General features: G+C 46.8%; 2 protein-coding genes across 5 annotated transcripts; both read left to right on the forward strand.

Annotated features, from left to right (window-relative positions):
* The first annotated feature begins 1,519 nt into the window (after positions 1–1,519).
* Positions 1,520–33,421, forward strand: Kpnb1 (karyopherin subunit beta 1). Of its 2 annotated transcripts, XR_005726345.2 has the most exons (23): positions 1,520–1,945; positions 2,046–2,104; positions 4,283–4,465; positions 8,567–8,767; positions 10,226–10,378; positions 11,834–11,893; positions 12,656–12,745; positions 13,314–13,424; positions 14,210–14,311; positions 16,396–16,620; positions 18,213–18,404; positions 19,638–19,768; positions 21,047–21,194; positions 21,623–21,694; positions 24,032–24,176; positions 25,464–25,546; positions 26,749–26,856; positions 27,332–27,475; positions 27,788–27,893; positions 28,289–28,403; positions 28,903–29,064; positions 29,945–30,040; positions 30,315–33,421. XR_005726345.2 is itself a non-coding variant. In XM_005321746.4 (22 exons), coding segments are annotated over exons 1-22 (2,631 nt in total). In that variant the 5' UTR covers positions 1,522–1,905; the 3' UTR covers positions 30,316–33,421. The 2 variants fall into 2 exon arrangements, 1 of the variants encoding a protein (XP_005321803.1); XM_005321746.4 differs by lacking the exon at positions 29,945–30,040 and having other exon boundaries at positions 1,522–1,945.
* A 6,878-nt stretch (positions 33,422–40,299) lies between these two features.
* Positions 40,300–57,329, forward strand: Tbkbp1 (TBK1 binding protein 1). Of its 3 annotated transcripts, none has more exons than XM_078042141.1 (10): positions 40,300–40,430; positions 42,282–42,535; positions 42,829–42,951; positions 43,210–43,314; positions 44,655–44,835; positions 45,402–45,577; positions 45,693–45,754; positions 53,757–53,875; positions 54,082–54,797; positions 55,810–57,329. In XM_078042141.1, the coding sequence occupies exons 2-10, from the start codon at positions 42,311–42,313 to the stop codon at positions 55,936–55,938; spliced, it is 1,836 nt and encodes a 611-aa protein (XP_077898267.1). In that variant the 5' UTR covers positions 40,300–40,430; positions 42,282–42,310; the 3' UTR covers positions 55,939–57,329. The 3 variants fall into 3 exon arrangements, with proteins under 3 accessions (XP_077898267.1, XP_077898268.1, XP_077898269.1); XM_078042142.1 differs by lacking the exon at positions 40,300–40,430 and adding an exon at positions 40,553–40,929; XM_078042143.1 differs by lacking the exon at positions 40,300–40,430 and adding an exon at positions 40,976–41,890.
* The last annotated feature ends 12,766 nt before the right edge of the window (positions 57,330–70,095 follow it).

Genomic DNA, 70,095 nt, shown 5'->3' on the forward strand with positions numbered 1-70,095 from the left:
AAGATCACTTCTTCTTTCAAAAATCAAAGATAAATGGCCAAGCTTTCCTAATTTTTTTTAAGTCAGCAAAGACTGACTTGAAAGTTTTCCCAGTGTGGCAATGTAGAGCAATAATTTCAAAGCTCAAGCTATATAGTGAAGAGCTCTATAAATCAGCTACATCCAATTCACCTTGAATCAACAAAGTGAAATGTAACTTTTCTTCTTTTTTGCTGTGCTGGGGATGGAATCCAGCGCCTTGTGCATGTTAGGCAGGTCCTCTACCACTAAGCTACATCCCCAGCCTTTTTTGAGACAAAGTCTACATTTCCAGGTTGGCCTAAAACTTGTAATCTTTCTGCCTCTGCCCCAGTCGCTGGTATTAAATGCAAACTCCCGATCAATTCAGGAAATGCTTAACCTGGAGCCCACCTACCAATGTCAGGGGAAGTCAAGAAACCGCACTTTTTTTTTTTTAAACAGGAATTTTGCTAAGAAAAGATCTTCATGAGTTCCTAAGATTAAAAAAGACCAAAAACCACGATCCTTTATGACTGTAAACACATTCATTCTGGATCAAGGTTATGCCTTCGTAGGGGCACCTCTGAAGGGCAGAAACATTTCTATTCTGTCAAGTACTGCTAACTACGGACGGAAATCTAAGCCCATCGCTAAGTGAGATTATAAAAGCATAGGTCTCAAAACCTACAAATAGGTCTAAGGGGCCTCCTTGGAGGGAAAGCGTCGTGAAAGGCCAAGGAGTAGTTAGGGACGATGGAGTCCAGTCCAGACCAAGTTACTATTACTAACCCACGGTGCGACCTTATACAAGTTCCATACCCTCTCTGGACTTCAATTTCCACGTCCGCGCTTTGGAAGTTGAACCACATGGTCTTCAAAATCCTTTCCAGCCAAGAGTTTAATAACAAGTAGATCTAGCTTTTTAAAGCAGCTTCATGTGGACGCAGTACGGAACTTTAACGGTCCCCCCCTCCCCTGCTCAGGCCCGCGAAACCCTTGCTCATCACGCCCCTCGGAGTGACTGCACTTTCCGGACCGCAGTCCGAGCGGTCCGCGGTCAGCTCCACCCCTTCCTGGAGGCGTCCCATCGTGCTCCGCGCTCCTAAAACGGCGGGGCGCCTCCCGCCTTTCCGCGCCCGGACCCCAAACTCCTCTCCCCAGTTCTCCCGGGCACCCCGTCCTATCAACGTCTGGTATCCCAGCCAATCACAAGAACCCCGAGACTCGCCTTCAGCCCACCCTTCTGCCCGCGCTCAGCCTGTCTGAGCTTAAGGCCTTGACCAAGTCAATCCAATCAGTAGCAGGTTCTCAGCTGCCCCACCCCGACTTCCCTCCCCTCGGCCAATCCGCGTGCCCCATCCCGCTGCCCGCCCAGCCAACCCGGACCCTAAAACCTGCTGACGAATGGGCGCAGGGCGGCCCTTCAACGAAGAACGCCTGGCCAATTGGGGATTCCGCGTGGCCACAGTGGCAGCCAATCGACGTGGAGCGCGGTGCCGCCGCGGAGAGGTTCAGCCCAATATCCCTCCGCCTTCCTCCCTCCCTCCCTCTCTCTCTCCCTCCCCGAGAGCCGCCGCTCACTTACTGCCTCCCTTCCTTCTTTCTCCCTCCGCCACCCGAGCACCAGCCGCGCTCTGAGCTGCCCCCGGGGTCCCTCCCCCGCCGCCAGAGGAGCAGCTGCCGCCGCCGCCAGCAGCACATTAGGAGGGCGGAAGGAAGAAAAGAGGGGAGGAAGGAGAGCTAGAGCGCCTGCCCAGAGGGAGCCGGTGAATGGGCTTGTGGTGACCCCCACCCCCCACCCCACCCTCCCTTCCCACCCGACCCCCAACCCCCATCCCCAGTTGGAGCCGCCGCCCGAGAGCCCGGACCGTCGTCTTAGGAGGAGTCGCCGCCGCCACCACCGCTATGGAGCTGATCACCATCCTCGAGAAGACCGTATCTCCGGGTAGGACGCGGGGACTGGGGGTCGGGCTGAGGTGATTGGGGTGGGGGAGGGGAGCACGGCCCCTCTGACCCTGCTCCGGTTCCCACTTTCCTCCCACCAGATCGGCTGGAGCTGGAAGCGGCGCAGAAGTTCCTGGAGCGTGCGGCTGTAGAAAACCTGGTGCGTCCCGTCCCGCCGCGCCCCATCCCGCCGCGTCTCCATCCCTGAGAGCGGGCCTTCCCGCCCTCCCGGAGGCCCAGGCCTCGGGAACCCACCCCGCCCCATCCCGTCCCCCTCCCCCCCCCCGCGCCCGGTCCAACCTAACCCCGCCATCGGGAAGCCGGTGGGTGTGTCCCGCCCCGGGCCCCGGGGCTGGCCAATGGCGTACCGCGCCGGGGTGACTGCTGCCCAATCGCCTTGCGGACTGAGGGCGGCGGTGCAGCGGGAGAGGAAAGAGGGAGGGAAGGGAAGTTAGGTTGCACGGCGCTGCGTGTTCAGCAAGGGTGGGGGTGGGGGAGCCGGGCCTAGGGGCCATGTGGAAGCTCCGGGCCCGCCTGCTTGCCGGGTGCTGGCCGAGGCCGGCTTCTCCTTCCTGTCCCTTGGCCCCTGTGGCTCTCTCCACCTACTTCCCAGAGTTCTACCCTTTCCTATCTCTCTTGGTCTGTGCTTATGGCCAGGCCTGGCACCCGACTGCCTCTCAACCAATTCTCAGTAAAATTTTCCCCTTTGCTGCCTGGTTATTACTCTTCTGAGATATACATACACATACATAGATAAATATATATTTGAAGTTAGGTGGGTAGAGGTTTGATCACTAGGGATCTGCATCCAGACAACGGACAGGCTCATCCTTGAGATCAGGCCTATTTCCTGATGAAATCCCAGAGGAAAGTTCCTGCCTCTCATGTTTTCAAATTTAAGGGGCACCAAGAAAAAAGGAAATAATTTCGCTAAGTCCTGGACCTTTGTTTAAAAAAGTAGGGTGGATTGGTTAAAATAGCCTGCTGCCAGAAATGTTTCTCTTTGGTGTCCCTCCCTTGTTGGGGGGGATGGGGAGCACAGGGAAGGGTGGATGATACTTCAAGTCTTTTTAATAGGTAATAAGTCTGAAGAACACAGTAACCAAATGTGTTCTTTTGCAATATCCTGGTACAATAATGTCAACGACAACAAGGTGACAGGCAGAGCTTATTTCATACAAACTGCCTTTGAATGATTATTTTCCATACTTAATGTGTGCTAGCTTTTACTAACCTTTTTATCCTTTGTCTAGAATAAATTTTCCTGCTCCTATAGGCTGATAAACTCCATTAAGAGTATATTCCTGTTTCTGCTTTTACTAATTTGCAAAAAGCCTTTTATTCTTTAAATTCTTTAATGGTACATAGTTAATAAACTTGGGAGGAATTGCTTTCTCTCCTGTGCTTTTAGAATTTGTTAGCAGTAGGAAATTGTATCTGCTTTTGGCTTCTATTGACTTTCCTCTTTGGATAGGGCTTTTTTGGTGTGAAAATTTTTAAACAAGGGATGGCTTTGGGGACCTGTGTGTTACAAAAGATTGAGTATGCTTTTCAGGGATCTATTATATTTAGTAGACAAGTCTAAAGTGTGTAGGAGCCTTAGTACATTAACTGTTGCCTATCTCATATATAAGATCATCTTTGTTGCAACAACTTGCCTTGCCATTTCTATCTTTTCAGTTATTCCCTAATTATAAATATTCATTAGCATTTTGCCTTATAACTCGGCTTTTTTCATTGTTCCTCAGAGCTAGGCTCCTAAGTCTTGTGTTGGAGACTAGAAATTCTTATCTACAAGAATTTCCCTCTTATCAAAGATTACTTGCTCCCATGAGATCAAAAGCTGCCCTCAGTATCATTTTTGGGGGGCTAAGGTCTTTTAAATTTAGAAAAAGAATTTTACTTTTGTAACCTGTCATAGTCCTTCAACAAATATTTATTGAGTATTGAGTACTAATGTGAAAATTTGGAAAGATGATCTTAATGGGGAATCTTAATAAGTGTGAGGCTGCAGAAGATGGGAACTTCATCACATACTCAGTGACATTTATAGTTAGTTTTTGATACGTGGTCTTGCAGTGTTACCCATGTTGGTTTTAAAATTCTGGACTCAAAGGGGAGCCTGCCTCTGAGTGCTAGAACTATAGGAATATGCTACCATGCCCAGCTTTGGATTACAAATTTGGCATTTTCTAAGATAATTGAACATGATGTCCTGGAAAATTGACTGGTCTTATCCCCATTCCTGGTCCCCCATGGTTTGGTGCTCTATAAACTATCCAGAGTTGTTTGAAATTTCTAAGAAATTTTCATTTACAAATACGTTTTTTCTTAACAGCCCACTTTTCTTGTGGAACTGTCCAGAGTGCTGGCAAATCCAGGAAACAGTCAGGTTGCCAGAGTTGCAGCTGGTCTACAAATCAAGAACTCTTTGACATCAAAAGATCCAGATATCAAGGCACAGTATCAGCAGAGGTGGCTTGCTATTGATGCTAATGCACGACGGGAAGTCAAGAACTATGTAAGTAAATTGCACCTCATTTTGGTCATACTGTCTAGGGAATAAGAAACATCTTTGTTCTTTTGTCATTTGCTTGGGACGGAGCTTGACAGTGTGACATTTGTGGGTTCTAAACTCTACCTGAAGGTGAAAGTTGTATTTGGTTTTAATGTCTTTCAATTCAGTTTGTCTGATGGATTGGGATTCAGTATCAAATGATTGAGGTAGCCTGCAATAGTTTGGAGAGTTTTAATTGGATCTCTTTGAATTGGAGTAGTATATGAATAGATGCTGTATCAGAATCACTTACATAATTTGCATGTATATCTCCATCTCTGGGGATGTAGCTCAATGGTAGAGCACAGACCACATGGCTATCGTGGCATTGGGTTTGATCCTCAACAGCACACCCCAAAAAGGGGTGTGGGTGTGTGAATTTCTAAGCTCTTCAGATATTTTGGTTTGTAGGGCCTAGAATAAAAATTTATTTATTTTTTTAACTGTCATCCTATGTGATTCTTTCATAGTCAACCAGCATCTAGCTCTTGTTGAACTTCTGCTGTAGATAGTTCTCATTATTTGCTGGTTTAAGCTTGGCATTGTGTGGAATCAGAAGAATTAAATGATTTCTTGGGCCTTTCAAGCCCAAAGAGTTTGCAGAATGAGTATGACATTAACGATGGATGCTTTTATCTACTTAGCAAATTGTGAAAAACTTAAATACTTGACTTTTTTCAAGAGTGAGATGAAGAATTTTGAGGAAAATGGAGTATCCTTTGTTGCTTTGCATCATAACGTTCTTTTGACTTTCTTGTTGAATTAGAAATTCATAATTCTATCTAAAGTATGGGATGTAGAATATAAAGATAGGTTTGGGGTAGGTTGGTTGGTTTGTCTTAATGAAGTTCTTTAGTGGCCTGTGTTATGTGGATAAGGCCCAAAGGAGATTAAGTTAAACATTTGAGGAGAAACCAGTGGGCAGGTCATGGTTATACACCATATTACTATATCTTAGTTCTACATGATAAGTAGCTTTAGGCAAATTAGTGTCCCTTAAGGCAACTACTTCTCTTTGTAATATGCTTCTTTTTGCAGTCTTGCAGTTAGGAAAGCTGTCTTTTAATCTTTTTTTGGAATATGTAAAGCTGTTTCAATTCACACTGGGTCTGCTTGTGTAACAACACTCCCTTCAGCCAATTGACATAAGGGAAGCATACTCCATCAAAAAAAATTTTTTTCCTCTTTGTGATGGTGTTTCCCTATATTGCCCAGGCTGCCCTGAAACTCCTACCTCAGCCTCCTGAGTAGCTGGGACTACAGGCTTGTGCCACCACGCATGGCTCGTCACTGAAAACTTTGATGCTCATTGTGCCCATTGGATTTCTCATTTCTTCAAAGTGTGTGTGTACACACACAAACATATTGGAACTGAAATTGAATTTATTGGCACATTGCTCGTGACACTTCTTTTTTGGTACTAGGGATTGAACCTAGGGGCTCAACCATTGAGCAACATTTCTGGTTCTTTATTTTCTTTACTTTTTTATTGAATAATAATTGTTGTTGTTGTTGTTGTTGAATTTATTGCTCAGTAAATTGCAGAGGTTGTCCTTGAGCTTGGGATCCTCCTGCTTCAGCCTCCTGAGTCATTGGAATTGTAGCCACTGGATCCAGCAATGCTAAAATTTTTTTAAAAATTGGGTAATAATCAATATTGGCATGGTTGAACTCTGATGCCTGAGAAGAAATTAGCATGAGCTGGGTGTGGTGGTGTACACCTATAATTCCAGCTACTTGAAAGACTGAGACCCAGCTGGATTGCTTGAGTTCACAAGTTCAAGGCCAACCTGGGCAACATAGTGAGATTCTATGTGTCTGTGCCCCCCCCCCCACCACCAAAAAAAAAAAGTAGCCATTAACTTGGCCTTTTTCATAGTATATCTAATGATTACTCCTAGTGTTGGTGGACTTTTTAAAGTGGGGAGAGATGGGGTTTCTGTGCTGGTCTCATTTGCTATAGCATCACTCCTAGTTTAAAGGGGAAAAAAAGGTTTTTGTACTCAGAAATTGGACATCTCTAGCCTCTAAGTTACTTCAAGTAGTATTAACTAAGGGTCTTCTAAAAGCAATTTTAAAGAAGAGATAAAAGGGTCTGGGATTATGGCTTAGTGGTAGAATGCTTGCCTTGCACACGTGAGGCACTGGGTTCAATCTTTAGCACCACATAAAAATAAAGATATCATGTTCATCTACAACTAAAAAATATTTTTAAAAAAAGAAGAGATAAGGTGAATGGGATTCAGTGTGCTCCATATATGTACAGAGGTGTGAATGGGATTCAGCATAGTATAAAGATACCCTGGCATGGGGAGGCAAGGAGAGAGAAAGATTGCTTAAGTGAGTACGAAATTATTGCTAGATCAGAGAAATAGTTCTGGGGTGCTATTACACAGTAAATTTTCTATAGATAATGATATATTTTTAAAAAGTTACAAGAAAGGATTTTGAATGTTTTTTTACCACAAATGATGAAGGTTTAAGGAATGTTATGTTTACCCTGATTGGAACTTTCTATAGTATATCTGTACATTGAAGCTTCAGGTGGTATTGCATTAATATATACAATTTTTGTCAGTCAATCTACTCCAGCAAAAATAAATAAATAAATAAATTACTATGGACTTTAGTCCTTTAAAAATACCCATTTAGCAATTCAGTTCATTTTTTTCCCCTCACTACATTGTGTTTTTAACATAGTTTTTGTCCATTCTGCTGTGCCTAGAGAACAAAATTTTGTTAAAATTAGTTATTACTGGGTAAAACTATTGGGGGTGAGGGCAGTCAGGGATGGTGATATACTGTGTAAAAGTGAAAGGTGGGGAGTTCATTATTAGCTGATAATTACAAAGCAGGGTACTAAGTGACCTGACCCAGTCAGCAGAGCTGGCCTGAATATCTGGTAGCTATTCTTTGTCCTGTGTTCATGCCAGGAACAGTTAACTGTTTGACTTTGAGTGGACTGGGGATTCTTAGTGCCTTCATTGACTGAATTTAGCTGATCATGGTAATGATTAACACTGGGTCAATTGTGGCTTCATCCTTTAGCCTAACCTGTGACTTCACCCATTACATAAATGCTTGAGTGATTAACACTTCCAATGAGAAATATTTAATGACAAGTGAATCTTGTTTTAATTGGCATATCTGGCTAGTTCTTGGTATCTGTTGGTAGTAGAGAGAACCATTCTTGGGCAAACAGAATGAATCCTTTTAAAAATAAGAATTCATTTTTAGGTTTTGTAGCATCAGGAACTTTTGTTTCCATATTCAATGATATTGCTTAACCAAGGCCTTTCTCTTTAAATCACTCAGTGCTGGGCTGTTAGAAGGAAGGAGGTCTATTTCACATGTCACCTATAAGTAGGATCTTTTTCTTGAGGCAGGTTTTAGACAGTGTCCTACTGTGAATCAGACCCACCTGGATGCCCCATAGGTAGTCATTCTAAAGCCTCACATTTCTTTCCACAACAAGGCTGTGAGCATTCTTCCCTTATATCACCATCAAGGAGCATGGAAGATTTGTGTCATTTCTGTCTTGAGGATCAAACCCAGGGCCTTGCATGTGTTAGGTAATCATTCTGCTACCAAGATATATCCTCATCCCCAGGAAAATGAATTTTATCCCTTGCTCTTCCCCCCCTCCCTTTCATTTCCTTGACAAGGTTTCATTAAGTTGCCCAGGCTGCTCTCAAACTTGCCATCCTCCTGCCTCAGCCTCCATGTACTAGCTGAAGTTACAGGCATAGGTCACCATACCTGGTTCCCACTTAACTAGTGGTTAGGAGAGATAGTGTTAAAAGTTTTCTGCTGTGTTGATTGTTTTCTGCTGTGTTGATTGAGGTGTGTGGTTTTGGAGAAGTCTAATTCACAGCAGGGGATGGTTGGTTTTTGCTTTTAGGCTCTGGGGAATGTTGATTTTTAAAGGTGTTGGTATTGAGGCTTGCATGGTTTGGGCTTTGTTTTGTTGGCAGAACTTAAAGAGACAATGATATAAGGGGTGTGGTGGTAGGCAAATATGCTGAAGTTATTACAAATTGACAAATTTTGTCCCCTGTTTTCCAGGTTTTGCAGACTTTGGGCACGGAAACATACCGGCCTAGCTCTGCCTCACAGTGTGTAGCTGGTATTGCTTGTGCAGAGATCCCAGTAAACCAATGGCCAGAACTCATTCCTCAGCTGGTGGCCAATGTCACAAACCCCAACAGCACAGAGCACATGAAAGAGTCAACATTGGAAGCTATTGGGTACATTTGCCAAGATATAGTAAGTGCTTGCCTGGTGTATTTAATATTTGTATCTTTGATTCTCTCTTGCTATGACTTGCATGATGTTAGGATTAGCTTATTAAATCATAAAGAAAACCATGCTGCTGCAATGTTTTGAAGTAGAACTGTTTGCTAATTTAGATCTATCCTCATAGTTCTAATCATGCACTGAGTAAAGAAACTTGAGATTCACAAATTCAAAACATGACCAGGGATGTAACTCCATGGTGGCACATTTGCCTAGCATGAGCAATGCTCTGGATTCTATTTCTAGCATTGTGAAACAGTAATAATAAAATAATAATAAACTTAAAATTGAAATCCATATGTTTGGAGAAACTGGGTTTTTTTCCTTTTTTTTTTCTTTTTGCAGAGCTGGGGATTAAATCTAAACACTTGAGCATGCTGGGCAAGTACTGTACCACTGACCTACACCCTGAGGTTATTCTTATCTGGAGCATCCCTGAATTGAGATCCTCAGTGTCCCATGAATTCCTGAGTGCTTTTCCATTTACTAAATTGCAGAAAGATTTGTCAGTTCTTCATACAGTTGGGGTCGCAGCACAGTACTTCAGTTGCAGCCGCAGCCCTCCTACGATTATTATTGCCCCTGGAGGTTACCACTCTTTTTTATTTTGTACCAGGGATTGAGTCCAAGGGTCCTTAACTACTGAATCACATCCCTAGCCCTTTAAATTGGTACCAGGGATTGAACTCAGGGGCAGTCAGCCACTGAGCCACATCCCCAGTCCTGTTTTGTATTTTATTTAGAGACAGAGTCTCACTGAATTGCTTGGTGCCTGGATGATGCTGAGGCTGGCTTTGAATTCACAGTTCTCCTGCCTCAGCCTCCTGAGCTGCTGGGGTCACAGGCATGTGCCATCACCCCCAGCCAGGTTTTTTTTTATTTTTGAGACAGGGTCTTACTAAGTTGCTCAGGGCCTAGCCAAGTTGCTGAGGCTGGTTTTGAGCTTTTTATTTTCTTGCCTCAGCTTCCCAAGCTATTGGGATTACAGCATGTGCTAATGTGCTTAACATGAGGTTACAACTCTTGGTAACTGTTTTATGTAGGCTTCATGTAGCAAACTCACAGCACTTGACTTGGAGTTAGATATACCTAGTTGTATTACACTAAGGTATGATCTTTGGTCCTCAGCTATTCTGAAACTATTTGGAACAGGTGAAATACATTATACAAAAGGAGAAAAAGCTAATGTTAACTTATGCCCATAGGCATTATGCTAAGAAATCAGAGACAAAATTGATGAGATTAATTTGTTTCTGTTCAAATTTTGGACTACTAGTTCTCTTGGATGTTTTATGGTTACTTTGCAATAGTATGCTTGGAAAATATCACAAAGTAATGATAATTAACTCTGAATTTTACAGTTAAAAGGACTGCTGATTAGTCATGAGTTTATTATTATGTTCATTGCATTTCTTTGCTTTTTTTCAGGACCCAGAGCAGCTACAGGATAAATCCAATGAGATTCTGACTGCCATAATCCAGGGGATGAGGAAAGAAGAGCCTAGTAATAATGTGAAGCTAGCTGCTACTAATGCACTCCTGAACTCATTGGAGTTCACCAAAGCAAACTTTGACAAAGAGGTAAGTTTTCTTTTTCTTTCCCTGGGGTGGAACCCAGGATCTTAAGCAGCTGGGCAAGTGCTCTACTTGTGAACTACACACCTAGCTGAAGTAGGTTTTCTTTTTAAAACTTTGGTATAGGTTCAGAGGTTACTTGTAAAAGAAAACAGCATTACTTAGTGGGAACATTTTGGAATTTTAAAAAATTATAGCAATGGGGCTCTTCACTTTAGGAAGGTGCTCTTGAAGAACGATATAAATGTTTTGCCTGAAAATCTTCCTGTCATTTACTTGTTTATATATAATGTAAAATATGCATACAACAAAATTTGCCATGTTTTATTGGTGCATTATAATTACACATAGTAGTGAGATTCATTATGTTGTATTTATACATACACATAATTTGATCAATCTCTTTCCCTAGTACTTTCCTTTTCCCATAAAATTTACCGTTTTAATAGTATATTCATGTGGAAATGGAACCAATCTTCAGAGCTTTTGCATCTTGAAAAAATGTCAGACTGAATATTGGGCTGGGGTTGTAGCTCAGTGGTAGAACACTTGTCTCACGTGTGAGACACTGGGTTTGAGCCTCAACACCACTTAAAACACAAAAATAAAAGATATTGTGTCCATCTACAACTAAATGTGTGAGTGTGTGTACATTGAAAAAAGATTCAATGTTATTTATTTATGTACATATACTATGTTTATTGAATTATCCATTTGGATTGCTTCCATCTTTTTGTCTGTTGTGAATGATGCAGTTGTAAATATGGGTGTATACTTTTCTCTTTGAGATCTGATTCTAATTCTTTTGAACGTATATCCAAAAGTGCAATTACTGGGTAATCTAGTCTGAAGACTTTTGTATTTGTTGACAATTTAGCTGGGCGTTTGCCTTTATTGGAGAGGTCTGAGAAGCCAGGGCAAACTGCAGTTCTAATTGATTAGAAAGCATGTTTTTTTCCTTATAGACTTCAGAAGAGTTGGGAGAGTAGCAAATGAAGTTCATATTTTGTTCTCCCTTTACTCCTCAAATTTGATGAGGATTTGCTACCCTCCAGAAAACAAATTTGGCTCCTGAAATAGTACAGATGTTTTGAATTCTCTTAAATTTTAAATAAAAGGACATTAATTTTTCTACATGTAGATTTTTGTTTTTTCTTGAAATGATCAACTTTATTTAAACCACGTGACTTTATTTGCTGCCTAAATTCTTAATAGTGAAGGTCATCTTGGAGATTAAAAAGGATTAAAACCTTCTTATAAGGTAGGTCGTATACCAGACACTAGAGGCAAACTGTGTAGCCTCCATAGTGCCATTGTTGCCTCAAAGAATAGTTGCTGGATTATACCAGGGTTGTATGGGGCCCTCAAAGAGCAGCAGGTTTTTCCTTATATTGAGAATTCAAGAATCAATAAGTATGGTTCATATTTTCGTAATTTTCTTTTTCTTTGTTCTTTCTGCAGTCCGAAAGGCACTTTATTATGCAGGTGGTCTGTGAAGCCACACAGTGTCCAGATACAAGGGTAAGTGTATGGTCATACGAAAAAATAGGGCTTTCTTATGTACTTCCTTGGAAATGTCAACTCTAACTTAGTTTGAAATGCAGGGAGTCAATGGACTAAAACAAGGTTTGAGTAATATTATAAAGAATTTTTTCCAACGTATTGGAGAAGAGGAGAGAATAATACTACTTGGAAAGTGCATAATGGAAGTTGTAAGGGAGAGAGAAATGGTGGGTCCTTTTTTCCCCCCCCCTCCTCTCTGTACTAGGATTGAACCCAGGGACACTACCATTGAGTTATAGCTCCACCTCTTTTTATTTTTTCCATTTTAAACAGGCTCTCAACAAGTATCTGAGGCTAGCCTCAAACTTATGATCTTCTGCCTCAGTCTCCCAGGTTGTTGGGATTATAGGCATTTGCCCAGCTTTAAGAGAAGAATGGGTTTTGATCAGCTTTGCTATTTTATTGCCATGTTATTCAAGTAATTGTTTCAACTGTAGCCATTGGAATAGTTTTGCTATTGGTGTAACCTAAACTTTCCCTATTTTTGAAAGTAGCATTTTCATTCTGAATAGAATTAGTGATTTTAGGGCTGTCATATGTCCCTTGGGCACCTTTGAAGAAAAAAAAAAAGGAAATGGGAAGGGATAATGAGAACTGAGGGTAGAGATTGATTTAGGGGGAGATTTTTGACATTATCCAAACACAACCTTGACCCATTAGAGTCTACCATTGCAGATTGTGTTATTTTTAGTAAATTATTTAATTTACTCTTCTTAAAAGGTACGAGTGGCTGCTTTGCAGAATCTGGTGAAGATAATGTCCTTGTATTATCAGTACATGGAGACATATATGGGCCCTGCTCTTTTTGCAGTAAGTATTTCATTTTTCTTTGTGTGTATGTGTATGTATATGTACTGGAAATTGAACACAAGGATGCTTAACCACTGAGTCACATCCATCCCCAGCCCTTTTTAATTTTGAGACAGGGTGTCACTAAGTTGCTGAGGCTGCCCTTGAACTTGTGATCCTTCTTCCTCAGATCCCAAGTTGCTGGGATTGCAGGGGTGTACCACCATGCCCAGTCTCAAGTATTTCAATTTTTAGGTGATATGAGCTTCTAGCTGATTGCAAGGAGTCATTATTCTTAGTTGCTGTTTTGTAATTTTGTAGTTTTTTTACTTAATATTGTGAAATCAAGAAAATTCCTTGAATGTGTGAGTAAATATAAGCAGCTCAGTGGTGTGCCAAAAAAACTTTACTATTATTGTGTTGGTAAAAGGAGTATATTTTGATAATCTATTTCTTGTTTCTTTATTTCAGACCTAGCTTTCATAAATTATGTTTTTGAAACTTGAATGGAATATCTGGTTAAAGAGAAGGGTCTAACTTTAGTCAATACTTACTTGAGGTCTGCGGTGTCATGTTTTTTTCTCTTAAGATCACAATTGAAGCAATGAAAAGTGACATTGATGAGGTGGCCCTACAAGGAATAGAATTCTGGTCCAATGTCTGTGATGAGGAAATGGATTTGGCCATTGAAGCTTCAGAGGTGAGCCTGGGAGAACATCACCATAGGGGAAGTGCTATTCTGACTGGGCTTGAAAGGTATTTCCATTTGTAGATGTTCTGGATGTCCTCCCGCCCCCCCCCAGCCAAACCTCCTCACAAAGGAAACAGATCTATAATGAGGCAGCTTATGTTTTTGTAGATATCTGACATGATTTGTTCTACATAATGGTATTAGTACTATGAACACAAGGGGGCAGTAGTAAGTCAGTTTTACCCATGCACAACCTTGACCTTTTAGAGTCTACCTTTAGTGACACCTGATGCTAAATTATTTCCTTTTTGGAAGTCCTAATGCATGCACAGGATGTGTATTTGATAGTTTAGTAACTGGTTAAGGAATCAGATAGAGGTACAAGGAAAAGAGTAGTTGTGCCCTTAGAATCTTCAAATTTAAGCTTTATTTCCAACCTTGTTTGTCATCTTGTTCTTCTAAAACAACAGCCTTATTTTTGTCATCCTATGTAAACTTCATGTATCTCTTAATCCAAAGAACACTAGATGTAAGGTTATTAATATGAGTTGAGTTTGTGAAAAAGAATGTAATTTTTAAAGTTGCCTTGGTCCTTTAAGATAGATTTTATGTTTAATCAAAAGAATATCATTACAAGTAGATGAAAAAATGAGCACTTCCAAAGATCACAGAAAATATTACTGTTGGCCCCATACATATATTTGTCACTGATCTTGGGACGGCTCTCATTGTATCCCTTTAGTATTGCGGTTTGTTCGCTTTTGTCTTAGAATCTGCTATGCATTTCTCCTCAGGCAGCAGAACAAGGACGGCCTCCTGAGCACACCAGCAAGTTTTATGCCAAGGGAGCACTACAATACCTGGTTCCCATCCTCACACAGACGCTAACTAAACAGGTGAGCCTCCTTCCAAATCTAACAAGGTAAATTGTGAAACCTTATTTAAGGTGGGTTGGTTTGCTGTGGAACAGTTTCCATGGAGCAGCTTGGCAGCCTATCAACTATTTGATATTCTGTTATAGATGACTCAGGAATAACTGAGCTAGATCTGTAAGATCTCCTAGGCTTTGAGCTGTTTATAAAAAACCAGGTCTGAATATCTCAGGTGTCTTAATTGGGAAGAGAGCACACACTGTTTTGATATTACTGAGTACAGCATTATCCACAGTAATAGAAGAGGTGTGTTCTGTAAAATTTGCAGTAAAGGTTGGGGGCTGGGAGTGTTACTCTGGTAGAACACTTGCCTAGTGGGTGCATGGCACAGGCTCAATGGTTGGCATCAAAAACAAAAGTTGGGAGGAGAGATGAACTAGGTTTAAGCCATTCTAATACCTAGGGTATCTTCATAAATCCGTGCTATATATATTATTTTTTTTAAATGCTGATTAGGTTGTATTCTGACCCATAAAAAGAAACTAATACAAGTTTTTTGCAAAAAGTGTGTCTTCCTTGCCATTCTGCTTTTTGTTTTGGGTATCAGGGATTGAACTCAGGGGCACTCAGCCCTTGAGCCACATCCCTAGTCCTATTTTGTATTTTATTTAGAGACAGGGTCTCACTGAGTTGCTTAGCGCCTGGACGATGCTGAGGCTGGCTTTGAACTCGCCATCCTCCTATCTCAGCCTCCCGAGCTGCTGGGATTACATGCATGCGCCACTGCACCCAGCTGCCATTCTGTTTTGACTTTATGCATCAGTTTTTCTTGGTATGATGTTTGGGGCAGGTGCTTTTTTGTTTTTGTTTTTTTTTTCCTGCCACTTTAGTTCTTACAGTGCATGTGAAATATTACCAAAGAATTGGCAGTGCTCTGAGGAAATAGTTAATTTGAAGCCTAGAAATCTCTTTGTACATGGTAATATAATTTGTTTTTAGGAATATACACATTTTAACTTTGTCTTCAAAGGATAAGTAGAGATAGTTTGGTTTGAAATGAACTGTTTCCTTTTCATCTCGTCTTTCAGTTTTACCTTGATTTTTTTGATCTTTTAGCATCTTTGCTTTTGTGTATTTTTGTTAGTTTTCTGGCTTGCATACAAATCTTTTTTTTTTTTTTTTTTTTTAAGTTGTAGATGGGCACAATATATTTATTCAATTTTACATGGTGCTGAGGATTGGACCCAGTGCCTCACAGGTACGAGGCAAGTGCTCTACCACTAAGCTACAGCCCCAGCCCAACAAATCATTCTTTATGTGTATAATTTTCTGACACTCCATAGGCAACATGCGTTAAGTTACTGTGTGGTGATTTGCCATAATAGATATACCTAGTCTACTTTTTAAAAATTTTTATTCATTTATTTGTCCTAATTTGTTATACATGACAACACTTCAATTTCAATTCATAGTACAAAAATGGAGCACGATTTTTCATTTCTCTGGTTGTACACAAAGTAGAGTCACACCATTCGTGTCTTCATACATGTACCTAGGGTAATGATGTCTATTTCGTTCCACGATTTTTACTATCCCATGGTTCCTTCCTTCCCCTCCCTCCCCTTTGCCCTCCATTTTTCCCACATTCCCTCCCCACCCCCATTATGGATCAGCATTCACTTATCAGAGAAAACATTTGGCCTTTGGTTTTTGTATTGAAACAAACGATAACTAGTATTCTAGAATTCTGTCTTTTTTCTTAGTCATTAACTCTCTTTCCTGACCTTTAACCCCATAGGTAGGTTTTTGTTGCTTTTTAAATTTATATAACTAAAGTCATTCTATATATTCTCTACATGTTTGTGACTTAACCTGTTGTTAAAACTTGGTCATTCTCAATTGTTATAAAGGTTATGCTGTGGTGAGTATTTCTGGAAGAGACTTAAAAATCAGGGCTTAATATTTTATTTCAAGAAGCTTAAGTTCTAAAAGAAAGCAAAGAAAAAAAAAAGCTTAAGTTCTAAAGGTATTTGGGAGTCATCAGAAAACCTTTTGAATAAAAGTAATTCTTTGAACACAAACTCACCTAGTGCCACATCTTTCACCAGGATGAAAATGATGACGATGATGACTGGAACCCCTGCAAAGCAGCAGGGGTGTGTCTCATGCTTCTTTCCACCTGCTGTGAAGATGACATTGTGCCGCATGTCCTCCCCTTCATCAAAGAACACATTAAGAACCCAGATTGGCGATACCGGGATGCAGCAGTGATGGCTTTTGGGTGTATCTTGGAAGGACCAGAGCCCAATCAGCTCAAACCACTGGTTATACAGGTAAAGCTGAGGGAGTTTTGTAAATATTAGTGGAATATTTATTGTTTGTTTCACCTTTTTGTTTTGAGTGTGCTTTTGTTTTTAGTTATTTGCTGTCATTAAGAATATAAAGTATTGGGGGCTGGGGTTGTGTTTCAGCAGTAGATTGCTCACCCAGCACATGTGGGGCCCTGGATTCGACCCTCGGCACCACATAAGAAGTAAGTGAATAAAATAAAGGTATTGTGTCCAACTACAACTAAAAAATATTTTTAAAAAAGGTAAAGTATTGGGATGGGGCTGGGACTCAGTGGTAGCGCACTTGCCTGGGGTGTGTGAGGCACTGGGTTTGATTCTCAGCACCACATATAAATAAATAAAGGTCTACCAACAACTAAAGTAAAGTATTTGTTTTTAACTTTTCAGAATTATGTATATTGAGCTAGGAATGTGGCTCAGTGGTAGAATGCTTTGCCTGGCATATGTGATACCTTGGGTTTAGTCCCCAGCATTGCCAGAAAAAAATAAAAATTAAGTTAAATTAAATGTCATAAATCCAGAAACTTTTGAATGCAGAGAAAACCAAAAAGAAAGTCCCATTTTCTAGGGATTACTCTTAACTAAATATTGATCTGTGCAGCTTTTTTCATTGTACCTTGTGTATAATAAGAAAGGGCTCTTACAGTCTTATAACTATGTTTAGGGTATGATTTTTCAACATCATAGCATAAACATTTCCCATTTATTTACTTTTGGATCAGGTTGTCACTAAGTTGCTGAGGCTGGCTTTGAATTTGTGATCTTCCTATCTCAGCCTCCCAAGACACTGGCATTATAGGCATGTGCCACCACACCTGTTTTTGTTTGTTTGTTTGGTTGGTTGGTTGTTTTTTGGGTTTTTTTGTTTGTTTGTTTTTTGGGGGCTTTTTTGTTTTTGTTATTGTTTTTTTAAGGTAGTGACTCACTATGTTGCCCAAGCTATCCCCAAATTGCTGGACTAAAGCAATCTTTCTGCCACTGCTCCCAACTGCCATACATATATATGTGTATATAAAGATGTTTTTAGTTGTAGATGGACATGACTATTTATTTACTTATTTATTTACTTTATATTTATGTGGTGCTGATGATCAAGCCTAGTGCCTCACACATGCTAGGCAAGCACTCTACCACTGAGCCACAACACAACCCCAGCCTTGCCCTATAATTTTTAATGACTGATTATTCCCTCTTTTAGACAAAATTGACACTTTTGTAATAATAATCTATGGAAATGTGTTCGTTTTGCTAATATAAATCATCAGTTCATATAATTGACCTTAGAGCTTACAAAACTCAGAGTCTTTTGAGATATACTAGTTGCCATCATACCTGTATCCTAAATTAGTCACCATAAAGTGCTTAGAAACATGCATACCAAACTCTTATTAGAACTCCACATTGGAATTTGGTAGAGAAAGAATTTTGTCACATTTCACTCTACTGTTTTTATTTGATAAATGTTTCAGGAGCACAAAAGCATCTTGATGATATTTTGAGTTTAAATCCACCCATCAGTATTTCTTTTTGAGTAGTTGTCCATGTGAATTTATTTTGTTTTACTGTATTTTCAGGCTATGCCCACCCTAATAGAATTAATGAAAGACCCCAGTGTAGTTGTTCGAGACACAACTGCATGGACTGTGGGCAGAATTTGTGAATTGCTTCCTGAAGCTGCCATCAATGATGTCTACTTGGCTCCCTTGCTGCAGTGTCTGATTGAGGGCCTCAGTGCTGAACCCAGAGTGGCTTCAAATGTATGCTGGGTAAGGGATTTTCTTCCTGGTGAGCTTGCCTGAGCCAGTGTCAAGAAAATAGGAGGTATGTAGGGATGGGGTTGTGGCTCAGCAGTAGAGCACTCACCTACCACATGCGAGGCCCTGGGTTTGATCCTCAGCACCACATAAAAATAAAGATATTGTGTCCAACCAAAAAATAAATATTAAAAAAAAAGAAAATAGGAGATGTGAGAGAAAAGTGGATCTACCTCATTTGGAAGGCTTTCTCTGAATACCGTCTCCTTTCTAATTTCTTCAATTAAAACATGGGAGAATTGTCTATAGCAGGAGCCAGTGGGAACTGTTGAATCGTGGTGACTAGATCTCAAAGCACTTAGAGCAGTCATGGCAACCATGACTGGAGAGGCACTGGGGGAAGGTACTGGGAACTGAACTTAGGCAGTTAACCACTGAACCACATCCCTAGTCCTATTTTGTATTTTGTTTAGAGACAGGGTCTCACTAAGTTGCTTAATTTCCTCGCTCAATTACTGGGGCTGGCTTTGAACTCACTATCCTCCTGTCTCTGGACTTGCTTTTCTTCCTTGAGTTGCTCCCAGACAATAAATTTCAATTAAGGTAGATAGTTGTTGGCCACCATTGCCAAGAAAGGGACAAAAAGGACCGAAAGTGGGTGGTCTCAGTGCTGAGTCAGTATAGAGTACATGTCATTTATTGGGGGCTTTTGGGGTATAGAAGAGGGAGATGAAATAAGGAAGGAGTAGGGCTAAAAACCATTCTGTGAATGGAAAAATAACAGTATTGGTAGGTGAAAATACTCTGCTGCTTAAACGAGTTGGATGTAGCCAGGTACAGCAGCTCATGCCTGTAATCTCAGTGGCGAGCAGGAGGATCGTGAGTTCAAAGCCAGCCTCAGCAATGGCAAGGTGCTAAGCAACTCATTGAGACCCTATCCCTAAATAAAAATCCACAATAGAGCTGGGGATGTGGCTCAGGGTCGAGGGCCCCTGAGTTCAGTCCCCAGTACCACCCCCCCCCCCCAAAAAAAAAATCTGGACATATTTATGAGACAGGACAAGTAGACAATATAAGTAAGTAAATGTTTTATTTTAAAGATACCTATAAAATGTAGAATGTATTGTGATGACCTTGACAGAAAAAGTCAGTTGGAGAACACTGCTCATGGTATCTTAAGGAAACATGGGGTAATCCTAGGAGACACTTCCCTCAGTACTAATATTTAACCTATCTGCTTTTTAGGCATTTTCCAGTCTGGCTGAAGCTGCTTATGAAGCTGCAGATGTAGCTGATGATCAAGAAGAACCAGCCACATATTGCCTGTCTTCTTCATTTGAGCTTATAGTTCAGAAACTCCTGGAAACCACAGACAGGTAACCAATGATCCATAGAAGTGGGTGATGTCACTGCACGTGGTGGCACCCTTCTGTAGCCCCAGGTACTTAGGAGGCTGAGACAGGAGGATAGCTTGAGCCCAGCAGTTGGGGAACAGCCTGGCAACATAGCATTACTGTGTCTTAAAAAAAAAAAAAAAAGAAGTGTTTTGTTGTTGTTTGTTTTATTCATGCAGCTCCTGTTGTCCTCTGGAGGATAGTAATGTGGAGGGATTGGACAGAATTTTACCTGCCCTAGGGGAGTTACAAGAATCCTATTGTAGATTTCATTATTTGTTTAAATAAAAGGGTATGACAAACATAAACTATGCTACTTAGGATTGTTAAGAAGCTCCATCATTTTTTTGCTTTTTGTTTTTAATATTTTTTAGTTGTTGAGGGACTTTTTTTATTTGTATGTGATACTGAGAATTGAACCCAGTGCCTCATGCATGCTAGGCAAGCATGCTACCACTAAGCCACAACCTCAGCCTGAAGCCTCATCGTTTTGTAGTATTGACAGTTGATGGTGGAGTATTTGGTAATGGTATAGGAGAAATTGTGACACTGTAAATCAGAAGATTTATACCAACTCAGTAACTGTCAATTTTATGATGTCGGATAAAATTTAGCATTAGTATTTATACAGTTGATATATAAATGAGCTTAAGTTTGGGGTTGGGTAATTGCAATGACTTGGGTGATCAGGGGATGAGAATCTCAGGTCCTAAACCAGCTTCAGCAACTTAGCAAGACCCTGTCTCAGAATAAAAATAAATTGAAAAGAGCTGGGGATGTGACTTAAGTGCCCCTGGGTTCAATCTCTGTTACCCTAATTAAAAAATTTGGGGACCCCAAACTTGTGTTTTGTGTGTTATACCTAAAGCCATGAGCAAAGTAAATGATTAGGTAGGGACTGGGCATAAATCTTCCATGTTTAATCCTGATTTCCCTGTTAAAATTGATGTATCTCCTCATCTATTCAGGCAGCCTCTTTAGTTATCCACATGGATTCTTTTTTCCCCCATAATTGTAGCCCATTCTTAAGGGTTGTTCTATAGTTTACATTTTTGGAGACCGTCATAAATATGACTAGTGGCTCAAAGCTTTTCTTTTTTTTTTTTAAGTTCTGATTTCTAGATATTATATTGCCAAACTCAGATCAGGTCTACAGTTGTACCAGTTTCTGGTTTTCTATTTTTGGAGAGACATTCCAAAACTTCTCTGTCCTTTCTCCACATTTGAGGCTTTAAGATTTTTGCCATATGTTCCTTACAGACCTGATGGACACCAGAACAACCTGAGGAGTTCTGCATATGAATCTCTAATGGAAATTGTAAAAAACAGTGCCAAGGATTGTTACCCTGCTGTTCAAAAAACTACTTTGGTCATCATGGAACGACTACAGCAGGTGCTTCAGATGGAGGTAAGACTGGAGTACCCTCAGCTATGAGGTGAAGGGGATAGTACTTTTGACAAATAATAGCTGCTGTTATTTCTTTTTGTTGTTCAAGTCAAGTATATAAGGTTTAAGAAAGACATAAGGTTTAGATGACAACAACCAAAAAAACCAATATTGCAGTCTTGAGGAAGGCCTTTAGTTTAATCCCCAGCACCAGTGTCCCCATCCAAAATGGAACTTAACATTTTCATTGCTTGTCACAGTTTACTTGCATTTATATTATATTTCTTGTTTTTACTTACTTTTCTACAGTAAAATTGTTTTTTACTGTAAATAAAATATATTACAAAAGCAAATAAAGTAAGATGATTAAATAAAATATGTAAATTTATTTTATGTATTATTTAATGATGGAAAGTTTTCACTTAGAGCACGTTTTCTTTTCCTTGTAGTCACATATCCAGAGCACATCTGATAGGATCCAGTTTAATGACCTTCAGTCTTTACTCTGTGCAACTCTTCAGGTATGATGGTGCTTTATCACCTTTTTTTTAAATTTTTTTTTTTTAATTCATACACTGTAGTTACAAATAATAGTGGAATTCATTATACCACATTTGTTTTGGGGGTTTTGGTTTTTTGTTTGGTTGGTTGATTTTTTTGGTATTGGGGATTGAAATGGGCGCGGGGGCGGGGGTGGCTTCACTCAACCACTGAGCCACATCCCCAGCCCTATTTTGTATTTTATTTAGAGACAGGGTCTCACTGAGTTGCTTAGCACCTTGCTTTTGCTGAGGCTGGCTTTGTCATGATCCTCCTGCCTCAGCTTCCCAAGCCTCTGGGATTATAGGTGTGTGCCACCACGCTGGCTAATGCCATATAACAGTTTGGTCACTCTCTTTCCTCCCTTCCCCTGATCTGCTTGAGAACTTTGCTAATTTTCCTTCTATTACTATTTTAATTAGTTCGTTATAATTATATAAAAAGTGTGTCCCCCCCCACCACCCTTTTCATTTTTGAGACAGGAACTTATGGTCTTGCTAAATTGCTTAGGCTGTCCTTTAGCTTGTGATCTTCCTGCTTTAACCTCCTCACCTTAATGAAACCCAGGCCTCACTCATGAGAGTCAAGCACTCTACCACTGAGCCACATTTCCATTTCCAACCCCTTACCACTTCTTAATAGCTTCAGGGAAGAAAGTCTGCCCCATGAGTTCTTATACTCTCACAGCTCTAAAATGGTGTAGACAGTGCTTTTCTCGGTTTGGTTTATGATTCTTTGGAAGAGTGATTTCCTACCTTCCTTTCCTTTCTGTCAAGAAAGATCCAGTTTGTCTTTTGAGAAGGAAACACCTCAGTATGTAATGGTCCCTTCCAGCTGAATAGCTAATTTGTGTTGGTAGCTTTTGATCTTGGTTTCCAACAAGACTAGCTCAGTCAGATTCAGTTCCCAGCTGTGGTTCTCTTTTTTTAGAAAAAGGGGTAGGATGAGGAGCTATAGCCCATACCTGTAATCCAGTGTTTCAGGAAGCCTGTAGCAGGAGGATCACAAGTTTGAAGATAGCCTCAGCAACTTAGCAAGACCTTGTCTCAAAATTAAAAAGTAATTTTAAGGGGGCTAGAGATGTGATTCAGTGGTTAAGTGTCCCTGGATTGAATCCCTGGTACCAAAAAAAAAAAGTGGGTTGGGGTTTTAATTCAGTGGTTGAGTACTTGCTAAGTATGTGTGAAGCCCTGGGTTTGCTCCCTGGAACAACAACAAAAAAAAAGTATGGCGTTTCTACCATCATCTTTTGATACACTTGCTATTAAAAGTTTTATCATTGTTACACCATATATAGTGCCTTGTATTCACAGTAGAATCTTTTTTAAGGAGAGGCTGAAAGCTAAAATAAAATGTTGCTCTCATCTCAATGCAGTAGCTGGGAAGCTATTCCTTTCTTTAAAAAATGCCCTGGAATTTATTTGTAGTAATGAATTTTAGTATTAATTACATTAATTAGGTCATCTTACCTGTGAACTTCTTTTTTGTCCCAGACTTTAACTTTTTAATAGATGACTGTTGAGAGATTTTCATTTCTCATCAGACAAAATACAGGAAAGATTCAGTGACATGAGTTGAAGCAAACAAAAGAATAAGGAGACAGATTTGATGCCTGTGTAATGTATGAAATTGGAAAATGTTTATCAGGACTGTACTTTTGATCACTTAAAAGTATGTTGGAATATAGGAAGCATTGCTTTTTGTTTTGTAAATAGGAACTCCTAAAACAACATGATTTTTTAAATTAATTAATTGATTGATTATTGGTACTGGGGTTCAGCCCAGGGGTGATTAACCACTAACCATATCCCCACCGCTTTTTATTTTAACTGTCGTTCCAGTAAGACTAGAATAGGGAGACTACTGATAGGGGTTTGTCAGGCCAGCATAAATGAAGCACAGTTTACTTTTGCCCCATGGAGGGTCTATCATGTTTTTTGTGAACTGAAAAATAAGAGTTATTAAAATGAATGTAGCATTGCAGATGATTTGCAGTGTCAAAGTTCTTTTTTTTTTAAATAAGCACTCTACTGACAGCTATATTCTCAGCCCTGATCTGTAATCTTTTTTTTTTAATTTTTTAATTTATTTTTTTTAGTTTTCAGCAGACACAACATCTTTGTATGTGGTGCTGAGGATCGAACGCTACTGCTTGAGCCCCAGCCCCTGCAGTGTCAAAGTTCTTGAGCAAAGAAAAAAAAATTAGCCTTTCTAAAACTTAAGAGGGGGTCTTACCTAATTTAAAAAAGAAAAGATATAATGTTCTGATAGAAAGGTTTGGAATTATTAATAGGTCCTGAATTCTCGTTTGTTCACAGAATGTTCTCCGGAAAGTGCAACATCAAGATGCTTTGCAGATATCTGATGTGGTCATGGCCTCCCTGTTAAGGATGTTCCAAAGCACAGCTGGCTCTGGGGGAGTCCAGGAGGATGCCCTGATGGCAGTTAGCACGCTGGTGGAAGGTAAGTGAGCACTAATCTGTTGGGGAATGACTTCAGAAAGCAGAAGTTTTAATATCTCTGAAATTTTGCTAAAAAAAAAAAAAGACATAGTTCTTTTACTGTGGACTGACTCACTCAGTTCATAGATTGAACCTAAGTATAAATTATATAACTGCCTTGGCAATCTTGAAGTCAGTGGGGAGCCAGTTTGCAACAGGGAGTCAAGATTGGTAACCTTTTTCAGAGGAAATTATTCCCTATCTCATACTCGTGAGATTACTTCTTGCCTTGAAAGTCCACTTGCTTTATTGACTCCTATCAAGGGTAGAGGAAGTAAAAGTTTCTAGTTTCATTACTGTCATGTGATACCTCCTGGTTCCAGTTTTAATGCTTTGGACTCAGGTGTGGGATATAATGAAACATTGAGTGAGTTTTAGGAATTAATTGATTTTTCTGATTGTTACATGTCTGACTGCAAAATTGCTCTGGGCAAGCCATATCTGACTTAAAATTCTTTGAAGGGCCATTAAAAGCACATAAAAGAGCACTTCAGAAATCTGGCATACTTCTATAAGTATATTACTGAGGCCATTTCTTGAGGACCACTCTCCTGAGGACCAGTCCTACTGCTGGCATAAAGAGCCTGTGTCCAGCTGGTTTGGCCACATGTGACTACCTGAGAAGGGCAAGGAAGTTAATTTTGGCTCCTGAAGTGGTGTTTTGAATCTGAAGCTCTGTGCTACTTTTCCTGGCTCTGGCTTGTTAAGCCCTTGATGGGATTGCCTAGGAACTCTGGTTTGAAGCTGACCTCTAGAGAGGACATATAATCAGATGAGGGGAGGTGGGGAAAGAAGCAGTATTACTGGCTCAGTCAATTCATAATTTACCTTGAAGTTCCTTAAGATCCTGCCACTTCATGTTTTAGCAAAAGTAAAATCCCATTCTGTGTAAAGTTGGTACTGTCTCTGGGATATAAGAATTAAGCCCCCCTATTAGTTATGAACTTGGTTTATGTGAGATGGAAACAGTAATTAACACATTCCACCAACTGGTTGAGGATTGCATACAATTTTGGGAGAGCTAGGATGGTTTTTTTTTTTTTTTTTTTTTTTAATTTTAATATTTATTTTTTAGTATTTGGTGGACACAACATCTTTGTCTGTATGTGGTGCTGAGGATCGAACCTGGGCTGCACGCATGCCAGGCGAGCGTGCTACCGCTTGAGCCACATCCCCAGCCCTAGGATGGTTATTTTGCTCACCTGATATCCTGTGTTGCTATCATTTGCTAATATCTATTTTGTTTCAGTGTTGGGTGGTGAATTCCTCAAGTACATGGAGGCCTTTAAACCCTTCCTGGGTATTGGATTGAAGAATTATGCTGAGTACCAGGTAGGATAAGCTTTTCAAATTTTCTTTTTTTTTTTTTTTTTTTTTAGTTGTAGATGGACAGCATGGCGCTGCCTTATTTATTTTTGTATGCAGTGCTAAGGATCGAACCCAGAACCCAGTGCCCCACATAGGCTGATCAAGTGCTCCACCACTCAGCCCTAACCCTAATATTTATTTATTTATCTATCTGTCTATTTATTCATTCATTCATTCATTTATTATGGCTTTTGTTGTACTGGGAATTAAACCCAGGTCTTCACACATGCAAGGCAGATACTGTGTACCATTGAACTGTATCCCCAGCCCTCAAAATATAATCATATTCTCATACCTGTTAGCCATTGAAGTACAGAAAAGATCAGGTTCCTATGATCTAAGTAGTTTTCCTTTTTGCATTGTTTGAACTAGAAATAGTCTGTTTAAAAAGGGATATTGGGCTGGGCATGGTGGCACATGTCTGTAATCCCAACGGCTCAGCCCGAGGCAGGAGGATCTTGAGTTCAAAGCCAGCCTCAGCAAAAGCGAGATGCTAAGCAACTCAGTGAGACCCTGTGTCTATATAAAATACAAAATAAGTTTGGGGATATGGCTCAGTGGTTGATTGCCCCTGAGTTCAATCCCTAGTACCAAAAAAAAAAGGATATTGGATCTACCCAATAAAGGACTGCACAATGAATGACTGTGGCTGTACAGTATGAATACAAGGGCAGCTTATAAAGTTACCCCATAAGTACCTTTAAAAAGCAAACCTAGGGGCTGGGGTTGTGGCTCATTGGTAGAGTGCTCACCTAGCACGTGTGAGGCCCTGGGTTAGATTTTTCAGCACCACATAAAAATTAATAAAATAAAGGTATTGTGACCAACTACAACTAAAAAATAATAAAATAGAGGGGGAGGGCTGGGGATATAGCTCAGTTGGTAGAGTGCTTGCCTTGCATGCACAAGGCCCTAGGTTCAATTCCCAGCACCCCCCCCCCAAAAAAAAAAAGAGAGAGCAAAGCTTCTTGTGGTTTTGTTTGATTGTTCTGGGAATTTTTATTAATGGTATCTCTAATACTTCTAATTACTTCTTGCCATATTGGTTGTTAAAATTAACTAATCTCAGCTGTTGTGGGGGGGAGGTGGTCTTTGATTCTAGGTCCTGCCTTACCCATATAGGCCACCTTTTCTTTTTGGGAAATTATTTCCTTGATTCTTTTCAGGTTTGTTTGGCAGCTGTGGGCCTAGTGGGAGATTTGTGCCGTGCCCTGCAATCCAACATCTTACCTTTCTGTGATGAGGTAATGCAGCTTCTGCTGGAGAACTTGGGGGTGAGTGTCTACACATATGAACAACCACTCTTTGAATAAAATAAAGTTGGCAAGAAATTTAAGCATTAAGACCACAATAGGAAGCTGTAAGTTCCCATAGCACTGTGAGCTTATGGGAGAAGGGAATTATTTTCTTTCAGATGATTTTAGAATCTACAAAGTTAATTAAAGGAATGTGTACTCTACTTGTATAAAAAAAGGACAGTAAAGTATAAAGGAAAAACAATTTCTTGTGGGCTGGGGTTGTGGTGCAGTTTTAGAGCTTGCCTAGCATATGTGAGGCACTGGGTTTGATTCTCAGCACTACATATAAATAAATAAGGATCCATTGATAACTAAACGATATTGTAAAAAAAAATTTCTTTATCCAGCAGTAATCATTTAACTTTTGTATATGTCCAAAGATTCTTCTTGAGTCTCTGGATCAAATTTTTATGTTAGTTAATTGACTTTTTTTTTTTTTTTTTTAAATCAGAATGAGAATGTCCACAGGTCTGTGAAGCCGCAGATTCTGTCTGTGTTTGGTGATATTGCCCTTGCTATTGGTGGAGAATTTAAAAAATACCTAGAGGTTGTATTGAATACTCTTCAGCAGGCCTCCCAAGCCCAAGTGGACAAGGTAAGCTTGAAGCTGTCCTGCTAATCATTAAGTCCAGCTCTAAGTGGAGGGGAGGACTATTTACAAACATACCATTAAAGGTGATCAGTGGTTGGATGTGGTGGCACACATCTGTAATCCCAGTGACTGGAGAGGTGAGCCAGAAAGACTGAAATTCAAGGCCAGCTTGGGCAACTTAATAAGAACCTGTCTCAAAATGAAAAAGGGATAGGGATATAGCTTAGTGGTAGAATATCCCTAGGTTCAATCTCCAGTACCACAAAAAATACATGTAATTGGTGTGATGGACGTTTTATTCTCTGTCTCTTCCAGTCCGACTACGACATGGTGGATTATCTGAATGAACTAAGAGAAGGCTGCTTGGAAGCCTATACTGGAATCGTCCAGGGATTAAAAGGAGATCAGGAGAACGTACACCGTTGAGTATACAACCCAGCTCCTTAAGTCCACCCACCAGATTGCAAAGCCAGATGAGCTATCTCTGCTGGTTGCTTTCTGACCACCCATGAATGGTTGATACATGACTACCCCCATATTACTATTGGGGGAGATATTTGTACTTTACCTCTTTTGACATTCAAGGTTCAGAAGAAAAAGTTCCATTTGTTCCTTGTACATTGTATCTGATTATTATTTGTTTCATCTGTTGATTTGAAAAATGACATCCTCATTTAGGAGGAATAATTTGGTACTACTCTGCAGCTGGTTATCCAGCTCAAACCTGATATGGGTAGAATAGCTGGAAACTTTGGAAAAGGTGTGGTCCTGCCAAATTAAGGGCAACTTCATCACACCTTCTCTTTTCTTTTATAGCTGATGTGATGCTGGTACAACCCAGAGTAGAATTTATTCTGTCTTTCATTGACCACATTGCTGGGGATGAGGATCATACAGATGGAGTAGTAGCCTGTGCTGCTGGACTGATAGGGTGAGTTATACCTGCTTCCAATAGCTAAGTATTCTCATGCAAAATGAGAAACATGTAGGAACGAATCTTGAAAGACTAATAGATAGTAATAATCCACTTCTCAGAGGAGATTCAGGAATTAGTTTGTTGTGATGTTGGGGATTGAACCCAGAACCAATACTCTACCATCAAGGAGATAGTAAGCTCATAGTATCTCTTTTGGGGTATTCATAAGTGATAATCCATTTCAGACCCTCCAGAGCTCTGGTCAATACTTCTGTTTAATATCCTTTGAGGGTTTCTGATGCATTGTTAAGAGAGCATTGGTTTTAAGCCCAAAGATCTGGATTCTATTTCTGATTTTTACAGTGAATTTAGCTGTTTAACCTTGGACAAATTATCCTAATTTACATCTAAAAGCTCTTCTAGTTTTAAAAAGTAGATGAATGCTCAGCAGTGGTTTGACAGGTTCAAAACATGGTTCCTGGAGTTCATTCACAAGTGGGTTTATTCTACACAGGGACTTATGTACAGCATTTGGGAAAGATGTACTGAAATTAGTAGAAGCTAGGCCAATGATCCATGAACTGTTAACTGAAGGCCGGAGATCGAAGACTAACAAAGCAAAAACCCTTGCTACATGGGCCACAAAAGAACTGAGAAAACTGAAGAACCAAGCTTGGTAAGATTGGGTCACCACTTTTCTTTCTTCAGGTTTCTTAGGAGGAGGTACATTTAGGCTATAGTGGCAGGTGCTGGTATCTTATTGGTACTCGCTTCTCATATAGGAACCTTTGTTCCTCATCCTTGTACTAGGGGAAAAGTCAGGCAGTCTCATTTTTCTTTTTTTTTAATAGAGAGAATTTTGATTTTTTTTTTTTTTTTTTTTTTTAGTTTTTGGCAGACACAACACCTTTGTTTGTATGTGGTGCTGAGGATCGAACAGGGGCCGCACGCATGCCAGGCGAACGCGCTACTGCTTGAGCCACATCCCCAGCCCACTCTCATTTTTCTTGAGCCAGATATTTGATTGATTATGGTGCTGGAGAATAGAACCCAGGGGCATTTTATCACTGAGCTATATTCCCTGCCTTTTTTATTTTTTAGTTTGAGACAGGGTCTCACTAAGTTGCTGAGGCTGGCTTTGAACTTGCCATCTTCCTGCCGTAACCTTGTGAGTCACTGGAATTACAGGCATGCACTGCCCTGCCTGCCAACAGAACTTTTTTGTGGTTTTGTTTTGGGGGCTCTGGAAATTTAATCCAGAGACACTTTACCACTGAGCTTCATCCATAGTTCCTTTTTGTTTTTATTTTGAGACAGGTTCTCACTAAAAACCTCAATAATTTGCTGAGGTTAGCCTTAAATGTGCCTTCCTCCTGTCTCGGACTCCTGAGTCTCTGGGATTATAGGCATATGCCACAACACCTGGTTAGAACAGAACTTTTACAACGAAAAATTCCCAAAACATTTGGACCCTAATAAAACTATTGATAGAGGCATTCTCCCATAATTCTCTTTTCTACACCCTTCCCCATTCCCTCTCGCCCCCAATGCTGCAGATCAGACCCAGGGCCTTGTGTCTGCTAGACAAGTATTTTAAGACATTGCCAAACTCCATAGAAGATATCCTTTGAGAACCCTGCTTTGGAACATAGGTTTGTTTGTTTGCTTTCTGCAACTTAGTAAGTCTTAGTAAAAAAGGGGAGGAGGGCTATTTTTAGTTTTTTATTTTATTTTCCCATCTACCCCTGATGGATGTGATCATGAGAGCAGGTAGGTGGCACATAGGAAGAGAAGGAAAATTATTCATTCTTGAAGTTGACAAATCCATTCAGCCTATGAGCACTTGGTTGTGGGAATTGGAGATATTTAGGCTTTATTGAGCATATGTGATCCTAGGATTGATCTTTTCCTTCCATCTGTTTTTAGATCTGTTACCATTGGGATGATAACCTGAGACCCCCACTGGAAATCTCCAATCTTTTGAAAAACCCGGAAGTGAGGAGTGTGCACGGATGCTGAATGTTTGGGAATGAGAGGATGAGTGAGTGAGGCTTGAAAACACACCACATTGAAAATCCTGCCACAGCAGCAGCCGCAGCCGCCAACAGCAGCGCTGTTAGTGAGCTAAGTAAGCACTGACTTCGTAGAAAACCATAACATCAGCCATCTTGGAAAAGAGAGAAACGACGGATTTACTTGCTTACAAAAAAAGCTGTCTCTTCCCAGGGGAGGCTAGAACTAGCTTTTCTGTCTTTTGGCAGTGCCGAGTGGAATGACTGGTTTGGGAGAGGAAGAGGGACTGGGTTCAGCTGTGGTGCTTTGTTGTAAAAGGCAGCCTGGCCTTTGCTACTGAGGAGAAAGATGGAGCCTGGGTCTCAAGCCCACCTTCGCTGTACCTTTGCCACACGGTATTGTACACGCGCAGGCTAGAAGGAGGGTGAGGGATTTTTACAGTCTGAGAATGAGTGTGTGTGAGTGAGGCGGTATCCACATTCTCAACTTCAAGTCATTGCAGTTTCTTTTTCCCAGAAAACAAGGGGTTAGATGTTGCATTTCATAAAACTAACCGAAGTTCTGTCTACTGATGCAGCACAAGACATGTAAAAAAAAAAAGAGAAAAAAAAAAGGAAAGACGCTCTTTAGGTTTTGTTTTGTTGGTTTTTTTTTTTTTTTTTTTTTTTTTTTTTTTTTTTTTTAATTATTTTAGGGAAAACACTGACGAATGGTCAGAGCTCCTATCCTGATCTTTTCATCAAGGCGCCTTTCCTAATAATATGGTTCAACTGTGAATGTAGAAGGGGGGAGGGGGGAGAAAAATAAAACTCTGAAGTTAGAGGATATAGAAAAATAAAAGTACAAATTGTTAATTGTTATAAATAAAGAATGCAGACTTAAAAGACAAAAAAGCCACAACCCAGACCAAAATTTAAATGCTTGAAATTGGCAGCACAAAAGAAAAGCTCTCTCCTGACTTGTATCGTGGCAGTCTGAACGCCCCCAGAGAATTGTGCCAAAGAGTTTAGAAGACAAATAACCAATAAAAGTAAACACACATGCGCGCACACACATACAAACATACACAACAGCAGACTTCAGGTAACTATTTTGGATTGCAAATGAGGATAAATTTAATGTTTAAACAATCTGATAAAATAACCATTTGGAAACTGCTTGGCCTTCTGTTCTCTTTTATTTGATTGACTCCAATGCGGTATTGGTCTCTTGCTGCACTTAAAAACCAACTAACCAACAAAACAAAAGTGTGTGTGTCTATATGTATGTATAGACACACACACAGCAGAACTCATGATGAAAGTGGCACTTGAAAATGGTTATATTTTTCCACTGAAGTTTGAAGATTAATAAAATGGTGTCAAACACTCCCCTGTTCACACATTTTAGTTTTTTGTTTTGTTTTTCAAGTGTAATGTGCTGTGATTACCATAAACCAGAATCATTTTCCCTTTTACAAGGGAACAGGGCATCCTGAATTTTAGACTTTCAGCAATAAGAAGGGATGTTGGTGAGCTTTTGGTTTTTGCAGATACTAGGGAGTTTTTGCTGGCATTTGAGTATGCGGCTTTCAAAAAAAAAAAAAGCAAGGAAGGTTTTTAAATTGCTTCCTAGTAGTTTAAGGATTAAAAAGCAAGACCCACTTTCATTTTCATCCTGTAAAAAGCATGGGCTTATGTTTTTTCCCATCTCTTCCTTTCATCTTCCCTTCCCTGATCCAGCCTTCCATTCATAAGTGGGATTGGCTCGGTTTTGCCCATCCATATGGCAGCATCTCTAATAGCTCTTGTACAGGGTATCAGATATTGTGCCTTTTGGTGCCAGGTTCAAAGTCAAGTGCCGATCTATGAACCAGTGTACAAAAAAAAAAAAAAAAAATCCAGGTGTTTGAAGGAGAGACGCTCCATTGTGAATAGAGAACTCACACCAGCTCCTAAGCCTATTGAGAAGAGGGCCTGGTCCTCTTAATGCCTTGTTTCCATTTTAGTTGTTTCTTGAGTGAGGGAAAATGATATACTAACCATTCCTGATACTAGGTAGGGTTGGGTCAGGGCTTAGGGAGGGGCAGGAATATTGGGGAAAGAAAGAAAAAATAATCTGATCATTCCTCAGTGCTACCCATTTCTGTCCTGTGTGGGTTGCTTAGCTAGACAGCAGGAGAATAAAGTACACCAAGAACCATAATGAAAACAAAACCTTCCGTGTGTTTTGTTCCAGGGAACCAGTTGATAAGTGCTGTTATTAATGCTTTCTCCCAGATCCATTCAGTGTTGGAGAGGAGGAAATGGGCTGGTTGGATTGTGGTCTTGGTGCCTTGTAGTTATTCTGCACTGGTTATGTATTTAATCCTCCTCTTTCCTAGATACCTTTGGCAAGTGGATTTTCCATAGTCTGGGTATTTTCTTTAATCAGTTGTACCACCTAAGGCAACTGGATGCAAATGCATTCTGTCCAATCACTGTCTGGGCCTTCCCCCACCCTAGTCTTGGCACATTCCTTTAAGAATGTAGTTACCGTCTGCTTGGGAAGATGTCAGTGCAAATGTGAAGAAAATGGGCATCGGACTAGACTTTGGTTTGCCACAAGTGGCAGCTGCCTATACCAATTACATTTAATTTTGCTTTTCATTTTTCCCTGTTCCCCTCAGCCCCCCTCTTGAAATGTGGAAATTTTAGCTGTCAGAGGCAACTGTAATATTGCCCTAGGGACTTGTGGAGAAAGGGAGGGGAATTGCTCAGTGTAGTGTTTTAAACTTTCAGAACCAAGCAACTATTTACTCTTACTATTTAAGAAGTGTGTTAGTCTGACTTTAAGAGAAATCCAAACTCCATCAGCTTTTGATAGCATCTTGGTTTTTGAAACAACTTCAATCTGTAATTGGCATTCAGAATGCCCTTGGCATGCCAGTCTGTGTGATGGCATTAAAGACCTGTTAAAACACTTGAGCCCAACTTTATTAACCAAAACTGATACCACCACCTTTATCTTCTAAATAAAGTCCGCTTTATTTTTATTTTCAACATTTTGCTGCTTCAGTTTTTTGTTACAGATTGTGTCACCTCTGTAGAGGTGAAGTGAGTGATTTGAAAGGAGCCAGAGTGTGGTGATAGGGAGTGTGTGTGTGTATGTGTGCGTGCACTTGAGAGTGGAAGGACACAAAGGGCTGGGGTGGTGCTCAGAAGCAAAATACTTGCCTTTGCCTAGCACATTCAACCCCCAGCACTGCAAAAACAAAAAACTGCAGTGTGATGTGAAATAGAAACACTTCACCATGTATGAGGAAAGGAGATGGCACCAAATAGGTTTCCTTCTTGGAGAGTGAGTGACTTTGAAGCAGTACAGAGATGTCCTTATCTCATGCATGTTTTTCAGGCTGAGAACTTGATATGACCCATCTGAAAGTTGCTACCTATCTTGCAACATGCATTTAGTTTCCCCTTCCCTTTTTCCCCCAGAAACTGAAAGAACTGTAATTTGGGATTAAACTGGGTTCTTTCTTTCACTCTACTATTGATTAGCATAGTGGCACCAAGTTAACTGAGGTGAATACACACCTTAGTTCATGGTGGGCAAGTAAAATGAAGGCTGAGTTTAATTGGCCTACCTTTAACCCTTTCTCACTGCAAACCCATGAGATTTTTTTTCTTTTTTTATACCTTTATTTTATTTATTCATTTTTATGTGGTGCTGAGGGTCAAAGTCAGTGCCTCACATGTGCTAGGCAAGTTCTCTACCACTGAGCCAACTACAGCCCCCATCAGAAATTTTGGTCACACGTACTTCTCCATGTGTTTATATACTTGTACACCTGTACCCACGTTATAATTTTAAGATAAAAATGGAAATTAAAAAGTTACATGAGAAATAAGTCCTAATATTTCTCCGCCCAACTTTGGAGATTACTACTAAATCATATGCAACAGCAATTCGCAAGAATATTTCTCTGCTGAAAATATGCTTCATGGAAAGAATATTATCAGTTCAAATTGCTCCCAAGCAAAGAGCTTTTCATCAATGTTCCTACCAGATGCCCACTTTCAGAAAACAGTACAATGTTACATTTCCTTCCAGGGCCAGCTTAATCTACCTGAATACAATACAATACACTGAGAAAGTTATATTATTAATATTCATAACAACTTTAATGACCATTATTGTTTTAGTGATGAGGAAGAAGGGGTAGAAAGATTGATGTAAGATCAAGTTCAGGCGAGCCAGGAATACCCAGGTAAGTCAGAAGACAGCATCCAGCATCTCACTTCTTCACCCTGCACAACTGCTGTCAGCACCTTAGAATACAACATAAAGGTTCATGTTCCGTACACTTAGGATGTGTCACCCACTTCCTTTATACTGTATAAAAACATATCTTAAGCTGGGTGCAGTGGCACGGACGTGTGTAATCCCAGTGATGGGAGGCTGACGTAGGGGTCTCAGCAACTTAGACCCTAAGCAATGTAGGGAGACTCTGCCTCAAAAAAAATTTTTTTAAGAAGAGCTGGGGGCCTCAATGGCAAAGCATCCCCAGTACCAAAAAAATGAATGGGTAAATAAATCTAAAACTTTTTTTTTTTCCCATGATACTGAGGTTTGAACCCAGGGCCTCATAGGTTAGGCAAGTGCTCTAACTCCAAGCTACACCTTTAGCCCCATACACTAATTTATTTGTTGTTTTCTCCCACTATAATGTGGGTTCCTGTGCTGGGGGCATATCTCACTGGTACAGCCTAGCATGTGTAAGCATTGGGTTCAGTCCCCAGCATCAGCACTGTAAAAAAAATGTAGGCTCCCGAATGCAGTGACCTTGTCTGTCTTTTATTTACAATTGTATGCTCAGCTTAGAGCAGTGTCTGACATACAGCAGACCTTCAATAAATATTTGTTGAACTAATGACATGTCAGTACAGCTCAGGGAGTTTGTGATGGCCTCAGTATTTGAAGGGCAGAGCATCCAGAACTAGGAATGGCTGGGCCTTAGAAGTAGGGTTTCTAGCTCTTCCCTCATTTGCTAGATGACTTCCAGCTAGCCTCTTAGCTTTGGGTTAATGGGAGGAATGGGGACAAGATTAGTCAGTAATTAGTATCTCACAGAGTATAAATTTATTCATCATTTATATTATTATAAAGGTACCCTTTTAGTCCCATTTTTATAGATGAGGAAATGGAAGCAAATGGGCTAAAAATTCCTGCCCAAAGTCATGCAAGATAACAAGCAGTGCTGACACTGTAGGTTGTGCCTGTCCCACAACCCATGTGTGCCAGTGTTGAATGTGAGCTTAGCTATTGATCAGAGCAAAGCCTGAACAAAACATTTTGGAAATCAATAACCAAGCCATTTTGTGTTCTATAAGACCCATCTGAGCCTTTTAACTCAATGGGCTGTGAGTGTGTGTGTGTGTGTGTGTGTGTGTGTGTGTGTGTGAGATTCTTAACCTAAACTTTCCTCCTAATTGGAGTTTGAACTAAAACATCTCCCTGCACTTCTGTTCCATTTTTCCTCTAAGCTGGAAGCTTTTGAGAACCAGGGCTGGGGGAGGGGTGTGCAACCACTAGGCTGCTGAGTAAGCTCCACATCTGAATTACCCCATTCCCTCACTGATCCTGCAAAGGGAAGCACAGGCAGGAGGCTCACAAAGCCCAAGCTGGTCCTTCTACCAGGTGCTCTTTGACCACAGGTTCCCCAGCTGAGCTGTCCTCTGTGAAACAGACCTTCTTTGTCTGAAAGGAAAGTACATCTCAGTTTTGGCAGCAGCCTGAGTTCTAGATGCAGAGGGGCAGCCTGTCACCATCCTAAGAGAGAATTAAGAAATGGCTTTGTGTCAATAAGCTCTCCACAGCAATGAGTAAGGCTTCCTCTTTTCTGAGCACTGTCCTTTGCAATATTTTAGTCTTTTTGAGTGTGACTTTGGGCAAATTCTTCAACTTTATTATTAATATTATTTTGGTACTGGAGATTGAACCCAGGGGTGCTTTACCACTGACCTAATCCCCAGCTCTTTCTTTATTTTTTTACTTTTGCTTAAGTTTTGCTAAGTTGCTGAGGCTGGTCTCAAACTCGGAATCCTCCTGCCTCAGCCTCCCAAATCAAAATTCTTCAATTTTTCTGACCTATAGTCTCCTCATCTGTGAAACAAGAATCCAAATTATAGATAATGCATAAAGTTCTTAGCACAGGGCCTTCAATGCTACATAATTAATCAATTAATCAAACAACTATTTATATACCAGACCCTGTTCAAGACATTGAGGGTACAGCAGCAAACTAAACAAAATTTCTTTTTTTTTTTTTTTTTTTTAAAGAAGGAGGCTTTTTTTTTTTTTAAAGAGAGAGTGAGAGAGAGAGAATTTTTTAATATTTATTTTTCAGTTCTCGGCGGACACAACATCTTTGTTGGTATGTGGTGCTGAGGATCGAACCCGGGCCGCACGCATGCCAGGCGAGCGCGCTACCGCTTGAGCCACATCCCCAGCCCCAAAATTTCTTTCTTATGGAGCGATTGTTCTAGTGGATAATACATAGGAAGTGGTCAACAATTCAATATAGTTTTTTTGTAGTGTTGGGGATGGAACCCAGGGCCTTGCACATGCTCAGCAAGTGCTACCACTGAGCTATATCCCCAGCCCCAATATAATTTTGGGGGGATTCAGGGGCTGAGGATGTAGTACAGTGGTAGAGCATTTGCTGAGCATGTGCAAGCTTCTGGGTTCCATCCCTAGCACTGCAAAACAAAAATAAAAATTTGGGGAGATAGACATAAACATAACTGTGGAGAAAAGCATATAGAGAGCTGTAAACAAAACACAACAAACCCTATTTCCAACCAAACCCTCCTAATTCAATTAGAGGCCTTGTATAACCTGTAAAAGAATTTGGGGAGTTGGTGAAGGAATGAGTCCTCCCCTGCTGTCCTAACTGAGGCTGGTCTCAAACTTGCAATCTTCCTGCCTCTGGTCAGCTGGAAGACCTACAACTGTACTTGAAGGCCCAGGATTGTTCTTTAGTGACCCTAATTTCCTAAGGTCTGGAGCTTGAGGATGGGGGTGAAGGTGGCACTGGATCCTGCATTGTCACATGTGTCTAATCAATTTTTCTGCTACCCAGATTCTATTTGAGTCATCTGGGTTTTATTTTGATTCAGTCTGCTACCTCCTCCTACTCTTTGCAGGCAAGAATGGGACAAGAAAGAAAAAGTCTTTCTCCAGAGCAAAAGTCATGGAAGTGGGAGACAGTATCTCCCTGATGGCTTCCTAGGTGGAAACTTGCTAGGGCCCTGCTTTCTCTCTTACCAGTAATGACTAGCAGTTGGTCCTCTCTCACTGCCCCTGGGAAGGCCAGTGAGGAAGGTTTCACAACTGCCTGGCCATGCTTCCCCAGGCTTGCCTTTCCCTTTTCCACCTCCTCTCCCCTTGCCACGCCCCTGGATTCTACTTTTTTCTGTCTCCATGATGAGCCTGGATAGTTATTAAGAGTCTTAGGAGAGATTCTCACCAATCTCCAGCTGTCTTAGAAAGATGAAGCAATGACTCTCAAGTCACATAATTTCATCCCTTGATTCACTCAAAGAAAATTCCTTCTTATCTTTTTTTTTAATATTTTTTTTAGTTGTAGGTGGACACAGTATCTTTAATTTATTTAATTTTATGTGGTGCAGAGGCAGTGCCTCCCGAATGCGAGGCAAGTGCTCTGCCACTGAGCTACAACCCCTGCCCTTAGCTTTTTAGTAGTTAGCTTAAATGCCATCACATCAGGAGACCTTGGGTGACTCTGAAGCAATTTTGTCCTCCTATTCTTCTCTGTTGCTGCCCGTTTGTTTATTCCTTTTACCTTTTATCAGAATATGTAATTGTCTTAATGATTTGTCTTTTTAATTTTCTGACCCTTCTGAGTATAAGCTACATGAGGTCAAGAGAGACATGCTCATCACAGCATTTCCAGTGTTGAACACACATAGGTGTTCAAAAAATCTTTGTTGAGTAAGCGTATAGTGAACAAGTACCCTCAGGGTGCCCAAGGATACAAAGCTGTATGGAACACAGTCCCTGCTCCCAAATTTATCTTTTGGTGTGATCAACAGAACTAGTAATGGGGAGAATATAATGAGATCAGGTCCAGATCTGGTGCTGAGGGACATGTTAGAGCACTTGAACCAGGCCTAATCTCTGGTTTTTGCCCCCTACCTGCCAGGTTAGAAGAACTCTTTGGCTCCATCTCACCAGGTGACTTTATTTAGGCCGTACCCTAAGCATCCAAGTACCAGCAGGGGCTGATGACATTCTAGAGTGTGCTCAGAGGGTACTTGGACCTACTGCCTTTTCCAGCAAGGAAGGGATAGCTTGTCAGTTGATTTTACGTTTGTGGCAAAGTCGGTGCTCACTGAGGGTCTCAGAGACAACCCCATCACACCTTCTGGCCTATACTCCAATCTTTCCTGGTCTGTTTCAGAAGAGAATTTGTGAGCACTGAGGAAGGGGACATCTGCCTCACCCTTGGATTAGGGGAAGACACACATCACAGCCTTCACATCTAGAGGGTAGGTGGGTCATTCCACATGGCTCAGAGAAAGCTGGTGCCTGGGAGGGCAAGGGCTGACCTGCCTTCCCTTCTGGTCTATAAAAGGGAGCAGCCAGCAGGAAAGGCTGCAAGGGAAGCTAGCAGGAGGAGGAGGAGGAAACCAGTGAGAAATCCTTTGAAGAGAGCTCTTGCTGGCGGTCCTGGGGGGCGCTGCTTACCCTAGTCCAGTCTTCTCCCCACAGTGAAAATGACAGTTGCTATTGCGTTTTCAAAGCTCACAGGATGCAAGAGACCTTTTCTTTCATCGTCCCCCTCTCCAATACAGCCCCCCCAATCAAAAAGGATCCCAGCAGCGTTTATAACAAAATGCTGACCCCACTAAGAGCCCCCTCCCTGGGCTATGCCCCCTTGCAGGGTTTCCTTCCACATCTCTTGAGGATACTTTTTAGTCACAGTCTTCCAATTTCCCCTGGTCATTCCCCACCTGCGGCTAGGTTGACCCTAACTCTGAATATTTTTTAATCTACCAGGGAATTAAAATGACTCATTAACACCTTCCAGTCATTCACAGTGTACCTTTAGTTCTGATCCCTGTTCTTCCCCAATAAAGGTGAGGGGTAGAGTATGATATCCAATCTAACTCAGAGATTAAATAACTTACCCAAGGTCACACAGTGGGATAATGGGGGCGGGGTAACAAACTTGTGTCTCCTGTCCAGCGGTTTGGCAGATGCTCAAATAATCTTTGTGGAAAGGGTAAAATATGTTGTTTCTTCATTTTTCTGGCCTGTGGACACTTCTGTGTGATTGGGGGGGGGGATGTCCGTCTTCCTAAATGAACATTTGATCTTAGTTCACTCTTACTTTCGAAGTTACATATTTAACTAATCTCTCCAACTGCACCCTGTGTTCAGTGCCCCCTCCTCCCAGAGCAGAGGAGTAGACAGGTCTAACAATTTTCTTCTCAAATGAGCAAAGATCAAAACCATACAAACAAACAACCTCACTTTCTCTCAAAATACACAGCCCCGAACCAAACGGGCAAAATACCAGCAGCACCCCTGCACTGTCCGCAGACGCCCCCAACACACGCCACCACGCCACACTGCGCTGCGAGGCGTCGGGAAGGGGGGCGCCGCGCGGCCGGCCGCTCTGCAGGGAGCGGGTGGGCGCCGGGCGCGCTGCCAGGCCGGGCCGGGCCGCACCGCGGGGGCCGCCGCCCCTCGCCACGTGGTGGTGGCAGCGGCGGGGTCCGGGGCGCCTTCCCAGCTGGAGAAACCTGGAGCAGCCGGGGAGGAGGAGGCGGAGGAGACGGCGGCGGCGGCGGCGGAGGAGGAGCGGGGCGGGAGGGAGGGAGGGGGTTAGGGGGAGGGGTGGGGGGTGGGGAGAGACCCGGCGGCGGCGACAGGGCGAGGAGCAGAGCGCGGTGCCAGGGGGGTGGGGGCACCGGTGCCCGTCTGGGGAGGGAGCAGGCAGAGGGGGTACGCTGCGATTACAAGCAGGAACCGGCGGCAGCTGTGAGTCCCCGGCCGGGGCGAGGGCGGGGGGAAGGGATCGGCGCCCGCGCGGGGCCCCGGGGGTCGCGGGGAGGCCGGGGAGGGGGCGGGAGGTTGGCAGGCAGTTTGCACAGGGTGGCGGGGAGGGGAAGAGCTCGGCGTTCTCCGCTCGCATTCTCCCGGCCCCGTCCGCCGGCGCTCCTCAGGCCGCACCGCCTCCGGAGCCCCTTGCCCGGCCCCGGGAGGGCAGCCGGGGGCCCGGGGCTCGCCCAGCAGTGGGGGAGGGGGCCGCGCGGTCTCAGCGCCCGAGAGGGGAGGGGCGACAATTTCTGTCAGCCGAGCTGAAGGGGTTTAAAGGGCGGCTCTTAAAGGGGCCGCAGGAGGGGCCCGGGCCGGCAGAGGCACCCCCTCCCCAGCCGCCTTCCATCGCGCTCCGCCGGGCCGCTGGGGTGTCGGGAGAAGAATGCGGAGGAAGGCGGCATTGGTGGGGCGGCCCGGGCGACAGAGCCCGCAAGTGGAGGTGGGCCAGAGGTGGCGGGCCGGGGTCTAGGGGGTGTGGTGAGCGCCGGAGAGCAGAGTAGGGGGAGGGGATGGCGTGGGCAGGAGAGGGTTAAAGGTGGGGCCAGCCCTACAAACACGCGCACACACTTCTTACTCAGACCCAGTCACACGCGTTTCCCTGGTACTTAGATGAGGTTACGTGGGGTTGTTGGGGCCTGGGCCTGAGCCCTTGCACCCTAAGCTCCTGCAGCGCAGCTCGGGGAGGTCGTAGACCCCACTGTCTGAAATCGCGCCTCACCGCCGAGCCCCCTTTCCCAGGCGCACACACACTCCAACGCGCGCACACACCTCGGACATTCCCTTAGTGCCTCACGTGACACACGGCCCGAACGTGCCCACCCTTCCCACACGCTCACGCACGCGTGCTCACACGCGCGCGCACACACACAGCTTCCCGGCCGCTTCCTAACTCCGTACCCCACTCTTCGCCCCGCAAAAGCACTCATTGACGGTGACACACCTACACTCATTCACAGACACACACTCCCCCCACATGCCAGCCACCACACATTCATAAACAGGGCCCGGAGAAGTACACACGCACCCCCTCGCTGCCTACTCCTTTCGGGAGCCCTGAGTCATTCCTGTCCCCTCCCAGGGCGCCCTATTTCCCTATGTGCCGGCACTCTGGGACTGGCTGGGGACTTTATTGACGTCCCTCATCACTTGAGTCCCCTTGCCCAGTTTGTTGCCGTTGACACTCGGCCAAGGACTTCCTGCAGGTCCCAGGTCAGGGGCCCTGAGCGCCTGGATGGTTGCCACGGCCCCCAGTGCAAGAGGGGGAGGCACTTCCTTTTCCTGAACTCTGGGATCCTGCAGGAGGAAGTGGGGAAGTTGGGCGGGGGCTCGCCAGAGGCTGACTGGGCCTTCCTTAGGGAGGAGCTGGGGTGCCACAGGCCTGGGATAAGCTGCTTGGTGAGGTACTTGGGGAAGTGAGGTCTGGGGTGGAAAAGGGTCTGAGGATGTGTCATGCTGGGAAGGCCCTCTCATCTACAGGTCTCCCTGGGTTCTGCAAGGATCCTGCTGCTGGCCTGGCTTTCTTGTCTCTATTTGTCAACTGTCACTGCTCCCCCACTCGCAAGTCTTCATGTGATTCCTGCCCTCTTCCCCCCACCCTCCCCACCAAGACAGTGGCAGCAGAGAGGATGGGGCTTAGCCATCTGGGAAGGGGCTGTGGCAGTCCCTCACTTAACTCTGGGGCAGATATCTTCCAGGCTGCTTTTCAGCTATCCACAGGATGCTTCTGGCCAGCATGAGTGATCTGAGGACAAGTGCCAGTTGTTCCTCTCCACATTGTTCCTATTCTCCCAGGAGGCCCAGTGTGGGCTGTGGCCCTTACCATGGAGTCCATGTTTGAGGAGGACATCAGTATCCTGACCCAGGAGGCCCTAGGGCCCAGCGAGGTGTGGCTGGATGGTCCTGGAGACCCCTCGTTGGGTGGAGACATGTGCTCTGCCTCCCACTTTGCCCTCATCACAGCCTACGGGGACATCAAGGAGCGGCTAGGGGGCCTGGAGAGGGAGAATGCCACCCTCCGACGCCGCCTCAAAGTCTATGAGGTCAAGGTCAGCATCTGGAGACAGGAAGGTAGTAGTATGGGTTGTGGGGGGATGGTAGCAGGAACTGGGTGTCCAGTAGAGATTCCAGGTATCCAGAAGAGAGGTTGAGGGGCAGTCTTCTCTGAGGGATGTGACCCAGCAGCAATCATGAAGGATCTGCTCTGGAATGGTGGATCCTACCGGAGAACGGGAGGGGAAATTGGACACTCTGAGGCAGATTGTGGGGTTGGGGGCATGAAGAGGCCCAGGCATGGGCAGGAAGCCAAGCTCGGCCCTCCTGAGAACCTGCCTTTCTGCAGTACCCGCTGATCAGTGACTTTGGAGAGGAGCACGGCTTCTCTCTGTATGAAATCAAGGATGGCTCCCTGCTGGAGGTGGAGAAGGTCAGTCTGCAGCAACGGCTCAACCAGTTCCAGCATGAGGTGAGTCCTTGATCCCCATCTAGCCCAGCTCCCTGAGCTTCCTATTGCTGGTACCCACTGCAATGCTGTCACCCCACTCCAGCCTCTGGCCTTCTGTTTCTTTGATCAGAGATGTCTACAGTTCTACCTAAACCAGCTACAGCTCCTCCTGCCCCTTCATAGAGTGCTGGGAGTCGGGGTGGTAGGCATGGGGTGGGAAGTGTGGGGAGCTCATTTGAGGATAGGCATGACTCTGATATGCCCTCTGGGCTTTTCCAGTTGCAGAAGAATAAGGAGCAGGAAGAACAGCTCGGGGAGATGATTCAGGCTTACGAGAAACTCTGTGTGGAGAAGAGCGACTTGGAGACAGAGTTGGGGGAGATGGTGAGGCCCAGGGAGCAGGGGTGCTGGAGGGTGTTGCTAGGCATTGTGGGTGTGTGGTTCTGCTGTGAGCATTCTGACCCTGTGATTGTGTGACCCCATTTCATACTCCTCTTATATCTGAGTGCCCACTTGGTTTTGCAAGTGAGGTTCTGTGTGTCATCCAGCTTATAAGTGACTGTATTTGGTCATGCAGTGACCCTATGGAACACTGTGTGTGAATGTTTGACTCTCATGCTGGGTCTACCCTGTGCCTGTAGCACTGCGCCTGGGAGGTGATATGAGTGATCACAAAGGAGACCAGAAGTGTCTGACAGCTGGGACGGGTCTTGGTGTGTGTATGAATCAGTCAACATGTGACTGTGCACGTGAGCAGGTGTCAGAATCAAGAAACTTGGTCTCTGTGAATTCTTAGCTATGACCGCAGTAAAGTCACTTAACTTCCATCTCTCTGAAAAAGGGGGCAAATAATAACCTTTCTGAGCTGTAATGAGGGTACCTGGGTGTTTGTGTAAAAATGTTTTGTTTTGGTGCTGGGGATGTATTTTAGTGGTAAAGTACTTACTTAGCTTGTGTGAGACCCTGGGTTCTATCCCTAGTGCTGAAAAAAATGAAAATAACAATTTTGCTTTAGTAAGCATAAATGCTCATATGGCTTATTGTGTGCCAGGCCCTGTTCCTATATCTGAACACATATTTACCTATTTTAGCTTTCAAAACCATCATAAGAGGTAGGCATGGTACTGCTGTTTGTTTTATACATGAGGTAGATGAAACCCAGAAGTAGTTAAGCTGCATATACAAACAGCCTACACCTTACAGGGTGGCAGTGACTGGACACAAGGCTGAGTGTTGTTTGTTTTTGTTTTTTCAAGTTTTGTGGGTATTTTGTTACTGGGGATTGAACCCAGGGGTACTTTATCATGGAACTATATCTCCAGCCCTTTTTATTTTTTTAAATTTTGAGACAGGATCTCGCTAAGTTGCTGAGGCTGGCCTCAAATTTGTGATCCTCTTGCCTCAGCCTCCCAAGTTGCTGGGATTACAGGTGTGCACCACCAGGCCCGGGAGGCTTAATGTTCTTATGAGAATTCCTGTGTGTCAATGACAGAGATATTTGCTCTGACCTTGCCAGAGGCAGTAGCCAGAAACATCTGCATTGCAGTTGCTGGAAGAAGAGGCCTTACACCCATGGCCACTTGGAGCAAGAGTGTGGGATGTGTGATCTGGTGGCCTCTGCTCCAGTTTGGGGAATGATGATTATACAGAAATGGTGTTGTCGTGGGTGTGGGGAGTCCCTGTCAGGGCTGTGCAGACCCTCAACCCTCTTCCTCTGTCTGCAGCGGGCCCTGGTAGAAACCCACCTGCGGCAGATCTGTGGTTTGGAACAGCAGCTCCGGCAGCAACAAGGCCTCCGGGATGCAGCCTTCCCTAGCCTGAGCCCTCCACCTGCCTCTGCCCCACCCTGTGCTGACCTGGACCTGCACTACCTGGCATTGAGAGGGGGATCTGCCTTGGGTCACGGTGAGATCTCAGTGACCCCTGACTTCCCAGTCCCCAAGTCCCCAAGCCAAACCCACATTTGGACACCACTGGACACCAGTAGCTTACCTAAAACCCTGTTATAATACCTTAATTTTCTCCCACAATCATCCTATCTTCCCTTTCCAACTGTTTTTTCACTGCAAACACTGTTTCTCTAATTTCTCCCACTGACATTCCCACTTGGCCATTTTTGATAGGTGCCTGGCTACCAGTTGCAATTCTTGGGTTCGCCAGCAGAGGGTGCCCCCACCCAGCGTTCCTTGCCTGTCTGAGGTTGTGATTAGGAGAGGCCCAGGGAGAATATCCTAGCTGCTCAGTCTGGTCTGGGATGTCTTCCAGAGGTTATCTCATTCCCCCCCTGGCCTCCAGCCAGGTTAGAAACAGCAGTCAGCCCCTCTCTCCACACTCCCTTTGTAGCAGTCTGTCTCATCCTTGGGTATCTGTCCTGGCTTTTCTCCGTAGTCCCCACCTGTTTCATTTTGTGTGGATCTGGATATCAGTCGAGGCAGCTAAGTCCAATCTGACTTTGTCCTGTCACCTGACAGCATGCTGGCCTGGCTCCACACCGAGTGTGAGTGAGCTGGAACGTCGGCAGCTGGAAGAGGCCTTGGAGGCTGCCCAGGGAGAAGCTCGGGGGGCTCAGCTCCGGGAGGAGCAGCTCCAGGCGGAATGCGAGCGGCTGCAGGGGGAGTTGAAGCAGCTACAAGAGACCCGGGCCCAGGTAAAGGCAGAGGGCACAGAGCAACCTTAGACGTCCAGGAGTGCAGACAGAATGGCCGAGAAGGGGTCCAGGAAAGGGTAAGGCTAGGCTCTGACCTCTTGATCTTCCCCCTTAGGATCTGGCCACCAACCAGTCAGAGCGGGACATGGCGTGGGTGAAGAGAGTTGGGGACGATCAGTAAGTCACATCTGTAACCCTTGCCCTCTTAACCTGGGGAGGTATATCCCAGGTACCCCTTAGGTTTGCTTTCCATCCCTCTGCATTATTTGAATGACCTTTCTTTCTAGCCCAGGCCTCAGGGGTATGGTGTCTCGGTCACTTGTCTCTCTGTGTCCATACCTGGAAGGAGGTGGGTTCTGGAATATTCAGGTTCTAGGATGTTCCTTTTGCCTTCTTCTGGGACCAAGTCCATTTCTTCTTGAGGTATCAGGGGCTGAGAGATGTTTACTCAATGACTTTGTTGCTACGTTCTTTGTGCTCTGGTGAGTTTAGGGGCCTCTTTGGGGCCCCATTTTTCTATAGCAGGAACAAGGCCCGAGTACTCTTCCCTCCCTATTGAGGAGAAAGGATATGGCCTCATTCTAGATTTGCTGTGCCCTTTCTACGTGTCTTGGAAGGGAGCAACCCTTGGCTTAGAGGTGGGGTCTTCCTTGGGTTCACACAGCAGTTGTCAGGGGAACTAGAAGGTACCTTGGAATCCTGTCAGGACAGAAGGGCAGCAGGAAGTAGTGTGGGAGCTGTGTTGGTGAGGACCTAACAGCGGGACACAAGGCCACCCAGCAGCGGTGGTGCCTGATGCTTTTCACATCTGCAGCCGAACTCCTCCTCTCCTACTTTCTGAGAAATAGAGCTCAAACCTCCTTCCGCTCAAGTCCTCTGAGATGAGGCCAGTGGCACATACTCCTTATGTGCATTGAAGGAAAAGACTGAGGCCCAGAAAGGGGCAGGAACTAACCCTCTGTCACACAGCCTACACAGCTCCAGGTCTCCAGGGGTCATCCCTCCCAGCAGTCATCCTCCTGGTCTTCCTCACAGCTTCTGGACAGCTGGGGATACCCCTCATCTCCGTCTCCACCCTGGGGTGAGGGCCTGGGTGGAGCTGTGATATCTGAGAGGGTGAGAACCCAGTGTGTGGGACTGCTGGGTGGTACCCCTCAGTTAGGCTACTGAGGGAGTGTGAGGGCCCCTGTGGAGGGTCTGCCCTAGCTGTGGCTAGGGCTCTGGGCCCATCTTGCCTATGTGTCCAGACCTGGACATACACATACCCAAATATTCTAGAATCCCAGCTTACCCCAGAAGTCATATGGCAGGCCCCCTTACATGTCATTGAGTCTGATCCCTTCTAATAAGACCAGCAATGAAGGCTCTGGAACTCTGAGGCTTTTTGGCAGAGCCAAGTGTGACCATTCAGGCTTTGAGTCCCAGGCCTTTCCGGGCTGCAGAGTGGCTTTGGCTTCCCCTCTCTGGACCCCAAGTTTCTCTCCTGGCTTGGAGCCAGTCATTAATGAGAGTGAAAGGGTGGTGAGGTTGATGGGTGTGATGGGTGGGAGAGGGCAGAGAAGGGGTGGGGGTCCCTAGGGTATGTGCTGAGTGGAGAGAACTCATCCCATAATATGCTTTGGAGGCTGTGCCATCCTCTCCTCCTGTGGTTCCCACGGAGCCATAGCCCTCCTTGATCGCTGCATCCACAGCAGCCTGGCTCTGCCTGCCCAGCATGCCTGCCTTTCAGGCCGGGTTTCTCTGGACAGCCCCAATTTGGCAGAGGCTGATTCTCAGAGGAAGTCCTCACTCCCCCAGTAGTTTTAGTTTCTTATAAACTCAGCTCCTTTTGGTAATTGGCACTTCCCGAGGGCTACCTCCTGCCCTCCCACCTGAGAAAGCCTTGGTCACCTGCTGAGGGCTGCCTTTCCCACCAACCCCCTCTTCCTTCTGCTTCCCCTGACCCTGCAGACTAATGAGAATTTATAGGTGGGATTTTCCAGGAGTGTTATGCTGAGGCTGGATTATCTGAGTTGGGGTGTAAAAGCTGAGGGAGGGAGACATGGTTCCTGAGTTTATCTTATTCTTTTGGGATTCTCTTGAATCCTAAAGGTGTCTCCGTATCGGCTTGAACACCAGGGCAGCTAGGTTGACTCTGGGAATCCTCATCACTAAACACCTCTCTTAGCCTGGCAGGGTGGCACACACCTGGAAACCCAGCAACTCAGGGAGCCTAGAGGATTGCAAGTTCAAAGCCAGCCTCGGCAATTTAGCAAGGCCTTGTCTCAAAATAAAAATAAAAAGGGCGTAGCTCAGTAGTAGAACGCCCCTGGGTTAAATCTCCAGTACCGCAAACCATTAAATAAACAGTTCCCTTGTACTTATCCTCTGTGAATCCCCTTCCTGGTGCTGTCCATGCTGGGGAGCAGGCCTGGGATACAGCTCAGCCTTAAGGTTCCTGGTCCCTTCCTTCTTAGCTCCTGGTCCACAAACTGGGGACCTCAATGTCCCCCTGTAAACAGGTGCCCAGACCTGAACAGGCTGCCACCCTCCAGGTCTGACCTTGGGGCAAGATTTCCTTTGGTCCCCTTGGTTCTTGGTGGCCAGAGGCCAGCAGGACAAATTGCCCCAGATGCCAAGAGTCTCTCAGGGGCCAGCAGCAATGATAAGGGAGGAGGTGGAAGCAGAGCCCACCAGCTTCTTAGGATGCTCAGAGAGCTAAAGACCCTAGGAGGGTCCCAGCCAAGGTGGCAGGTGCAGAACCCATGGCCCACTCCCCTCTAGTTCCTGAGTGGGACTTTTTGAGGGTGTTATTAATGCTGAGGAGGAGGGGGAGTCATGGGATTGCCTGAGGGGGATGAGACTCCAGGGGCCCTCTGAGGGGTGTGAGGGCCCAGTGAGGGAGGGGGCTTATTAGGGAGAGACCCCAGTTAGAAAATGGGACTCAGTATGGGTGGTGAGGGGAAACTATAAACTATAGGTCTTTCTTTTTCCCAACGTGGGGGGCTCAGTGTTGTAGCCTGGGCCCTTTTCCGTCCACCCCTCCTACCCCCCTCTCTCCGCCCACAAGCCTCTGCGTGGGCTGCGGTTAGTGGTGGGGGAGAAGTGTGAACTCAAGAGAGAGGATGGAAACTCTGCACGGAGGTCAAGGGCAGTGTGGGGTGGGTCAGGACGGAAGTTGGAGACCCCTGTGTACCCTGAGCTTAGCCTCATGCCCCAGAACCAGCGGGCCCAGGGCCTCCCCTTTCATGCTTCTCACCCTCCCTACTTCCTTTCTTTCAAATCTCCATCAGCCTGGGTACCCGTGTGGTGGTGTGGTATTAACCCTTGAGGAATTAACCCTTGAGCACTTGCAGCCTCCAGGCTCCCTGAGAGCTGGGAAGGGCTCTGAGGCAGGTCTGAGGGACTGGTGGGCTTCAGCCCCCAGTTTGCCAACCAGGCCTGCCAGAGGAGTTCTTGCTTGCTGTCTCCCTGATGGGAAACTGCATGTCCTCTCCTCTCCTTAAACCAAGTTTTCAGCTAGTGTCTCAAAAAAAAAAAAAAAAAAAAAGTCTCAAAACAGGTTTGTCCCTTTCCCTGCCTGTCCACAAGGACTCCTCATTCTTCGTCTGAGCAGGATGCTAGGTGAGGTGCTAGGTGAGGTGCTAGGTGAGGCTGGGCATTCAAGATCTCGTTTCATTCTCATAAACAACATGAGTTGCAGAGAAGTTCAGGAACCCGAGAACTGCAGTGCAGATGCCAAGCAGGTCCGAGCAGGTGGGGGCAGTGGGACCTCGTGGTTTTCCTCGTCAGGTTATTCTGTAGGAGGCCTTTATGTGTGTGGGGGGGTACCATGTGATTTGTTGACCAAATAGGATCACTTTTGAAAGTGAAAGGGGGCGCTATTAATAATTATGCTGGGGTAACTAGCGTGAACGGGACAGTCCTGGGCCATTGGGGACCCTGGTTCCTGCCCTGCAGTTAGCTGCTCTGTTCCTCTTCACTTGGGGAAGCTTCTAGGCACATTAGATATCTAGCTGTGCTGGAAACCTGGCAGGGGTTGCCATGAAGTACTCTGGGGACCACAAGTCATAGCTGGTCGAGGAGAGTAAAGGACTCAAGGCGCCCGGAAAGGAAGTGGTGGCGCACTGGCTTGTTGCAGAGCGACTTCCTCCTCCCCCAGCCCGCAACCTCAAGTCCGCTCCACGGCCCGGTGCTTGTGGTCCCCTCCCAGAGGGTCGGGCAGTCGGGCGGGAAGACTGATGCTGGGTGTGCCTGTGGGTGGTGGAAAGTTTGGCCCCTGAATTCCCCCTATAGGGTGAGGTGGCTGGGGCAGTGGTGGGCAGCTCTGGGCAGGGATGGAAGGGCTGGGAATTCTGGCTTGCTGTTTTTTCAATTCTGAATCAGATGATGATTCTGATCATGGGACAAGCTGTAGTCCTGACCCCATTCCTAACCCTAATGCTAAACCCATCCCTGACTCTTACCCTATCCTAGCCCTGACTGCATATCTACCCACAGTGAACCATCAGTGAGCTCATAACCCTCTGCTTAGTCTGACCCCAACCCAGCTTCCTTTAGAACCTCAAGCCTCTCTTTGGGTCTAATTGCGTCACCCAATACTAGCTTGAATTCTGACCCTGCTGCATCCTCACCTCCTCACCAGCTCCAGTATAGCAGCCAGCATGGAGAGCCCAAGGGTCTCAACAGCTGGTTTGAGGCAGAAAGAGGCCTAAAGGAGGATGCTTAGATCTCTAATCTTCCTGATCTTAGTTGCTTTATCAGTAACAGCAATGCTTATTGTGAGATATCCGAGTTACTTGTGAAAAGAATGAATGAAAGGATAGGTCAATGAAGAGTGGAATGATTTGCAGCCAAGGGTGCCAGCTCTGCCATTTGCACTCTGGCTCCTCTGAAGGTGCCAGCCTAGTGGGCGGAGGTGCCAAGAGCAAGTGTTTGAATCCCTGCTGTGTGCCACCGCTGCTATGTGACCTTGAGCCAGCTCTTAACCGCTCTCATCTTCCACTTCTGTGCATGTCTAGCATCTTCTTCTCCCCTTCCCAGGCAGTTCTCAGGGCTCCCAGGTCACTTCCAAGTTCCCCAGCCTCTTCTTGCCCTTCTGTTGCCTTCTTGCTTTTTCGCTCTCATCTTTGCTGATTCTTTGGGAGGTGTACGTATAGTGGTCAGTAATCTGGACTTTGGAGTCCAGGAGGCCAGAACTTCCATCCCAATAGCTCCACCACTTCGAAGATTTAAGGACTTTGGTTGGTCAAGTGTGTCACACTTTTCTCATCTGAAAAATGGAGGTGATAACAGTAGCAACGTTGTAGGGTTGTTGTGAAGACAAATGATTTTCGTAGCACAGTGCCTGGCCCATGATCAGCACCTGTACAAATCATCTGTTTTCTTTTTTCTCCTTGGGTCCCTCTCAGGTTCTGACAGACTCAGAACTTTTCCTAATTTAAGCAATCGAGAAGCACCGTATTGCAGCCATCTGCTGCCCTTCACCTGACCCACTCTTCCCAAAGGCATGGTGATGGAAAAAGTGTTCAGGTGTGGGTCAGGAAATGGATGTGCATTTAGTTGCATGTGTGCAGCTCTTGGGTTGTGTTGTGAAGTTGAGATTTTTTTCCACTGAATTGGCAGTGTTTTCAGTGAGTCATGCAGGTCGTTAGTGTATTCAGCAGCCTGGGCATGTGCATCTTGAGGAGGGAGAGATGCCCAGTGAAAAGGGAGGTCCCACAGGGCCATGAGGCATCAGGAGGAGGTCGGGACCCTCGCCCTGCCCAGGGTCTCAGGATCTTTGTGAGGGTGGCTTGGACCTCTTGGAGGAGAGAACCAGTCTGCCCTAGGTCCCTAGTGTTCACTCGGAGAGAGGGGCTAAGCGTTCTGAGTTAGAGGCTGCTGCTGTGGATTTCCAAGGTTTTTTTTTTGTTGTTGTTTTTATTTTGCTCGGGAGAAGAGGGTACCAGGACCCAGGCGGTGGAAACTGGGGTTGCTCCTGAGAGACGGGGCCTGGGAACTGAGTGTGGCAGGTGAGATCTCCAAGGTGGGGTGTGAAGTCAACGACCTGTATCTGTCACCTGAGATACAGCAGGGAAGGTGGATGGGGAGAGCAACTGTTTCAGCCTGGATGGAGAATGACACTATCAGTGCCTTGCCCAACGAGTCCCACCTACCCAGAGCAGATAGCATAGACCTGCCTTTCTGCAGCCCCAGTCTGATGAGAGACACATATATCTGCTTTCAGATTCCCTTGGTCTGAAAGGAGGAGACTTCCTTTGGGGAGTCCCCAGTTTGATGTGGGGCATACATGGACCTACAGTCATGGGAGAGATGCCATTTCTTCCCACAGACCTGTGAGATGAGGTGGGGGAACACAGGACACATTTATGGGGCCCAGATGTGGTGGGATTGCAGGCCACAGGATTTGGGTGAGGGTTCCTAGGACTTCTTATCCCTCTGAAGATGGGTGGGGAGAAATCATCTTCCCTAAGAAGTGGACTCGTCCCTTAGACTCCCTGCTTGTGTGCAGGACTCCAGCTTTGGCCCAAATTGGTTGAAGATGGTTTTGTTGTTAATGGGCTGTTTCCCCACCCACCCACCCTCCAGCCCTGTCCCAGAATTAGTAGAGTGCCAGCCAGCAGGTCAGTGGAGGAGTGCATTCACTATCTGCCCTCTCCACTTGGGCTTTTCCTGCCTTCTGAAGCCCTAAACTCACAATTTGCCCTCATTCCCTTTGGAATTTGACACAAGCACAGGAACACATGGAATCTTTCTTTGCACTCACTGGCCTCACTTCTGCCCTCACCCCATCCCATCCCCATAGCCATGGGATGGGGACAGCCTTTTGGGCTGGAGAACTTTGGCTGCTTCCTGATCTCTGTCCTGGAGCAAGAGGTCCTTTCTTACCGAGGAGGAGAGTCACATGGAGTGATATCTACTACTGCCCTCCAGCTCAGACTTCCAAAGTTTTAGAAGTCTGTTCTGGAGTTGGGGAGGTGGGGAGAGTCAAATAAACTCAAATTGCTGCTTTTAGGGAGATCCCAATCTCTGTCCAAGTTCGGAACCGAAAGGAAGGCGGGACCGAAGGCCATGGCAGAGCCTCCTGTGAGGTCAGGGGGCTCCCTGTGGGTGAGCAGGCCACAGTGGATGAGGTGGAGGAGCGGTACTGGAGTGAAAATCTTTCATGGTTCTGGGTTAGAGTGACATAGAAAGCAAAGGAAAGGACATGGTGAGATGTCCCTTAATAAACCTAGAATCCGTTACAGCTCTGTTTCTCCTCTGGAGGTCTGAGCAGGAAGAGAGGGAAGGAGGAAAAGAAATGGACAGAGAGGCTCAGTTCAGTATCAACTTAGTGAATATTTCCTGGGTACCAGGCCCTGGGCAAGGTGCTGATATTATAAATACAATGATATAATCCTTGCCCTTGAGGAACTCCCAGTAACATTCTAGAATGAGGTAGCCTTTGAGAGGTGCTCAATTTGGGTGCCCCCTGCAGGCCTGCAGTGCATTAGGAGGAGGTCCTGGGAGGTGCAAGGCAGAAAAGAGCCAAAGGCAGCTTTGAGGTCCAGGCAAGAGTGTGGATCTAGAATGGGGCCAACTTGGAGTCATATTTATCAGTTGGCACCTATGCCAGCCAGGAGGCTCTGTCTTCTCTTAGAAATGGGCTCATGATAGGCTGTACAGCAGTAGTTCCCAGCCTTTTCAAAGGTGAGGATGCTTTTTATAGACCCCTCCCCCCAGCACATGGCTCGTGTTATACTTTTAGTATGTGCTATGAAAAAACTCAGTGACAAAAGCTACTATAAATTCAGGGCAGCTGTTTGATGAATCTGTGTTTTATTTGTCATCACAGCTTTTGCAGAGAATAGGAAAACATTCACACATACCTGCGTGAGCTATGATCTAGCCACAGACAATGCTTGGAGCACATAGGGAATAGGGGACCCCTGGCAATCTCTCTGCTCCCCATCCCAGCCACTAGGCTGGGAACCACTGCCTTCTGCCTGGGGAGTGGGTCTCTGGAAGTAGATGGAGGCTCCCTGGTAGAAGTGGCATTTGAGGTGAACCTTAAAGGCAGAGAGAATTCCTGCAGTTGGGATAGGAGGGTCCTGAAGTGGGGACCCAGTGCAGTGACAGAACCAGTTTTTCCTTCATAGTTGGAACTGTAGAGCCCTGTCCCCATTCCTCTGTCCCACTCCCTGTCCTTTGACCTCAGGGTGAATTTGGCGCTGGCCTACACCGAGCTGACGGAGGAGCTGGGCCGGCTTCGTGAGTTGAGTTCCCTGCAGGGGAGGATCCTGAGAACCTTATTGCAGGAGCAGTCCCGGAGTGGCGGTGAGATGGGGCAGGATGACAGGGCAGGTTCCGGGAACTGGGCGGGCAGGTGGGGATGGGGGTGGTGGCTATGGCAGCCAACCTTAGTCCTGTGTACCACCTTGGACCTTCTTGCCTGGAGGAGAATGGGTGGGCTTTGGACCCCGCAAGCCTCTAGCTAGCCAGTTCTGACGGCTTTCCTCAACCCGCCCTACTTTCTTTTCCAGGCCAGAGGCACTCGCCGCTGTCACAGCGCCATTCCCCGGCCCCCCAGTGCCCCTCGCCCTCCCCTCCTGCCCGAGCGGCGCCACCGTGTCAGTCCCCTGTCCCGCAGCGCCGCTCTCCAGTGCCCCCGTGCCCCTCGCCCCAGCAGCGCCTCTCACCGGCGTCACCCTCCTGCCCATCTCCGGTCCCGCAGCGCCGCTCGCCGGTGCCGCCGCCGTGCCAGTCGCCCAGCCCGCAGCGCCGCTCGCCGGTGCCGCCCAGCTGCCCGGCCCCACAGCCCCGGCCGCCCCCGCCGCCGCCGGGGGAGAGGACGCTGGCCGAGCGCGCCTACGCCAAGCCGTCCAGCCACCACGTGAAGGCTGGCTTCCAGGGTCGCCGCAGCTACTCCGAGTTGGCGGAGGGGGCGGCCTACGCGGGCGCCTCCCCGGCCTGGCTGCAGGCCGAGGCGGCCACGCTCCCCAAGCCCCGCGCCTACGGCGGCGAGCTCTATGGCCCTGGCAGGCCGCTGAGCCCGCGGCGCGCCTTCGAGGGCATCCGGTTACGCTTTGAGAAGCAGCCCTCGGAGGAGGAGGAGTGGGCCATGCCCGCCAGCCCGCCCAGCCCTGAGGCGGGCACCATCCGCTGCGCCTCCTTTTGTGCCGGCTTCCCCATCCCGGAGTCGCCGGCCGCCGCAGCCTATGCCCACGCAGAGCACGCGCAGTCCTGGCCATCCATCAACGTGAGTGGGGCACACACCTGCGGCCCACACCTTGAGATGCAGGGCCAAGAGTCCCATCCTGTCCTGGGGACCCTGCCCTTCGGGTGTCAACATGCGAAATATTCACACCTGATAAGCAGAGGCCTGTTCCCTGGACCCCAGACTTAGTACAAGTCCCTTTACCTCCCTCTGCATAGCTTTTTGTTGGGGGAAATTGGGGCCTGCACCATTGAGACTTGTCTATTTTATTGCCGAAGTGAAGGGTATGGCCCTCAATCCCGGCTTTGATTTCAGTTTCACTATTTAATAGCTGTGGGAACTGTATAACTTTTCTCCTCTGATCCTCAATTTCCTCATCTGCCAAATGGGCAGTTAATATCTAATTACCTTAGAGAATTTGGGAGGCAGTGAGCCTAAGGTAGTCTGCATTGTGCCTGACTCAAGCAACCTCTCTTATTTTGGTACCTGTGGAGGGGGATACTGAAGGCTGTGGGTCTGGGGCCATCACAGGGACAGGACTTCCCTCCCTCAGGCCTCAGAGCCCCTGCTGTTTTCTGTCTGCCCTAGAAGACAGCTAGCTGCACCTCAGGGATTCATCATTTTACTGAAATAATGAGTTTCCTGAATGTCAGAGCTACCTTTGCCACCTAGAAGGACCAAAATATATTCCAAAGCCAGTCAGAAAATTATCTTGGGGTTGAACATTGTTTGGGATTATCCATTGCTTTGAGTTATCCAGAAGCTGTGTCTTAGTCACCCCAGGCACCTGTCTGGGTGTTGACATTCCTCATTACTACAGATGCCCTGGCAAGCTGAGCAATGACTGTCCTATACACACCTCCTGGGGAACCTATGTCCTGGGATAGGGGAGGAGATGCTGAACTGGTTGGGGGTGTTGCTGGGGAAAAGGTGTCCAGACCCCTGCAGAATGCTGTAGCCCTCCCTGCCTTAGATCCTGGGAAAGGGCAGACTGGGATTTGGGGACCATGGGTGGGGACTGGGGTCCATAAGTGACTCCCTTTTCTCCCCACAGCTGCTGATGGAGACAGTGGGCTCCGACATCCGCAGTTGCCCCCTCTGCCAGCTGGGTTTCCCTGTCGGATACCCGGATGATGCCCTCATCAAACACATTGACTCCCACCTGGAGAACAGCAAGATCTAGGGCGCCTCCTCCCAACTGGCTGTTTCTCTGTCCTCTCCTGTCACTCCTGAACACTCACTTTGAATGCTGCATGAATCTCGTGGGGCGGGGGGTGGGGCCTGCCCCTTACGATCCCCAGATACCTCCACTAGCTACCGAGTTAATGTGTGTGCCGTCTTCCCTGGTCCAGGCACCACTCAGCTCTGGCTCTTCCCAGGAGGTCAGCAGAGGCTCCCTCCATCTTCCCAGTTTCTGCTGGGGAGATGGGATCTGGGCTGGGATGGGCAGGGGTGTACCTTCTGGCCTTTTCTGCCTTTCTGTTCTTAAACAGGGTTGGATCCAAGAAGGTGTCTAGTAGCTGGGCCTAGGCGAGGGGGAAGGTGTTGGATGACTCCAGGATCTACCTGAGCTCCTCCCCCACACCCATCTTTCCTAGGCACTGTACTACGCCCCTGTAGGGTCCCAGAGCCTGCTCTGACACTGATGCCAGTTCCTCCATCCCATGACCATCTTGAGGCTCCTGTTGTTGGGGGAAAGAGGCATCTTGTTTCTTGTCATTCCCAGCAGGCCAGCCCTGTCTTCCCCCTCTGCCCACCCTGGGGAACAGGGAGGGTGGGAGAGGAGAGGGAGGCCCCTGAACTGCTGGAAGAAGCCAGCCCAAAGAGGGTACCCTGAGACTGAGGGTCTTGTGTCATCACCTTCAGGCTAAGGGACCGTTTGCCAGCTCCCGGGCCCACGCCCTCCTTCTGGAGCCCTGACACTCAGGCCCAGATCGTATCGGCAGATTCTCCTCTTCACCTTTTCCCTCACTGGAGCCCCGACACCATAGATGCCCTGGGGCCCAGGTGTGACTCAGCCTCTGTTTGGTGGGTGTCATCAGTGCCTGCTTCCCAGGCCAGAACCCGCAAATGGGCCCAGGGTGCTGTGGAGATCAACTTCAAAGAGCTAACCCCCTTCCCACACCCCACCGACCCACATTCCCTCTGTGAAATCTACCTCAGAGTCATACCCTCAGAAGGATGGGTAAGCAGGAGGCCAGGGGCCCCAGAGCTGAGGTGGGGAGCCTCTTGCAGAGGGAGCCTGCTGCCCACAATGAATCCACCCCTCCACTGCGGGCCTCCCCAGGCCTCAGCCCTGGGCAGGTGCAGCGGATGCTATTGTCAGCGCATGTACCGTTCTGATCCAAATCTTCCAGGTCCCCCACCTCCTCACACTCCTCCCCTCCTTAGTGTAGGGGAGTGAAGGGGTGTGCTGGGCCGGGAAGGGGCCAAGGACTCCAGAGACACATGTCATTGTACCCTGAGTGTTCCCCAGAGAGGGGACATGGGGAAGGGGGCCTGGAGTATGGAGGGGGGCCCTGTGCTCTCTGAACAAGTTGAAAGTTCGAATAAAACTTAACCTGTTACATCTGCCCCCGGGCTGTGCCTCCTCTATGCTGGGGCAGGGCCACAGTGCCTAATAGCAGGAGGTCTTAGAAACTGTCTCAGGGAACCACAGCCATGAGAGGGTGGGCACTGGCAAGTAGGGGACAGGACATGGGACACCCACATTGAGAGTGATTCTGGAGCTGCTGACATGCAAGTGGTCACAAGTAGCTTGAGGAGTTCATTTAGAACATAGATAAGCCTCCAGCCAGCCCCAGGCAAGGGGCTCATGAACTTTTCCTCCCAGAGGATCTGGCCAGTAGAGAGCCTCTAAAGCCCCGAGGGCATCTGGGATGTAGGGAAGTGGTAGAGCACTTGCCTGGAACGCAGGAGGCCCTGAGTGCCATCCCAGCACCACAGAAATAATAATCTGTTTCTTCATCAAATGAATACTGCATTCCAGGAGCCAACAAGGGGCCTCACAGAAGAGCATTAGTGTTCTACGTCCTCACAGGTTAAAGACGGGAGGGGCCAGACTCCAACCTCCCTGCTGCCTCAGAAGTTCCACACCTGGGAGGTCAGAACTGGGTCATGAACTCATGACTTCTGCCCCAACTGGGGTTATGCCCTCTGCAAAAAAGGGCCTAAAGTACTTATTCTCAGCCCTGGCTGCCTTTCATTTCCTTTTTGGCCAAAGGTTCACTTAAAAAGGGACTGAGGGAAGGCTTGTGGAGGAGAGGGCTGGGAATGCAGCTCAGTGGTATGGTACTTGCCAGCATGTACAAGCCCCGGGTCCCATCCCCAGCAAGGTGTGCACACACAAACAAACACACACACACACACACACACACACACACACACACACATGGGCAGGCAGGGGGCATTGGCTGCTCATTGGCAGCCTGAGACTTCTCTCTAGACTCAGGGCAGATATCCCTCTCCATTCCATCCCAAGGTCCCGAGTGGCCTCCCCAACCTCTCTGTTGTAATAAACAACTATTGTCTGGAGCCAAGGCCTCAGTGCTAGTAAAGGTGGGGCCAGCTGATCCTGTGCGACTGGCTCATAGCCCTAGGAAAGAAGGCTCCGGAGCTTTTATTGCATGGTTGCTCAGTGCCCTCCACAGTCCCCACATCTCGCCCACCTGTCATGGAGGAAGGCAGCACCCAGGTTTCTGGATCTGGATCCGACAGATCTCTGGAAATGCTAGAGTGGTATGAAAGGATAAGAGGTGGTCTAGGGACATACAGGCAAAGGGAGATCCTGGTTCTTGAGAATGGCCAGGGAATGAGCTAGAACAGTAGCAAGAAGTGACCCAGGTAACCTCAGCACAGTGCCTGAAGGTGGGAGGGAACCCAGGTATCCCACAGCCTGGACAATTGATCTGTCACGAGGGTGAGGGGAGCGTGGGGACATAGAGTACAGATTCTGTCAGCTTGTCTCCTTAATTTCTAGAGACCTGGGAAAGGGCTCAGGTGCAGGGCAGAAAGCTGCTGGGGGCTGGGGCGGAAGGAGGGGAAGGGAGAAAGAGCCAGCATTTCCCCAGTCAGGTCCTCTAGCTGCAGCTCGCATCTAATGCCCCCAAAAGGAGAGGACTTCGGGGGAGGGAGAGCTGGGGAGGGGCTGGAGCAGGGAAGACACTCACCTTTCTCCCTCTTGTCTCGCACAGGACTGCCATCAGATAGGACACTTGCTGCTCTTGCTATTCATTGCTCTCAGGCTGGGAAGAGGGCACGAGGGATTGAGAAAACACAGGGGCAAAGGGTTGATCATCTCTGGGCTTCTGGACAGGGGAGGGGGGGGGCAATTTTTCCTTTAACCAGGTGGAGGAAAGACCTCTGTCAAGTCTGGAAAAGGCCCACCTGGGGAACCCACTCACTCCCCGCAGCATAGACCCCAAGCCAGATGTGACAGGGCTAGGGGAGATGACTTCACAGAGACCAAGCCATCCTCGGGCGTGAGTCCACATGCCAAATTAAAAGCCAGCTTTCCACATCCTCTCCATCCTGACCTTTCTCCCCCCAGGGTTTCTCGGCAGAACTACCAGGCCCCGGGACCCCTGCCCCGATCCTTGGCCCCATGCAAGCTGGGTCAGGTAAACAGCCAAGGAGGGCAGCACCTGTCAGAAGCTGGTGGTGTGTGCATGCGTACCACTGAATATGTGGAGGAGAAGCAAATCGCCAACAAAGGGAGGGGTGTGTGGGTGAGCCCTGTTAATGAGAAACACCTTACCTAGCTGATTAGGGCTGATGAAGAAAAGAGAGTGTGGGCATTACTCAGTGACTTCTTTATAAGGTAGGGGGAGCAGGACAGCTTCCCTAGTCCTATATCTTCCTCAGCAAGGACACGAACTGAGCAGATTTGGCAACCACAAATTTGGAAGAATTGAGGTCAGACCCAAGGACGAACTATCAAGGGCAAGAGGGGTCATTGCTGGGAGGAATGGGAAAAGGCATCTAGGGCAGAGGCCAGATAGTGGGGGGAGAAGTGTGAAACCCTCTAGCACCCTGCCTCTCTTCCTGCCCTTCCTCCACTTTCTCTACCGTGAGAGAAATTCTCAGCACCCCGGGAAGCTCCCCCTGGTTGCCTAAGTGCCTCTTGAGATCTGACCCCCATCTGCAGAGGCTGTGAGCCGTGCATTCAGCAGATTGGAGCCCGTACCCTGCCTATCAGCAGCCTGGGAGAGAAGGCTTGGCTATGAAGTCCCTGCTGGTCTGTGGCACTGGCATCAGATGCCATGTGACTATGTTCATGGCCCAGGGAGACCTGGCAGGGCTGAGGGCAGGAAGGGACTGGGTTGTAACTCAGCCCCCACCTACAGCTTCAGCAATCCTCCATGCCACTTGAGCAGAGGGCAGGGTCCCCAGGCGCATCGCATAGATGTTCCAGTTGGCTGTGTGAGTGTGGGCATGAGGGAGGGGGAGGGGCTGGGGGACAGGATGGGTGTCGGCCAGCACCTCCAACACCTCCTAATTTGCATTACCACTGACACCCTTCTTGACCAAGAAAATGGAGCCAGAAATAACAAGGGGGGAGGTGGTTCCCTTGGGGGGGGTTGACTTTGAGGCACTCTTTCCCTGCCTCCAACACTCCCACGGTACCAGGGGCAGGAGGTCACCCCACAGCTGGCTTGGTCAGGGGAAGTGCACCCACTGTTGCTCATCCACCCTCACATCAGGCAGACACCTCGTCCCGGCTTCTCACTGCCCTTGGCCCCAAACACCCCAGCGCTGCCCTTTTTCCTAAGCCCGCTTACCCCTGGCCTGATCTGAGGGCTCTCTCCTAGGGCCCCACTTGCAACTGTGATGACCAGTGCTGCCCAGCTGGGGACTCATCTCTGCCAATGTCCTATAGTCTGTATCCTGCCTTCCCCATCAGACTGGCCATTTCCCAAGGCCAGGGGCCAAACCTCCCTGGCCAGTCTGGGAGAAGCACTGAGGGACCATTCTCTGTGGGAAATAGCCCAGATAATAGCAGGACAACTTGGGGTTAGATTCTAGAAATCTCTAGAAATGGCATGAGGTAAATCAAAGTCTAGTGTGAGACCCTATGCCTGGGGATGCGTAGTGGGGGCCGAGAGGCCTGTTAGAGGCCTTTAGTCCTCCTGCACTTGGAGGAGCTCTCCAGATGCAGGGCCTCCCCCTCATGAGACCTTTGAGAAAAGGGTCAGGATTGTTAGTTAGATGGCCTTTCTTGTCATGTACTTATTGTGGTGCCAGGGATGGAACCCAGGGCCTCCTATGTGCTAGGTAAGCGCTCTACCATAGAGATGCATCCCCAGCCCCACTTCAACATTTATGCCCCTGCGACTACTGAATAGACCCTCATGACCATATCTGATGCTCAATTTATGTGCACTGAGTTGACTTCTGCCCCAAAGAGGGTAAGGAATATTATTACAGCCACAGCTGGGGGACAAGAGACGGCAGGAGGGTGGCTGTGGTAAGGAAGCGCTCTCTTTGGCAGAGGGGTCCTGGGACCTGGGAGGGTGAGGGGTGAGGGTGGAGGCAGAACCTGGCAGGGAAACCAGGTCGCGAGAGACAGCGGGGAGAGTTGTGAACGCACTGTGGGAAGGAGTGAACGATGAGCTGAGAACTTCCCCCACTCTCCCTCAAGAGATGCTATTTTGGGGGAGAGAATATATGCAGTGCAGGGCCAGGGTGCAGGGAGGACACCAGCTTCTACACGGGTCAGCCAGGCCACCCCCTGCCTTCGCTCTCTCAGCCATCTTCAGTGGTCCTGGAACCTTCCAGCACCTCCCTCCCCATTGAGAAAGTCTTCTTCCCTTGAGCATGAGAGTAGAAAGAATGAACCAGGAGATTTAGAGCTGGACTCTTAGCACTCTCTGGGGGGTCCCCGCAGCTTCAGACCAAGGGAGAAGTCTTGGAATAAAAATGTGGAGGGGTACTGTGGTGCAGGCACAGAGCACGTGCTGAGCATGTCCGCTCCCCAGCTCCATACTTAGGCATTAAACTCAGGGCCTGAATGGGTCCAGGGTGAGGCACTTCCAGGGCCACTGAGCTTGCCTCCAAAGGTCAGCTAAGGAGGCTGGATGGGGTTCACTATCAAGTGGAGCCCTTGCTTGGCACAAAGGGGAAATTCTTGCTCAGCCCTCTGGAGGCCCTGACTCATTTTGGGATGAAGGCTCCAATGCCCTGTGGGTTTCTGTGGTGGCCGGGTGCAGGGGGAGGACAGGACGTACAGATAGAGAGCATGCTGGGATAAGCAGAGACTTTTGTTTTCGTTTTTGGAGCTTGGCTGTGTCTCTGCTTGAGAATCCAGCTTTACCTGAAGATTGACTGGGGTCGGAAGAAGGTCCGACTCCCAGCTCATGAGCACAGCTGCAGGTAGAGGGAAACTTAGGTTAAAATTTAGGAAGAACTGCTGGGCGAGATGGTGCATGCCTATAATCCCACTGTCCGGGAGGCTGAGGCAGGAGGATCGTGAGTTCAAAGCCAGCCTCAGCAACTTGGTGAGGCCTTAAGGAGCTCAATCTCTTTGTGTTAAGGAATTCTGACTCTAAATAAAATATTAAAAAGGGCTGTGGCTGTGGTTCAGTGACAGAGTGCTTGCCTTGCATGTGTGAGGTACTGGGTTCAATCCTCAGCATCACATAAAAATAAATAAACAAAATAAAGTTATTTAAAAGTGGGGGAGGTTTGGGATGTGGCTCAGTGGTTAAGCACCCTTGGGTTCAATCCCTAGTATCAAAAAAAAAAAAAAAAAAAAAAAAAGAACAACTTCTTCCTGTGAAGACAAGGGGCCGCATTTCCAAGGATGAATGGATATTCCACAGCAGTCCCCTTTCTGCTCTGAAGGCTCCAGGCAGGAAGGATGAAGGTGGGTTCAGGCATCAGAACGTTGATATCCCCAAGCCAGACCAGGAGGTGAGGGGCTGGAGGTAGGAGGCCACAGGCCGGGAAACCCCTCTCTCATCTCAGACCCTCTCTCGGTCCTGGATTTGTGCTTTTGCTCCTGCAGCCTGATGGGCAGGGAGGGAAGGAAGCAGCTCTGGTGAAGCAGACACGTGCTCCTTCCATGCCAAAGTGAGAGGCCTGCAGGACTTTTTGGCAGGGAGACTGAGATTAGCCCTAACTCAGAGCCCTCAAGGGAAAAATGGGGATGAGAATACAAATCTCCTGGGGCAGAGAAGCTGAGTGGGCCAGCCAGGGGCAGGGACCCTTGCTTGTCACCCTGCCCAGGCATCTCACTCAGGCCCATTGAATGAGCACACCCCTCCCCCTTCAGAGAACCCTTGGCCTTGTGGGTATTGTAGGAGCTGGTCTTCCTCCCCCCACATGACAGGAGCATACTGGAGGGGGCGGGAGGGTCAGGTCAGGAGATGGAATGAGGGAGATGGCTCACCCACTGAGTGAGGGGCAGGGAGAGGACAGTGTCCACTGTGCTGGCCTTTATGGTAGGTCAAGAGTGGTCACACAAGTCACATAGGAATCAGAGAGCCCTTGGCTGCCTTGAATCCCACTGCCTCCTGGACTAATGGAGGCTGTTCCTAGCGACAGAGGAGGGACCAAGGAGGGACTTGGCATGAGGGCTCAGCATTCCTTGAGTCCTCTGAGCTCAGAGTTTTTTTGTTTTGTTTTGTTTTGTTTTGTTTTTGTGTGTGGTCTCAGCACTGTCCTGATTCCCCACACTGGGCACAGGTGGGTCTCCTTCCCATGGTCAGGCAGATGTGCTATTACCACACTGTTCTCCAGACTCACCTGGTCATACTGCCCCTGGGGTGCACCCTGGAGAGACCCAATCACACACATATTTTACCCTTCCCACCCACCTGCCTCTCAGGACACCCACCTGCAGATGCACGCTCCTCTGGTAAATGAGGGTACACACCTCTCTCAAACCCAGGATCATAGTGCCACAGGCTGTGTGCCAAGTACCACAGGGACCCTGGAAATGGTGCACACCAATGCACACATGGAATTTCCACATGCACATACAGACACATGACCATACCCAGTGGTGTGCTGATATTTAGCAACTGGTTCTCCAGTTGACTGCTAAGATGGCACTGAGCACCAAGAGATGCAACTGACAGCTCTTTGGAGTGGGTCTGAGCCAATTCTAACACCTTCACCCCGCTTCAGTATCCCTTGTAGAAATCACATGGTGAGCCTCACACACCACCTCTGGAAGCCACCAGAGGGCTGCACCTGGGCAGCAGTGACTCATCAGGGCAGCTTTCCCCCAGTAGGTGCCTCCCTTCCCTAGCTTCACTCCTGTCCCCTCTTATCTGGACACCACTTCTTGTCCCCTCTTCTCATTCCCTGTCACTTAGGGCTGTGAGGAGCTGTGGCTGGCACTTGAGCATGTCCCTTTCACTCTTGCTCCCTCCTTTCTCTTTCTGCTGTGGCCAAGGCGACCACCTGTAGGTTATTCAGGCAGGCTTGGCTGGGGTGGGATAAGGCAATTCTAGGTGCTGCCAAAATCTCACCCACTGTGCCTCAGTTTTCTGCCTCCTTGAGCTTCCCCATTCCTCCTTACTTTCTTCTCCCTGAACACGAGGACAAGGGATCTGGTCCTTGGTGGAAATTGTGGCAAAAGGGAGGAGCCGCAGCTGGCAGGGCAGTGCAGCAGGTGGTGAGAGCCTGTGCCCAGGGCCAGCGCCTCTGTCCTGCACCACGGGAACCTCGAGTCCCTCCTTACTTTGAAAACACCAGAAGACTGGACTAGGTGGTTTTAATTTCCCTCTTGGCTCTGACATTTTGGCATTTTCTATTTCTGAGATGCTCTAAACTCTTACTCAGTGGGAAGCTTTCTTAGAGCTAATCTTGCTCTCTTTCCCTGTCGCTCATGTGGGAGGAAAGGAAAGAAAGAGAAAGAGAAAAATGAAATGACATAAAAGGATGGAAATGAAATGAAAGAAAAAGAAAGAAATGGAAATGTAAAAAGGTAGAGGCGGGAAGGGCAAAGGGCTCGCCCTGGATCAAGTGAGGTTGCCAGGGGTGCTTGGTTGGGGGGGAGCATTGCTAGTGATTACAGCCCTGTCCTTTCTAGGTGAGTCTGTGAGGTGGGGACATTCTGGTCTTCCTGAGTCTCAGGCTGCGCTGTGCAGTGCCTGGGCCTCGGCATGCAGTGCCCGCCTAGTTGGGGGCCAGGACCCAGGCCACACCTCTGCCAGGGCAGAGGATTTGCTGCTCCTTCTGAAAACTGAAACCACAAAATTGGCTTGTGGTTGGGTGGATATCAGTCACCGCTATTCAGCTTGGCTTCCTAGGATGACTAAGGGGATTGGAAACCACTCCCATTAGCCCCCAAAATTTTTAGAGGTGTCAGAGGTAAGGATGAAAAGTGGTTTTCTTTGGAGACTTTTGCTAAGTAAGGCCTGAACTCCTGGAGGGCAGAGGGGCAGGGCCTGGGGGCTCAGGTTACCCAGGAGGGAGGTACATTATTCCTGGGCTTCCTCACCCAGTGACCTGGAGTTCAGTCGGGCTGGAGTGGCAGACACCAGGGTTCCCTTCAAAGTCTGCTTTCGGTCCTGCCTCTTCCAGCTGCAGGTTTTTCTTTTTTCTTTTTCTTTTTCCTGTTGTTGTTTTTAGTACTAGAGATTGAACACAGGGGCATTTTACCACATTTTACCAGTAGGCTACATCTCCAGCTCTTTTTATTTTTTATTTTTTTGTGGTGCTGGGGATTAAACCCAGGGCCTTGAGCCTGAGAGTGTGAGGCAAGCCCTCTACTGACTGAGCTATATCCCCAGCCATTTATTAAAAAAAAAAAAATTATTAATTGTAAATGGACACCATACCTTTATTTTTGTTTATTTAGTTTTTTTTTTTTTTTTAATGTGGTGCTGGGGATCAAACCCAGTGACTCACATATGTTAGGCAAACGCTCTACCACTGAGCCACAACCCCAGCCCCCTTTTCATTTTTTCTTTCTTTTTTTTTTAAAGAGAGAGAAAGAGAGAAAGAATTTTAATATTTATTTATTTATTTGAGAGAGAGAGAGAGAGAGAGAGAGAGAGAGAATTTTAATATTTATTTATTTATTTTTTAGTTCTCGGCAGACACAACATCTTTTGTTTGTATGTGGTGCTGAGGATCGAACCGGGCTGCACGCATGCCAGACGAGCGTGCTACCAATTAAGCCACATCCCCAGCCCTTTCATTTTTTATTTCAAGATAGGGTCTTGCTAAATTGCTTAGGGCCTAAGTTGCTGAGGCTAGCCTCAAACTTGCAATCCTCCTGCCTCAGCCTCCTGAGTTTGCTGGCATTACAGATGTGCACCACTGTGCTTGGCCAGCTCCTGTTCTAGAGGGAGCAGAGCCACTTGAGGGCAGAAATGGGCACAAAGGATTCCCTCTGTAGGGCCAGGCAGCGAAGCTGGAGCTTTAGCCTGGGACCAGAGCCCTAGGTTGGAATTCCCCCACTGGCTCCCAGCTGGCTGTGTGCCCTGGAGACAGTCCCCTCCCCTCTCTGAGCCAAGGTCTGCGGGTGGTCTTTCAGGCAGCAGTGGTGCAGACACTGGGAACTAGGTTGCACACACCCAGCCCCCAGCCTGGTTGGCATACTAATAGAGTTCCACAGTTCTGATTTCCTAGACCCTCTCGGAGTCTGGAGAGGATAACTCAGGTGAACCTGAGTTCAGGTGGAGGTGGGCCGAGAACAGATGCTTTCCTTTTCTCTTCTAGGACTCTAAAACACCCCTGGCCTGATCTCTTTTCTCCCTTCTTTGGTGATGGAAGCGCCAAGAGAGGAGGCAGCATCCCCTGTTCTGTGTTACATAAGAGCATCCTTTAGAAAGTTTTGCCATTTTTATTGATCTGTAACATCTCAAAGCAAGACCTGCACTTGCCATGCAAATATACCCTCAAGGCAAGTCCCGGTCCTGTTCCCCATTGCTGCTCCCCAAGCCCCGCCCACAGAGGACACTGGAACTGCCTTGCCGCAGCCTCCCTTCTGCCGCCCTCCGGATTCCCCCTGGGAGGCAGGAGGTGGGCTTTACCCGGGGCGCGGGGAAGGGGATCTCAGAGGTTTTTGGTGGCTCTGAACCGGTCTAGCTCTTACTAAGCCTCGATTTCCCCCTTCCCGACATGAAAAACTTGAATTCTGTCCTCGCTGACCTTTTGTGCGTCCTCAGTGCTTGTGGAAAAAGGGGAAAGCACGCAGACCTAGACCCTGACTCTGGGTCACCCGCACCCAGCCGGGCCACCGCCCCAGCGCTGCCCTGCGCTGCCCTGCGCTCTCTGTCTGACTCTCGCTGTCTCGGTTTCTCTCCTTCCCTCCTTTCTCTCTATCATTCTCCATCTCTCTTTCTGTTTCAGCTCCTTCATTCTCTTCTCCCCCACCCCCAGGCACAGGGGCGTGGGGCGCGGCGGCACGTGCGATCCTATAGCTTGCTGGCTCCCGCCTTTCTCACCCTGTCACCCCCAGTTTCCCCAAGGGGAGAGACCGTCCCCTGACCCTCTAGCCTTTATCCAGAGGCTAGATAGAGGCTTCTGATCACTGGGGTTCGTGTCTCTCTCGGAGTCTTGGAACAGGTGCGAAGGTTGAAGGTCTCCAGGACACCTCTGTGACCTCCCCCCACCAGCGGAGCGCAAGGGGGTCCCCTGGTGGGAGGAAGTGGAGTCAGTTTGGTTTTCTGAGATGGGAAGTACCTACCTCCTGTTTTTATTTGTTCTAATTAGACATGACAATAGAATGCATTTCGATACATCATTCATAAATGGAGTAAAACTTCTCATTTTTCTGGGTGTACACAACCCACCTCCTCTTAAAGTCCCAAATCTCCCAGCCTTTTCCCCCAAGGCTGGTGGGGTGTCCTCTTATGGAAGAAGATAGAAGGAATTTGCTGAATGCCCAGGATGCAAGGTAGGGGAGGGGTACCCAGGGAGGGCCTCTGGGAAGGGATGGAGAGCATATGTGGACACAGAACGTATGTGTGGACACTCACCTTGTGCCACTCACAGTCGCACCAGAGGCATGACACCACCCCTCCTATGGGACAGATAGCCAGGCGGCAGGGGGAAGGGACAGGAAGGCAGGTAGCCCCACCCTCCGCCCCGTGCCCACCAAGACCCGCCTCCCGGTGGCTGGCGAGGTCTCTGCCCCCTTGACTTTTCCCGGCTTCGAAGAAACACCTCCCTTTAGGGGAAAGCGAGATGGTGAGGGGAAGCAGGGGAAGCACTGACTCTCGAGCAGAAGCATGAGCCTGATTTTCCAGTCCCGGTGGGGCGGAGGGAGATGGCACTGGGGACGCCCGGGCAAGGGGCCTGACTCAGAGCCAGAACCACAGTGCTCCTCCGCTATATTGTCGTCGGGGAACAAGAAGCCACCAGATTTATAAGAAACTGCGATTCATCTCTGTCCTCTTCCACTCCTCTGCAAGGGATTAAGGTTCGACTCAAGGAAGAATTTGCATCCTGGGGCAAGGAAGGCACTGCCTCAGATGATTTTTGGGGTGGTTGTTGCTGGTATCAGAGATTGAAACCATGGGTACTCTCTTATTGAGCATACATCCCCAGCCCTTTTTATTTTAATACAAAGTCTCTAAGTTGCCCAGACTGGCCTCAAACTTGGGATCCTCCTGCCTCAGCCTCCTGAGTGGCTGGGATTACAGATGTGTACCACCACACCTGGCTTCACATGATCCTTTTGGAGGTCTTCCCTGGGTTTGTTCAAGACGAATGGCACGTTCAGGGAAGCTTCGGAGCCAGAAACAGGGTCCTCCATTTCCCCAACCCAGAACAGGAGTTCCGAAATCCCACATATCCCCAGGGCTACTGCTGAGGCTGCAGCGGGGCCGACAGAACACCCAGAGTGGCAGACAGTCTGGTTGGCAGTGAGGGAGTGAGGCAGCTGGCAGCTCCAGCCAGCTCTGCCACCCACTTCTTAGCCACTGGCTCACAGGTCCCAAGGTGAGAAGCAGGAGGGGAGAGCAGCAGGTTCTGTTGGGAGGCAGGTGTGATGAATCTCTTGGGGGGGCAGAGGGAGGGAGGCAGCCCCACCTAGCAGGGGGCATTCCTGGCACCATCCCCCTGTTCCTAGGAGTGGCCCAGGCTCTCCTCCACTCAGAAACACCAGTCTGGCAGTGGGCTTGGTAGCCAGGGCAGGGGAAGGGGAGAAGTGGGGACTGCTCCTGCCTCTCCACTCCTGCACCCGGAGACCAGGCCTTGCTGTTCCGAAAGGACAGCAGGAGAGTGAGAAGAGGAGGCCTGAGTTGGGGTGAGAGGCGAGAGAGGACATTGGAACACCAGGAGTGACTTCCCAGAGCACAGGGGAACACTAAGCAGGAGACCTAAGGAGCTCTGAAACCCCACATGTCCCCAGGGTTACTGCTGAGGCTATGGTCCTGCCTTTCTCCAGAAGGCGGAGGGAGGAGTCTGAACCCTGACATCTTGTAAGGAGAGAGATTAGGGAGCTACATGACAGCCTGGGGAAATTGTGTCACCCCTCAGCGTCAGTTTTCCGTCAGTGAAATGGGAATAACGTAACACCCTCTAGACACAGGAGAGGGGGCCTCAGACCAGGGCATGGTCCAAGCACAGGCTCGTCATCGTGGGACCTCAGTTTCCTTGTCCATAAAATGAAGATAAGGGGGGGTCTGGGGATGTGGCTCAAGCGGTAGCGCGCTCGCCTGGCGTGCATGCTGCCTGGGTTCAATCCTCAGCATCACATACAAAAACGATGTTGTGTCCGCCGATAACTAAAAAAATAAATATTAAAATTCCCTCTCTCTCTCTCTCTCTCTCTCTCTCTCTCTCTCTCTCTCTCTCTCTGTCTAAAAAAAAAAAAAAAGAAAAAGAAAAGAAAGAAAGAAAAGGGAAAAAAATGAAGATAAGGGTTCCAGCCCAGTTGACCTCAACTCCACTGTGAAGTCTAATGTCACAAGGGTATGCATTGTCTGGAAGTGTTCTCCTGTCCCATGCTCCCCACCCCTATGTGCCTCCCAGCAGCATTGGGGATGAATATACAGAGGAACTTGGGTTTTGCAGTTTAGAAGCTCACGGAGGCAAGGGATGAGACCAAGTACAGGCTAGATGAGGCAATATGTTCAGGGTAGCAGGGAGCTGGGAGCTCTGAACCTCAGGTGGAGAGCCCAGGTCAGTGTGTGTGTGTGTGTGTGTGTGTGTGTGTGTGTGTAGAGAGAGAGAGAGAGAGAGAGAGAGAGGGAGAGAGAGAGAGAGGGAGAGAGGTGCAAGGAGATGGGTCCAGTGTCTCGACTCCCAGCTACTCCCAGTTTCTAAGAACTTGCGTGACCATAAATCCTGGCCCGCAGGATCTGGTGCCAGTGATTGAAAAGAAACAAAGCCAGGCATGGGGAGGAGGAAATGACAGGCAGTGCACCAGCTTTCT

The sequence above is a fragment of the Ictidomys tridecemlineatus genome, chromosome 3 (assembly GCF_052094955.1).
Source record: "Ictidomys tridecemlineatus isolate mIctTri1 chromosome 3, mIctTri1.hap1, whole genome shotgun sequence".
In the NCBI taxonomy this organism is placed as follows: Eukaryota; Metazoa; Chordata; class Mammalia; order Rodentia; family Sciuridae; genus Ictidomys; species Ictidomys tridecemlineatus.

Bases quoted from the DNA above. Each gene is read 5' to 3' on its own strand.
- Tbkbp1 (XM_078042141.1), top strand. From the start codon at position 42,311: ATGGAGTCCATGTTTGAGGAGGACATCAGTATCCTGACCCAGGAGGCC. The intron at 42,536-42,828 runs GTCAGCATCTGG...GCCTTTCTGCAG, and splicing joins TCAAAGTCTATGAGGTCAAG to TACCCGCTGATCAGTGACTT. The intron at 43,315-44,654 runs GTGAGGCCCAGG...CTCTGTCTGCAG, and splicing joins AGACAGAGTTGGGGGAGATG to CGGGCCCTGGTAGAAACCCA.
- Kpnb1 (XM_005321746.4), top strand. From the start codon at position 1,906: ATGGAGCTGATCACCATCCTCGAGAAGACCGTATCTCCGG. The intron at 11,894-12,655 runs GTAAGTGTATGG...TCTTCTTAAAAG, and splicing joins CACAGTGTCCAGATACAAGG to GTACGAGTGGCTGCTTTGCA. The intron at 14,312-16,395 runs GTGAGCCTCCTT...ATCTTTCACCAG, and splicing joins CACAGACGCTAACTAAACAG to GATGAAAATGATGACGATGA.